The sequence below is a fragment of the Gekko japonicus genome, unplaced genomic scaffold (assembly GCF_001447785.1).
Source record: "Gekko japonicus isolate JY-2015 unplaced genomic scaffold, Gekko_japonicus_V1.1 scaffold3968, whole genome shotgun sequence".
Lineage (NCBI taxonomy): Eukaryota > Metazoa > Chordata > Lepidosauria > Squamata > Gekkonidae > Gekko > Gekko japonicus.
In genome coordinates, this window is record NW_015164317.1 from 48,052 (window position 1) to 102,265 (window position 54,214).

The 54,214-nt window shown below is 48.3% G+C and overlaps 1 protein-coding gene across 1 annotated transcript; it reads left to right on the top strand.

The window, feature by feature from the left end:
- The first annotated feature begins 7,593 nt into the window (after nt 1-7,593).
- Nucleotides 7,594-48,201, top strand: TRPV2 (transient receptor potential cation channel, subfamily V, member 2). Its single transcript, XM_015408834.1, has 16 exons — nt 7,594-7,994; nt 14,388-14,576; nt 16,147-16,280; nt 19,027-19,179; nt 21,570-21,710; nt 28,542-28,840; nt 29,744-29,920; nt 31,955-32,113; nt 35,062-35,157; nt 36,304-36,374; nt 36,883-37,048; nt 40,329-40,395; nt 41,762-42,069; nt 42,515-42,633; nt 43,333-43,427; nt 47,376-48,201. The coding sequence occupies exons 2-16, from the start codon at nt 14,404-14,406 to the stop codon at nt 47,447-47,449; spliced, it is 2,232 nt and encodes a 743-aa protein (XP_015264320.1). The 5' UTR covers nt 7,594-7,994; nt 14,388-14,403; the 3' UTR covers nt 47,450-48,201.
- Nucleotides 48,202-54,214: the final 6,013 nt, after the last annotated feature.

Genomic DNA, 54,214 nt, shown 5'->3' on the forward strand with positions numbered 1-54,214 from the left:
ATTCCTGCTGGAGGACAAAAGCATGAAAAGGAAACAAGCTCCAAGTAGTCCGCTGCCCTGCCTCCCACAGTGGCCAAACCGATGCCCAGGAAGCCCACAAGCAGAGCATGAGGTTAACAGGCCTGGCCCTTTCTCTCGGCACTTCACCCAGGTAGACTGCCTCTCTGAACCCTGGAGGTTCTGTTGGTGGCCCTTAGCCAGTTGGCTTAATTGCTCTGTCTTCCATTCAGCTGTCTAATCCCATTTTAAAGCCTGCCCCCCCTGGCAGTGATCCTCACCACCTGTGGGGTTGGCAGTGAGTTCCGTAAGCTCCCCTGACTGACCTGTGAATTCTCAACACTGTCCCTGGCCCTCTGCAGCCAAGCCGGGGCTCCTGAGGCATCAGCCATGGCTCTTCCCAGCAAACAGGGAAGTGGTTCTTTGTGAGCGCTGTTGCTACAACAGACTTGTTGTTGAAGCCAGTTCTCGTGTGTTGCAAAAGACAACCGCAGAGGGAGATCAGCTGATCCTCCCAGAGATGCCCATTCCTATACATTTAATCTTACTGTGTTCCATGCTTCCTTTAAACCAGAGCTCAAGCAGGGATGCCAGCCTCCAGGTGGGACCTGGGGATCCCCTGGAATCATGGCTCATCTCCCTGACAAATGAAATCAGCCTTTCCTGGAGAAAATGGATGCTTTGGAGGGTGGACTCTGTGCCACTGTACCCCACTGAGGTCCCTGTCCTCCCCAGGCTCCATTCCCAAATCTCCAGGAGTTTCCCCACCTGGATTTGGCAACCCTACCCCCTCCATCCTCCACCGGTGGCCAGGGGGGACCTGGTAACACTAGACTGTTTCTGAGAACATACACAGAGTCTGATCAGATGGCTCTTTATATCCGCACGAGGCACAATTGCCTCATGGATCTAAAGGTAATCTTCAGACATAAACATCTGGGAAATGTCCTTCTTCTGTGGGCATCCCGTTTTGCCACTCTTCGGAGCCGTACTTAAAAGATAGCACTTTAAATCTGGGGTTTTCGGGTACCTGCAGGACAACTGCGGACTTTCACCCATCTGATCGTTCCACCAGCGCACAATCCTCCCGTCGGGGTGGTCTGACGTCAGACCATCCCAAGCGGGCGCCATTTAAAAAAATCTCTACACATGCGCGGATCAACAAGGACGCACTATGATGCCTATGCGCACGCGCAAAAGTTTTTTTAAAAAACCCACCGTGCGCCTCCTTCAGTAAGGACGCACTGTGACACCTATGCGCATGCACAAAAAGTTTTTTTTAAAACCCACCGCACGCCTCCTTCAACAAGGACGCACTGTGACGCCTATGCGCATGCGCATTTTTTTTAACCCCCCCACCACGCATGCCTCCTTCAGTGGACGCCATCTAGACAATTCACAATGGAGGCAGCGCGCGGTAAGGCGATTCTGGTCGTGCTACGATGGATTAAAAATATTGGGATAAAATTCAAACTGGCATAATGGTGGAATTAGCTGCCTGTCTAAACGCACCCACAGTGGCTTCTCCTTGAAACTGAGTATCCGTAGCTAACATGAGGGAATTAACTAGGACAGGGCTTCTTGGACGCCATCTAGACAATTCACAATGGAGGCAGCGCGCGGTAAGGCGATTCTGGTCGTGCTACGATGGATTAAAAATATTGGGATAAAATTCAAACTGGCATAATGGTGGAATTAGCTGCCTGTCTAAACGCACCCACAGTGGCTTCTCCTTGAAACTGAGTATCCGTAGCTAACATGAGGGAATTAACTAGGACAGGGCTTCTGAGAGGGCTCCTGACTTAGAATCATAGAATCAGAGAATGTTAGAGTTGGAAGGCACCATTGAGGTCATCTAGTCCAACCAGGGCCGGATTTAGACTTGTTGAGGCCCTAAGCTATACAAAACCCAGAGGCCCCCTACTGTTTTAAATTACATCATCTGGTCTCAGAAAAATTTAAAATATACACGCCTTTTTAATATTTGAAACCATTTTTTATATTGTGTTTTTATTTGAGGCCCCAGCAGATTGTGAGGCCCTAAGCTGTAGTTTATTTAGCTTATGCGTAAATCCGGCACTGAGTCCAACCCCTTGCACTCTGCAGGAGGATAGCTGAAAGAGAGCCCTACAACATACCCGAAAGATGGTTGTCTAGCCTCCACTTGAAAACTTCCGGCCAAGGAGCATCCACCACCTCCCGAGGCAGTCTGTTCCAATTGGTGAAATCCTGGAGATTTGGGGGCAGTGGATGAGGAGGGTGGGGTTTGAGGAGGGAGCTCAGCGGGCATCTGATGTCATTTCTTCTGGGGGGTGGGGGGGGATCAGTTGTAATTCCAGGTGCATACCAGGCCCTCCCTGGGGGAGGCTGACAGCACTAGCTTCTGGGCATGTATGAAGTGCCTTTCCCCTCATGCCTGTGTAACTGCAACCGATTTCCTTTCCTTTCCTTTCCTTTGTCCAATATAAGCTCGATGGCCAGTGCCTTGAGTAGGGTAACAATTTGAAATTTCATTTATTCAGGGGTGACCAAACTTGCTTAACAGAATAAACGTCAGATGTTTGAGAGCCGCAAGACATTAACAAAGATCACACACACGTTTTTATTGGAAAATATGCAAATTTGCTTTTTGTTAACATTAAATTAGACTGTGAGAGAGCTGCATGCGGCTCCTGAGCTGCAGTTTGGCCCCCGCTTCCCCAAAGACAAAAGGAGTGGGGGGAAAATTGCGACGTCCAAAGTTATATTAGGGGTTTGATCTGAGAGTAGGAAGGGGACCACCCTGCTTGGATTAGGGTTCTAGAAATTCACCAACCACAGTAGAATAAAACAACTTCTTATGTTATAATATAGAGGACACTCCAATAAACTATGAGAAACTGGATCTATTTTAGCAAGGGAGCAGGAACAAATTCTGTCAGAGTAGAGAAGATGCAGAAAGCGGCCTCTCATAACCCCCGCTGAATGGGGATTCCTTCTAGCAAGAATAAAAGCCCTAAGAAGACCAGGCGAGGTCAGATGGTAAGCACAGGAGGAAAAAGAACCAGGGGGAAGTATTCCAGAATATTGTGATGAACAAACTTGTCAAGCAAGAAGACTAGAACGATTACAATCAGTCTGCCTAATCTGTTTTTTTAGGTGTAATTGCCAATTCAGCGAAACCCCAGTTCCTTGACCGATTGTGTAGTAAATCCAATGGCCCACAATTTATTGCCCGCGATCCTAAGCCATGAAGATTCATAAGAATCCTCCTTCAATAAGGCCAGATAGCCACTAACAGAAAAAAGTGGCTTTAGGTGCAGATGAAACACCAGAATCCACGCGCGGGCCTCCAATGATGGCCGACCAGAATCAGTGCACAAAGCCACACCTGCAACACAGCGTGGTATATTTAACAGCTTCCCAAGGAAGCAAAGAAGTGAGAAATCAATAGATTTGGCAACCGCCTTAACCCTTATTGCCACTCCATCAGGGCTATTTTTGGGCAAGAACGCACAGGAACGGAGTTTCGGCTGGCTCCTGAGTTGGCCACGCCCAGCAGGAACTCATTAGCATAATAGGCCACACCCAACAGCAGAAACTCATTAGGATTGGCTACATTAGGGGTGTGTGGCCTAACATGCAAAGGAGTTCCTGCTACAAAAAAAGGCCCTGAGTTTTGACAACAAACAAGGTGAACAGAATAACAAGCAAAAGGTGGGTGTGGCTGGATGGCCACACTTCTGGTAACATGGGAGTGCGGCCTAATGCGCTAATGAGCTGCGCTGTCAGGGGTGTTGGCCTAATATGCTAATGAGTTCCTGCTGTTGGGTGTGGCCTATTATGCTAATGAGTTCCTGCTGGGCTTTTTCTACAAAAAGAGCCCTGCATAAGGTCAAAGTCCCTCCCCTCCCAAAATATGCTCTCCCCAGGTTCCACCCCCCAAATCTCCAGGAATCTCCCAACCTATTTATTTATTTATTTATTTCGATTTCTATCCCGCCTTGCCTGACAATTGGCAACCCTACCTCATGCCTAACCTAACATTCCCCCTTCTTTGCCTGAAATACTGCACTGTCACAGTTAAGCGTCAGTAGCATTTACAGGGCCATCGGCATCTCAGACTGTGAGGCACATAAAGAGGCTATTTTGGGGGGGGGGGGGGATTTGGGAAATGAGTTCTTGATTTCATTAATATCTTGTTTTTACTGGGGATGAGGGGTGTTTGTGTGCCCGCACACGCCATCGTTTAATTTCCTGCCTCAAGTGTTTTGAGGCAGCTCCCAACATCTGTATTAATATAACACAAGCGAGGGTTTTAATGTAAATCTAATACCAAAGGTGATAACTGCACATTTCCCCTTTTTTAATTTACTAGGAATTGCTGGGGTTTCCCCCCCCCCCCCCCGTGCAGAAATGGATGGTAAGTTGGCATGCTTCAGCTCATGATTCATCTAACGTGGCTGATGCAGAATCCATGAGGGGAAGAAGAAGCCATTAACTTCAGCTGTCTTCCCGGAACCTGCTAATGTACAGCTTGGCTGGAAAGATCTATAGGGAGAGGCATCAATATTAAGTATTCTAAAAGAAGAGACAAACATTTGGGGGGGGAATCTTTTAAAGAAGCCACCTCTGTGAGGGGAATTTTTGTGGAATGTGTTCTTCCACTGTGCAAAACAACTCCAGCTGAACTGAGATTTTGTGGCCGATAGGGGTGATTTCATAGAAAAAGAGGTGCAGGAGCTCATTAGCATAACTCATTAGCATAACTCATTTGCGTATGCCACACCCCCTGGAAGTGTGTCAGAAGGCAACACCCACCGCTGAGGCTCCACTGGACTGTTTTGGATTGCTAGCTATTGGGGGGGGGGGACGGGCAGATCTGTCCTCGCAGGGGAGGGAGAGCTTGTACCTGAATAAGACTTGGTCTTAAAGGTGCCACTGGACTCTTTTGGGCCGGGGGGAGCTCTGCAACTTACCTGGCTGCTTCTTGCTCTGACTGAAGGCTGCTGGGAGCCTTGTTGCATGTGCCCGTCCCCTGGGCTCTTTACTGCCGGAGCTCCGCTCCTGTGCGCTCCTGCAGGAAATGACCCCTGGGGCTGATTATTGATTATTTGGGGATACAGGTAGGAGACTAGGGAGGTACGAAACATTCCTTTTCATTTGTTCTTTTTTTCTTTGTATACCCTTGTGTCCCCTTTTCCTTTGCTCCTTTTCATTGCTGATATTCCTGATTTGTTTATTTCATTGGTATGCAATGGGTGTAGGATTGCCATCTTCCAAGTGGGGCCTACAGTTCTCCTGGAATTACCAGTGATCTCCAGACTACAGAGATCAGTTCTCCTGAAGGGAACGGCAGTTTCCACAGGCAGACTCCATGGTATCGCCTCCCCACCGAGCTCCCTCCCCTCCTCAAAGTTGGCCCTCCTAAGCTCCGCACCGAAATATCCAGGAGTTTCCCAAAGCTGGAGTTGAAAATCCTAAATGGATGGCAAATTATTCTTAGAAATCAGATTCATTTCATGATGACAGTATGCCACGGGGAAACCATAAAATGGCACCCAGACATTGACGTGTTTGATTTGAACAAGGGAAACGTGAACTTAACATGGAGTGGGGCAGGGGGAGTTGAGTCAAAATGGTGGGGTTATGAAATTTGGTGGAATCTCTAATGGATAAATCAGACAGGAGAAGCAATGAAGGACAGGAAAAGGGAAATTATTTAGTTTATTATATTTTTACCGCAGGGCACCATTAGGAGATTCCGCCATACATTGTGGGCCATCTTTGGAGGATGGTTTGAAGGATCCTGTTTGTGCTATATACAGTGCTCACACCACCATTGCCTCTGGTAAAGAGGTTTGGCAGGGTTTCTTTGTTTTATATTTGTTTAAAAAAACATTCAAAGCCTGTTTGATCAAAGGTGGCAACAGGACAAAATAAACAGTCGTGAATGCCACGAAATGGTGACCATCTCACATTTCTTTCATATCTCTTATTTTAAATGACTGATTGCCCCCATCCACTGAAACAATCATTGTAGAGAAATGGGTAAAACGGTTGTTTCTTGTGTTGTTACATATGCCCCGGTCCCATGGGCTGAAAAACACGGGGGGGAGGCGTGGGTATTTGCGGTGTGGCAATTAGCCGCGCGATAACGCAATCAGACGCGTCGGAGGCAACCCGCGGTTCCGGCCCTTGGCGTGTGCACAGCAACGAAGACGGCCGGAGGGAATAGCCGTGCCAGTGCGATCACACCAAGGGACTCCGGAGGCAGCCCGTGGCAGACCGTTTGCTACTACCTTCGAGGAGGGATTTTTTTATCACACATTTTCGGCGGCATGCCACGGGTTGGCCACGGGTGCGCTCCACTTGTCAGATGTTGTGGTGTGATCGCGCCCGGAAAATCCGCCATCCAATCGTGGCTCTCCTGCGGGAAATTCACCGTGTGAACGGGGCCATATTTGTTTTACCACCTGTTGTGTATGCTGACCACCACTGGGGAGACAGCGAACAGCCAGAGCTTAACTCTGGAAGAACAATAGGGACTAGGCTCCTAGTCCCTCCACTGGGGAACCAATGGGCACCGTGGCGGGAAATTCAAACCCACCAACGGAGTCCAGGGGTGTGTCCCTGGAGTGTATATAGTTGTCCTGCCGGCCGTTAGTGGCAGTCTTGTTGTGTACCAAATTAAGCGTGCTTTGCACTATGCCAGTCTTTGTCCTTCGTCCGTGCGGCAAACCCACTACACAATGCCACCTAACTGTGCTGTTTTTTAACATGGGCCCAGGAAGCAATTTAATTACACACAAAACTTAAACTCAGTTTAGGGATGATTTCAAATTTCACATTCTTGCTGGCTTGTCTCAAAAATATCTGTTTCGGTCTTGTTTTTTCATTCTGCAAAGCAAACCAGGGAACCTTTAGTGTCACAGCATTTTTTTGCTTCCTTATTTCAAATTATTGCTGTTAAATGTACACATTTTTAACAGTCTTTTGCATGCAAATAGGGTTGAGCGTATAAGTAGCATAAAATAAACGAATGAATCGGCTGGATGCAAAAGGTTCACAATAACAAGATGTGAAAAAGAAAAGGAGCCACGAAAGCACCTTTGCACATCTCTAGCCCCAGCAATCCCTTCATTTTCTTCACCCTGGTAGCTGAAAGGAACTTACTTTTCTGGCCGTGAGACACCACAACTCAAATGGAAGATTACAACTATCTTTCATGTCCAGAAGCACCAGAATATCAGCTCTTATAAAGCGTATGCACGGCCCTTTAGAGACGCAGCGAGCAAGAAAGGCCCCTAAGAAAAGCAAAAAGGCTTTTTCTACGCACTCTGCCATGCTGTTTAGCTGCTGCCACATGTTCTCTCTGTGCTAACATAGTGGTTTCACTCGCTTCCTCTTCCTCAACATCACACCACAAATGCAACTGTCAGAGGGAGGAAAACCCATCTCTATCAAGAAATTGATCCCATGATGACGGATGCCATCCAGAGTGGCTGTGGTTGTTTTTTTTTAGAAGCCTTGTGATGAACACGAGAGAGAGATCGGCAGGCAGACGGAAGAATTTAAAAAGGAGAAGGAACCTTATAGCTTCCGCACTGCCTGCTTTGGATCCTCCATCTTGGTAAGGCAGAGATTAAGCTATTAATTATGTGCCATCTGTTCCGAGCGATGCTACATCCATCGGTTCTGACTTTAATTCTTTCAGTGGGAATTTGAAAACCGCATTGTCTTTTCCTTGAGGCTGCAATATTTACCCTTCTGCACCTGCCAGCTGAGAAATCCATAGGTCTTCTTCCGACTGGACTGAACACCACCCAGTGCATAAGGATCTTTAATGTGTGGATTCGGCAACCAGGACGTTTGCCTTTATGGAAAAAACCTGCATCGTAATTTTGCAAGAGGAGGGTTTGTGAAATCTGACATTTGCCTCCTTGATAGCAACCGACGTCTGACTTACTCCGCTCAACAGGATATTAGAGACAGGGTGGAATAATCCCCTCCGCAAAGTAAGTATATATATATATATATTTCCCCCTCCACTGCCTTAGATTAGTTAAGGGTCTTGTATGCTAAATAAAACAGGGAACAGTGAATTTACATGCTCAGCCCCAGAATCGGTGTTAGAAACAACGGTCAGGGTCAATGTTCCCTCTAAGCTGTGGAGTCTTGTGAGCAAAAATTCTACTTTGTGAGCTTCTGGCATTAAAGTTGTGAGCGAGTGATTTGGCTACTGCATAAGTCAGTTTGCTATGGAGTCATCCTTCCTAAGATAAGACAAAAATGTGTGAGCCAGAGGCTAAGAAACTGTGAGCTAGCTCACACTAACTCAGCTTAAAGGGAACACTTCAGGGTACTTCTTCAAGGCATGTGCAGAATCCATTCCCATGCCAGTGAGTAACCTTTATCTGGAAATAACCCCATGCATCTGGAATTAGGAAGCAGGGTTTTAAGTCAGAGAGTGAGGCCAGCGTAGGGATGCCAGCCTCCAGGTGGGACCTGTGGATCCCTTGGAATTATATCTCATCTCCAGACTTCAGAGATAAGTCCCACTGGAGAAAATGGATGCTTTGAAGGGTGGACTCTGTGGCATTGTGCCCCACTGCCATAGGCTCCACCCCCCAATCTCCAGGAGTTTCTCATTCTGGAACTGGCAACCCTACCCCCACCACCGCCGGGGGCCAGGGGGGAACCTGGCAACCTTAGGCCAGCGCCCGTGACTTGCTTTAAAAAAGAGATTGACAGCTGCTAAAATTGTGTGTTATTTGGGGGATAGGCACATTTCTGCTTGTCACAGTTATAGAGCCTCAGTCTAGAACAGTGATGGCGAACCTTTTAGAGACCGAGTGCCCAAACTGCGACCCAAAACCCACTTATTTATCACAAAGTGCCAACACGGCAATTTAACCTGAATACTGAGGTTTTACTTTAGAAAAAAACAACTCATACATTAACTTAAGATGATCCAAACAAAGTAAGGAAAGCAATTCCAAATGCTTACACTTACTTTAAATTATTTGGCAGAGAATTTGACACTTTAATGATGGTCTGGGCCTGGCTGGGGCGATTGCACGCGTGCCCACTGAGAGGGCTCTGAGTGCCGCCTCTGGCACCCATGCCATAGGTTCGCCACCACTGGTCTAGAAGGAAGGTTGTAGTTTTCCCTGGAAGTCAGTCTTGTAATTATACGCACACACCCCTCTCCCCTTTCTCTTACCCACAGACATGCTTGCCCTAACTCTCTTCGATAGGCCACAGTCATGTTGCCTTTTCTGTCTCCCTCAGCACCAGCATGGCTGCTTATTGAGGCTGCCCTTCGGAGAGGCCATGGCCAGTTTGGTGTAGTGGTTAAGTGCACAGACTCTAATCTGGGAGAACCGGGTTTGATTCCTCACGCCTCCACTCGCAGCTGCTGGATGACCTTGGGCAAGCCATAGTTCTGTCAGAGGTGTCCTTGAAAGAGCAGTTCTCAGTCAGAGCTCTCTTAGCCCCGCATACCTCACAAGGGTGTCTGTTGTGGGGAGGGGAAGGGAAAGGAGTTTGTAAACTGCTCTGAGAGTCGGAGTGAAGGGCGGGGTATAAATCCAATCTCCTCCTCCTCTTTGGTGGAGGGCCTTGCTGTGCCTGCCGAAAGTTCCAAGTGAGAGTCTCAGTGCCTGACATTAAAAACCTCTTAGAGAGCTGTGTTAGAGTAGGCCTCTTGAGTTGCTGCCAGGCAGAGTAGGCGATACTGGGTGGACCAACAGGTTGACTTGGCTTAAGGTATAAGGAGCAGTAAATTCATAAAATGCTAGGGGATAGGGCCCAAGTCTTCCAAAAGAATTTCCTCTCTTCTGGCCTGAAAACCCCTGTCCCCTAATTTCAGATGCGCACTGTTTGGTTGTGATTGCTCAGTAGTGAGGGCACAACATTGGTGCTGATGGGCAGTAGGTTCAGGACAGACAAAAGGAAAGACCAAGAGAGTGATTAAAATGTGGAATTCGCCGCCAGAGGATGTAGTGATGGCCACAGGAATAAACAGCTTTAAAAGGGGATTAGAGAGATTTGTGGAGGAGAAATCTATCAGTGGCTACTAGCCATAGTTGCTGAGGGAAACCTCCACATTCAGAAGCACTAATCCTCTGAATCCCAGAGCCAGGAGGTAACATCAGGGGAAGGCCTCAGCCTCTCTGCCCTGTTGTTGGCCCTCCAAAGGAACTGGCTGGCCACTGTGTGAGACAGGATGCTGGACCATTGGCCTGATCCAGCAGGGCTCTTCTTATGTTCTTAACACTCTGTGCATGCTCAAAGGCACTCAGTTATCTCTGCGGTGCATTTTTAAAGATTGTTGTAGGGTTTAGGATTAAACCCAGGTTCCTCCCTCCCTTTGCACAAAGTGTGATTATCTCTGATGCCCCAGTGGTTTTTAAGTGTGCATAAGACAGGCCATGGGGCTCTTCTTGTGAAGCTCAGCCTGCTAACTGTGCTTCAGCGACATCCACTTTGCAGTTTTAAATGTTCCCCATAGTTACAGTACCAGACAGGTGTGAGATTTCTCCGCTGTGAGGGAGAACCAGCTCCCATGAACCCAAATTCCATATTTTTATTATTATAACTATTGCACCATCCATAGACAGGATGCTTTAATTAAAAAAAAAACAGGAAAAGCCCTGGCCCTGAGGAGTATGTAGTCTAAAATTTTATTCAAGTGGGGGCCCAACCACAGGGAGGGAAAGCAGTAGGGAAATACAAGTTCAGTTCAGATACAAGTTCTTAGGTGTGTCACAATCTTTTGCAGGTTCTTGCGGATTGTTAAGGAGATTTCAGAGGGGCACCAGGCCATAGTAGATGGGGGTGGGTGGGTTTGGAGCGAGGTTGCCAGCCTCCAGGTGGAATGCAGAAACAACAGTGAGATCACGGGAAGGATGCAAACAGTAATGAAAACAACTGTGATGTTATGTTATGACATTCTTTGTGTGTTAATCCACGGATTAGAATTGTTGACGTGTAAACTAATGGAGCTGCGGTGGCTCAAGTGGTTAAGACGCTGAACTGCAGGCTGTGTGAGGTCGGTAGTTCAGCAGTTCGAGACCCGAGTTGCCACATGACGGAGTGAGCTCCTGTCTCTGGCCCCAGCTCCTGCCAACCTAGTAGTTCGAAAGCAAGAAATTGCAAGTAGATAAATAGGTACCACTTTGGTGGGAAGGGAACAGCGTTCCGTGCTCCTTGGTGTTTAGTCATGCCGGCCACATGACCACGGAAACATCTTCGGACAGCGCTGGCTCTTCGGCTTTGTAACGGAAATGAGCACCGCAAACCTAGAGTCGGATTCGACTGGCTTTCGAGCAAGGGAACCTTTACATTTTTAAACTAATAGTATTCATGCAGCACACTTAGAAAAAGCTGTTACGTGAAACGGTATTATATGCAATTCCTGTTGTGTGTATGCGTATATCTTTATAATGTGATGAAGGAACATGATTCACTACAGAATAGTAGTCTAAATATATTTTCGTAATACAACATCACGGTTGTTTTCGTTATTGTTTGAAACCTCCAGGTGGTGGCTGTAGTTCCCCCGGAATTACAAACAATTTTGAAACTACAGAGATCCGTTACCCCCGGAGAAAATGGCAGTTTTGGAGAGCAGACGCTCTGGCAATCAGGGATTCTCTGGCTTCACCCTCAAATCTCCAGAAATTTCCCAATCCAGACTTGGCAACCTTGTTAGGGAGGCTGAGAGTGGCTTGTCTGCCCCACTAGGTAGGTAGGCACATGGCCCAGGCAGATTTGAACTGTGGCACTTCTGGATTCATACCCTTCCTGCTTCCTTAGCCAGGGTGTGGCCAGGCCAAGCGCTCTAGCCATGATAAGCTCCGCGTTCTTTCGAGCTCTCTTTGTTGCTTCTACGAATGCTGATGACATCATTTTGAAAAAGTCTCTCCATTTCAGACCCTCCCCCTCCGCAGACACATACCCCCCACATCTAAATCAATCTTAGAATCGTTTGGTGTCTCCAAGCGCCCCTCCCAGCAGGAGTTGCCTCCTGCGGAACAACCTCCCCCCCAATGCATTAAACAGATGCATTAAACAGATGAAATCAGCAATTCAGATAATGATCTCAGTCCCCTGTCTGGCTTTTGTGACCCTCTTCAGGTTGGGTTTCTGCTTTTTTCAATTATTATTTTTTTTAAGTTCAGCAGTCATTTAAATGTTAGGTCATCATTTTTTTTCTTTTAAAGGAAAATCTAATGCTATTTTTAATAGAATTTCATTTAATTTAAGATTACATAATAAATTAACAGAAATATAAATTAACAGAAATATTTGAAATAACATTCAACTGAAATCTTTATACCCCACTTGATTACATCAATTGAGCAAGTCTTGGGGGGGGGAAGGGTTTGCTAAACTCTATTTAGTTGAGATCCATTTTCCCCTCTTGTTAAGAATGTCAATTTGATTACCCAAAAAGGTTTCTTTACATATCATGATCCATTACATATCATGATCCATTTACATATCACGATCCATTCTTCTATTGGTGGAATATTATCTGACTTCCAATATCTCGCGAAGGCAATTCTAGCTGCTGTTCTATATGAAAGACCATCATTCAAAATTCTTTCAGAAACGTATATAATTTAATAAGGTAACCTCAGAGGAACAGGGGAAATCCATACCTAAGCCACATTTCATAATGTCAGCAACCAATAACCAGGATTTGTTGGCCTGCATGCCCAACACATATGCAAACAGAACAGATTTAGAGTCCAATGGCACCTTTAAGACCAACAAAGTTTTATTCAAGGTATGAGCAGGGGTCGTTTCGTAGAAAAAGAGCGAGGGGAACTCATTAGCATAACTCATTAGCATATGCCACACCCCCTGACATCACCGGAAGTGTGTCATAAGGCCACACCCCCTGACATCACCAGAAGTGTGTCATAAGGCCACACACCCCGCCCCCAACGGTCCCGGCGGTGGACCTGCAAGGCCGGCGGGAGTGCAAGGAAGCCCCACGAAGGCCCTCCCTGTCCCCAGGCAGGCAGGGGTGGGGAGAGGCAGGGAGGAAGCAACTTACCCTCCCTCTTCTCCTGCCTCCTCCTGGCTGAATGAGGGCCGGAAGCGGGGCAGCCGGCAGCAGGGGCGGGGCTTCGTCATGTGCCCCGCCCCCCGTACCTCATCCAGGGGCACTGTGATCCCCCGCGATCCCCCCCGAAATGACCTCTGGGTATGAGCTTTTGTGCCCATGCGCAGTTTTTTTAATACATTGGAAGGAAGGTAAGGTTCAAACTTATAGACAGGGGCTGAACAGCAAATTAACATGTAACATGATCAAGATGTTTTAAGATATGCAAGACAAAACTAAATAACAAACTAAGGTTATAAGGTCAACCGTTGTAAAGCAATAAATATGTCAAAATAAGACTGAGACTCTCCATTCACTCCTCTCAGGTGTGGAGGTCACTTAACAACATTCCCCCCCCTTTTTTTGAGGTGGGTATAGTGCTGTGTCGAGGAGCTGCAGTGGCTCAGTGGTTAAGACGCTGAACTGCAGGCTGGAAGGTCGGTAGTTCAGCAGTCCGAGACCCGAGTGCCGCAGGACGGAGTGAGCTCCTGTCTCTGGCCCCAGCTCCTGCCAACCTAGCAGTTCGAAAGCAAAAAATTTCAAGTAGATAAATAGGTACCACTTCGGTGGGAAGGTAACAGCGTCCCGTGCGCCTCGGCGTCTAGTCATGCCGACCACATGACCAGGGAGACGTCTTTGGACAGCACTGGCTTTTCGGCTTGGAAACGGAGATGAGCACCGCAACCCTAGAGTCGAATTCGACTGGCTTTCGAGCAAGGGAACCTTTACCTTTACCTAGTGCTGTGTCAGCCAAACATTCCCATATTCCTTCATATTCCTTCATATTCATATCTTCAGACAATGATTCAAGCCCGTTGCACCCTGTCACAACATATGCAAATAGTTTGCATTTGGTAGTTTGCAATACCAACATTTGTCGGACGATTTTTTTGACATCACCTCAAACAGCAAAATCTAATTTTAAAAGAGCTGGTGGAGGCAAGATGGGTTTATAATGCCAGAAGCACCAACCAATCACAGGTGCCCCCGCTGCAGAATGATAGGGCTGGCCACCAAGGGGGTGATAGCTAGACATCTCCGTACCGTAAGGCAAATGCAGTTCCACAAGAAACCGACTACTTAGAATTTCTGCCCTCTTGGCCACTGGATGGGCCAGACGTTTTCCCTGGCCTTTCTCCCTGATAACGAGAGCCAGAAATTTAGTTGCTGTTTTTGTATTGTAAGCCACAACCCAAGATTCATATTCCTCGTACACCCTCAAGTCACGTTCAATCTGTCTGCTGCAACTAATGAACTCTTCTCATGGCACGTTCTCTCCACCCACTGGCAGCACCTCCAGTCAGACGATGTTGCCGTTGTTAGAGGTTGCTGACAGCGTCACTGAAGAATCGGAGGCAGCCCGGAACTGGGCAGAGGATGGGGGAGATGAGTTACGGCCTCTGGACACCCCTTTCCAGAACGAGAGCCAGCCCGCTGCAGTGATCAGGATAAGAAAAGATTATCGGGGTAACGATGCGAGGTAAGGAGGTACCTTATAAGGGCGTCATGCTCCCCAGACTTCTGATAGCTGATGCATTACTTTAGGGGATCAAAATGGGAGGCAAACTTACACCCCACAACCAGGGGTCATTTCGTAAGAGCTAGGGGAACTCATTAGCATAACTCATTAGCATATGCCTCCCCCCCTGACATCAGGGGCCCGGCGGTGGACCTGCAAGGCCAGCGGGAGTGCGAGGAAGCCCCGCCAAGGCCCTCCCTGGCCCCAGGCAGGCAAGGGTGGGGAGAGGCGGGGAGGAAGCAACTTACCCTCCCTCTTCTCCTGCCTCCTCCTGGCTGAATGAGGGCTGGAAGCGGAGCGGCCGGAAGCAGGGGGCAGGGCTTCGTCATGTGCCCTGCCCCCCGTACCTCACCCGGGGGAACTGCGTTCCCCCGCGTTCCCCCTCGAAATGACCTCTGCCCACAACTAGTTATTGAGAATTACAATCCTTGGAAGTGTCCCCGTCCCCTTGTTTCTGTGTAAATCACTGTCCTCAGTATGCATTCTGACTGTACGCAAGCAGGCCCAGAGTAGGGACCCATCCAGAGATTCAACGGGCAGCCTTCCCAGAGTCTGTGAAGTTCTGTTTATGGCCCATTCTGCACCTAGCATTCGCTCCGCTGCTTTGCCAAACCCATGTTTGGTCTGATATACCTGAGGGACCGCATTTCCCCACATATGCCCCAAGGAGCACTTCGGTCAGGGTCACACCACCAGCTAGTGACCCCGAGCCCTAAGGAGGCCAGGCTTGCGGCAACGAGGGCCAGGTCCTTTTCAGTGGCGGCTCCTATCTGGTGGAATGAGCTCCCGGAGAAGATCAGGGCCCTGCGGGACCTTTTGCAGTTCCGCAGGGCCTGTGAGACGGAGCTCTTCCGCCAGGCTTTCGAGTAGGAGCCGCCACTGCCACTACCACCACCACTCCGCTATAGAGTGACACCGCCGGAGGGCCGAGTAACTTCTATCTACGGCCCTGGCCCTCCTCCTTCTGGTATGCAAGATGTTTTGGATCTTTCTATTCTTGCATCCTGATTGTACTGAATGTTAACGGTTTTATCTTTTTATACTGTATGCATTTTGTGCCTTGTTGTAAGCCGCCCTGAGCCCGCTCGCAAGGAGGGCGGGGTATAAATATAATGAAATTTAATACATAAATAAATGTTGGAAAAGAAATTCCCCTCTACATTGCATGCCACTTTCACTTTCTTTGCTTGTCCTTACGGTAGCCTCCACGCTGCATGCCGGTTTCACTTTCTTTGGTCTCTCGGTTTTATGGAGGCCGTCTGCATAGATTTATGTGGTTTTGAGCTGCATCTTTTTCTGTTCCAGTGTGGGGTTGGTAGAACGACAGAGCGAATGCCAGATGTAGAATGGGCCTCTATGTCTCTGCAACGGGACAAATGCATTGCTTGTCCAAGGATAACATCTTGATTTGGATTGCTCTGTGGAACACCTGGAAAATCGGGGTTCCCCAACCTCCCGTCTCAACTTCCTCATCTCCTAGATTCCCAAACTCCCGTAATATTGAATAAATACCTTTGCTTTCCTTCCGCAGCCCAAAGGATCCAGATCCCTACAACAGAGACCGTATCTTCGGCGCTGTTACGAGCGGCACACCTGAGGAGCTGGAAGGCCTGGCCGGATACTTGCGAAGAAGCCACAAATTTCTCTCCAACTCTGAATACAGAGGTAAATGCCTGCACGCCCCTGCCCAAAAATATGACATAAAACTGGTGCAGTCTTGTACAGAGCGGCTCAACTTCTTGTCAGATTAAGAATTGGCTCATGATTGCCAAAAAGGATTTGTGTTTCTGTGAACGTGATGTGTGACAAGACAGAGACGCCACAGAAGAAGCTGCCCCACCGGATGCTGAGTGGAAGGAAGCAAGCCCAGAGCAAGGACTTTATCCAGTGCACATAGCAGACAACCCTTTTTGGTGGTTGGGCGCTCTGAGCTGTCAGGAAACAAGAATGATTCAGTCCCCTATGGCTCACAGGTTGTAGCTCAGTGGAAGAGCCTCTGCTGTGCATACAGCCTTTCCAGTTAAAAAGGGCCAGGCAGGGGTCATTTCCTGCAGGAGTGCACAGGAGCAGAGTTCCGGCAGTAAAGAGCCCAGGGGGCGGACACATGCAACAAACCCCACCCCCTGCTCCCAGCAGCCCTCAGTCAGAGCAAGAAGCAGCCAGGTAAGTTGCAGAGCTCCCCCGGCCCCCCGGCCCAAAAAAGTCCAGTGGCACCTTTAAGACCAAGTTTTATTCAGGTACAAGCTCTCCCTTCTCTGTGAGGACAGATCTGCATGTTCCCCCCCCCCCCCCCAATAGCTGGCAATCCAAAACAGTCCAGTGGAGCCTGAGTGGTGGGTGTTGCCTTCTGACACACTTCCGGTGATGTCAGGGGGTGTGGCATATGCAAATAAGTTATACGAATGAGTTATGCTAATGGGCTCCTGTACCTCTTTTTCTACGAAATGACCCCTGGGGCCAGGTAGTAGGTGATGTGAAAGGTGTCCACCTGAAACCCTGGAGAGCCACCGCTAGTCTGAGTAGAAAATATCGACCTCGATGGACTGGTGGTCTGTTCCAGGATAAGTCAGCTTCGTGTGTGTTTCACTGTAAGTTTGATTGTGGCACACAGCTTGGAAAATACAAATCCGCTCTCTGCTCTGAATGGCAGTAGCTCCCCCAACTCTCCTCCCTGATACCCAAGGCCCTTATTAAGCGGAGATGGGAATGGTTAAAGCTCAGACCTTGAGCAAGTGTGTGCCTTATCACTGAGGTGGCTGAAGGACAGCATAAGAACATCAGAGAAGCCGCGTTGGATCAGGCCAATGGCCATCCAGTCCAACCGTCTGTGTCACACAGTGGCCAAAACCCTGATGCCATCATGAGGTCCACCAGCAGGGCCAGAACTCCAGAAGCCCTCCCACTGTTGCCCTCCAAGCACCAAGAATACAGATCATCACTGACCCAGACATAAGAGGAGCCATGTTAGATCCGGCCAATGGCCCATCCAGCACTCTGTGTCACACAGTGGCCAAAACCCAGGTGCCATCAGGAGGTCCACCAGCAGGGCCAGAACTCCAGAAGCCCTCCCACTGTTGCCCTCCAAGCACCAAGAATATAGAACATCACTGACCCAGACAGATGTTCCATCTATACTTTGTGGCTAATCGCCACTGATGGACCTCTGCTCCATATGTTTATCCAGTCCCTTCTTGAAGTTGTCTGTGCTTGGAGCCGCCGCCACCTCCTGTGGCAGTGAATTCCACGTGTTAATCACTCTTCAGTTGAAGAAGTACTTCCTTTTATCTGTTTTGAGCTTCCTGCTCATTGATTTCATTGAGTGCCAATGAGTTCTTGTATTGTGATAGAATTCTCTATTTTCTCTATCCCACGCATAATTTGGTCAACCATTATTTTGTAAACAGAATTGCAGCCTCTGGTCCTCTGCATTTTCAGCATAACATGTGTACTGAGCTCCCCCACATGTACAAACTGCTTATGTTGGTTTCTCCCTTGTGATCAGGGATGCTGGACTATCAGCATCCCCAGCCACAGGGACCGAGCCTATACATTCATGGCTTGCAAGATGCACAAACCTGTCCTCTCCTTTCTTGGTGTGTTTTCATAGGTTGTGAGCATTTTCATTTTGTCCATAGGGGTCAATGATGTTCCTGGGCTGCGGGCACACGGGCAGGAAAATGCGGGGGGGGGGGGAAGCGTGACTGTTTGCCTCGGGGCTAAAAAACGCGCGGTTGCGCGAGCAGACCTACCGTGGAGGTCCCGTGGAGGTCCCGTGGTAGGGGGGAGGTGCTGATCACTCCACAGTCCTGCGGCACGGCAAAGAAGCGGGGCGTGGGGCAAACGGGGTTGGGTGGTTTTTTAAAAACTCAAATGTGCGCATGCTCCCTTGGGTGCTTGTGCGCATCCGTGGAGACTTTGAAAAAAAACCCAACCTTTTTGTGAGGGGACATGGGCGGGCGCCGGAACTACTGCTGGAAATGCGATCAGATGCCCGCCCTTGCCCCGCGGTTTTAGGAAACTAGTATCTCCGAGGTACTAGTTTTTTACCGCGCATCTTCCGCGGGAAGCCTCGGGTTCGCCACAGGAGCTCGACGCTTCCCAGATGTGGCGGTGAAATCGCACCCGGAAAATCCGCCTATCTTCCGTCCCTCTAGCGTGCCTAATGCTCCGTGTGACCGCAGCCCTGATCTGTTTGTTTCTTTTAAGGCATTATGACCTTATACACCATATCCTTGATGTGGGAATTGTTCTTCCAGAATTGCATTTGCTTGAAATGGTGGCGGGACGGGGGAGAGCTATCACGATCTTCCCAGATACAAATCCCCGCATGTTCATAGAATTGGGACGATATAGCCACAGAAGCCCTGCCTACAGGAGATGGTGCGGCTGAGCTGAAACTCCTCTCTTCCAGATGGAAAAACAGGAAAGACTTGCTTAATGAAGGCCCTGCTGAATTTGAGAGATGGGACGAACCCCACCATCGCGGTGCTGCTGAAGATCGACAAGGAGAGCGGGAATCCAACCCCCCTAGTCAATGCTGCTTGCACTGGTAACTACTACCAAGGTACGTGTTCCTGGGATTATGTCTCTGCCCATCTGGCGGGGGGGGGGGCAGGGAACTGTACTGAAGATGAGCGAAGACTGAAAGGTCAAACCCATTGATAGATCTGCCCATGGTTTACTCTAGGAGTCCCTAACCTTTTTGAGCCTGTGAGCACCTTTAGAATCCTGACCCAGAGTGGTGGGCACAGCTTCAAAATGGCTGCCACAAAAGAGCTGCCCCAGGAGGCAGAGCCAGTCACAAAATGGCCGCCACATCTTGCCTTCGGTCACACAGTGAAGATCCTTGTGCGGTAGTAGCAGCTGTCCCCAAAGCAATCAGAAAGCTTGCTGGGCAAATGTCCCATCTTGTCCTGCCCACGTTCTGAAAACACATGGTGGGTGCCAGGAAAGGTGTTGGGAGGCACCGTGGCACCTATGGGCAATGTTCCCGCTAAGCTGAGTTAGTGTGAGCTAGCTCACAGTTTTTTAGCCTCCGGCTCACAGTTTTTTAGCCTCCGGCTCACACATTTTTGCCTTAGCTCAGGAAGGAGGGCTCCAGAGCAAACTAATTTATGCAGTAGCCAAATTGCTCGCTTGCAACTTTAATGCCAGTAGCTCACAAAGTGGAATTTTTGCTCACAAGACTGGTGACCCCTGATTTCCTCTATAGAACTGAATGGCCTGTTTCCAATCAAGTGGGTGATTCAGCTTTTATGCCCACCGTGTTCCTCCCCTTTGATCAGTCATAATGGTTCAGTGGTCACCTGGCCCCTCCCTTCTTGGTAGGGTTGCCAGGCCGCCTCACCACACCAGGGGGGATTTGGGGGGGCATTCCGGGACATCCCCAACGTGATGGTGTCACCCGGAAGTGATGTCATCATGTCAGGGACGTTGCACAGTGATGCTCTGGTTTGAGGGGTGAAAGGTTATGGTAAAGCCAGCTCCAAAGTGTAGTCTTTTGCCCTCAAACCAGAGCGTTACTGTGCGGTGTCCCTGATGCGATGATGTCACTTCCAGGTGATATCACCCTGCCAACAATGGTATTCCCAGTAGTCCTGTATGGCTGCGAGAGTTGGACTATAAGGAAGGCCGAGCGCCGAAGAATAGATTCTTTTGAACTATGGTGCTGGAGAAGACTCTTGAGAGTCCCTTGGACTGCAAGAAGAACAAATCAGTCAATCCTAAAAGAAATCAACCCTGACCGTTCCCTGGAAGGCCAGATAATGAAACTGAAGCTCAAATACTTTGGCCAGCAAATGAGAAGGGAGCACTCACTGGAGAAGACCCTGATGCTGGGAAAGATTGAAGGTCAAAGAATACGGGGACGGCAAAGGATGAGATGGTTAGACAGTGTCACAGATGCAACGAACATGAAATTGAGCCAACTTCAGAGGACGGCGGAAGACAGGAAGGCCTGGCGAGATCTTGTCCATGGGGTCGCGAAGAGTCGGACTCGACTGTGCGACTGAACAACAACAACAAAAATCCGACTGTTACTCCTCTTAGTTTTGTGGACATTTATGAACTGTTAGGAATTTGTTGAGCTGTACTGGACTATTTGCACTGGTGTCTTTGGAATGGATCTGAAAGGTTATTTAGAGCACTACACTGTTAATATAAGAATGTTTTGAATCAAGTGTCAAGTGTTTTTAGGTACAGTGCTACAGTTTTTGACTGTGTTGTTATATGCACAACCCTTTTTGCGGTATTTCCATTTATTTATTCTAGACCACCTGGAGGCTGGCAGTACTAGTGGGCACGGGCCAGTGCCAGGGGGCCCTGCAAGGAGCACTGGGTCCTTGCGGATGTCCCACCTAATGGTCTGCTGACACCGGCCCTGGTCATATAAGCAGTGGGAACGACTGTATTACATTACATGCACATAAAAGGGGGGAAAGGCGTGTTTTTAGTTAGCAAATGGTGAATTGTTTGCTTGAACTAGAAGAAGAGAAGAAGAAGAGATTGGATTTATACCCCGCCCTTCACTTGGAGTCTCAGAGCGGCTCACAAACTCCTTTCCCTTCCCCTCCCCACAACAGACACCCTGTGAGGTAGGTGGGGCTGAGAGAACTCTGACACAAACGGCTCTTTTTTCAAGGACAGCTGTGCCAGAGCTTGTGACTGACCCAAGGTCACATCAGCAGGTGCAAGTGGTGGAGTGGGGGAATCAAACCCGGTTCTCCCAGATTAGAGTCCGCACACTTAACCACTACACCAAACTGGCCACTACACCACTACACCTAACTAGGCATCTGTTACTAGTCATGTCCTATTTTTGAGTCCTCCTAGGACACTCTGTTTTGCTTCGAGAGTCTTGTTTTAAAAATGCCTGAGGAAATGTAGGGCAGGGCTGAGCGTTACCCCAGATCAGATTTTGGAGATGTGATTCTTGTGTGAACCTTGTTTCTCCAGGCAACACGGCACTGCACATTGCCATCGAGAAGCGGAGTTTAGATTTAGTGAAGCTCCTGGTAGAGAACGGTGCCAACGTCCACGCCAGGGCCTCTGGGGAGTTCTTCCAGAAGAAGAAGAGAGGAGTGTGCTTCTATTTTGGTATGTTGCCAATATGACCCCAGGTGTGCTTTCAGGGATTTCTTTGGTGGCACCCTCTGATTAGGGGCAATGTTCCCTCTAAGCTGAGTTAGTGTGAGCTAGCTCAGTTTTTTAGCCTCCGGCTCACATATTTTTGTCTTAGCTCAGGAAGGATGGCTACAGAGCAAACTAATTTATGTAGCGGCCAAATGGCTTACTCGCAATTTTAGTGCCAGTAACTCATAAAGTAGAATTTTTGCTCACAAGACTCCACAGCTTAGAGGGAGCATTGATTATGGGTTGTGTACATAGTTTCGTCTTGTTTTTATTTGCAGTCATATATTGTTAAAAAAAATTCTCTTGCCCATTTTCCTTGCTGATCTCCCTCATTGGTTTCTTTCTCTTGTGGCGCTTTCTACACAGTTGCCACCAAAGCAGACATTCATTTTAACAGTGGGAGTAGAAGCTGTTGTCAGGTAGCTGTTGGCTCATTGCAACCCTGTAGGGTTTTCAAGGGAAGAGATGAACAGGAGTGGTTTGCCATGGCCTGCCTCTGTGTAGCATCCCTGGAATTCTTTGACGGTCTCCCATCCAGGGGTCATTTCCTGCAGGAGCGCACAGGAGCGGAGCTCCGGCAGTAAGGAGCCCAGGGGGTGGGCACACACAACAAGCCCCGCCCCTGCTCCCAGCAGCCCTCAGTCGGGCCACGAGGAACAAGAAGCAGCCAGGTAAGTTCCAGATCCCCCCCCGCCTGCTTTCAGGTACAAGCTCTCCCTCCTCTGCGAGGGCAGATCTGCACATCCCCCCCCCATAGCTAGCAATTCAAAACAGTCCAGTGGCACCTTTAAGACCAAGTGGAGCCTGAGCGGTGGTGTTGCCTTCTGACACACTTCCAGTGATGTCAGGGGGCGTGGCATATGCAAATCAGTTATGCTAATAAGTTATGCTAATGAGCTCCTGCACTTCTTTTTCTACGAAATGACCCCTGCTCCCATCCGAGTACTAACCAGGGCCGACCCTGCTTAGCTTCTGAGATGCGACAAGACTGGGCCATCCACTTCAGGGCCATTGTAACAATATTTCTGTAGAATTTCTTTTGTATGGTTGGGGGAAGATCCCACATCAGAAACTGCCTGGAAAGTTGGAGTCAAAAGTGTGTGGCCAAGAACGGTGGTAGCATTCCTAGCCCAAAGCCGCTTCTCCTTCCCAAGGATAACTTTCGTTCATCTTCGGTCTTCTGTGGAGTCCCACATTGGGACTGCGCTTGCACAGGCTGGCCACTGGAGGTCTCTACTAGCATTTCCTCGGGAAAGAAAGAGACCTTCGGGGAGACCTTCCCCTCCGGAGTGCATTAGCAGCTGTTTCCCGGTCCAAATGGCTACATGCTCCAGAGGGGGTGCTCCCCTTTTCCACACTTGGTTTTTCACTCTGGCAGAAGGTTGTTGTTCCAGTGTCTCTACAGGGTTCCTAGTAGTTTGAGCCGAGCTCTAAAAAAGAAAAGAAAGAAGGAGAGATAATTTTTTTTCCATCAGGGGCTTCTTGAGAATTTTTCAGAAAGTGCTTTTTAAGAAGTGTACCCAGTGCAGTATGAAAATGGCAAGGTCAGATGAACACTCACTCTGCCTCATACGTTTGGGCAAGGGGCACGACATGGCTTCATGTAAGTTTTGCCTGCAATTTACCCCCAAAGCCCAATCTGATCATGCCGCACGCTCAGAGGCCAGCCTATGGGGAAAAGCGCTTTCCAAGCACCAAATCTGTAATGTATTGAAATGGCTTACATGAATCACCTCATTCGCCTCCCATGTTAAGCTTCGAGCCAGACGAAGGCTCCTCCGCACTCACACGCTATTGGTCGCTCAACAACAGCGACCAATCTGAGAAGGACTAATTCCCTGAGCGGGAAGAACTCTCATTGGTCCTTATCCGCACAACCCCATTGGTTGTTAATTGTAAATGGGTGTGGCTATATTAGCCCGGGAATGTTTAAAAGGAGCCTAGCTCCCAATCAGTGTTCCCGCTAAGCTGAGTTAGTGTGAGCTAGCTCACAGATTTTTAGCCTCCGGCTCACACATTTTTGTCTTAGCTCAGGAAGGATGGCTCCAGAGCCAACTAATTGATGCAGGAGCCAAATCGCTCGCTCACAAGTTTAATGCCAGTAGCTCACAAAGTTGAATTTTTGCTCACAAGACTCCACAGTTTAGAGGGAACATTGCTCCCAATGTTAACCTGTTCTGGTTATGAATGCTTTAAGCGCTTGTTCATACCTTCAATAAAGCTGATCACTTGCTAAAATCACTCTCCGGATCTTTGTTAGCGGCGATCTAACAAAATCTATCTGCCTCAGTAGAGCAATCCCACAGTACGCCGACTAAGTCGCTGGCAACGATACAAAAAGCATTGGGACTGTCCTCAGTTTCATTAGCCCCCTTGGTTCCACATATAGAACCGATGTGGTGCCAATCCTATTCCCCCAACGGATCTTCTTCACATTGTGCCTCAGAGCCGCCACCTAAAAAGGCCAAGGCAAAAACCCCCCATTGCTCGGTTCTGAAAAAAACCTCGGTTTCGAGGACTGTGCCCGCACTGGTTCCAAAGACCTGATTCCACACCTATTGTCAATGCCCAAGGGAATTTCCATTCGTCTGCCTCTCAAACCAGACCTCTTACACGAGGGCCCCTTTGTTCACCACAGAGTCCACAGGTTGTGATCGACAGCATGGTTGCTGAACCAGCACAGTTAATTTTTTCCAAAAGGGTGGCTAGCATTCTCCTGAATGCTGGCAGACCCTCCACGACGTGCTGCTATGCTGCAAACTGGTCTCGCTTTTCCAAGTGGTCATTAGGAGCTTCCGCAACTACCTGCTCTCTTCCACTCGCATTTGAGTATCTCCTTTCTCTAAGGGAGTCTGGTTTAGCGGTGACTTCCGTCAAGGGTCACCTTGCCGCCATATCTGCTTCTCACTTCCTAGTTGGTGACAGCAGTGTGTTTTCCCATCAGGAACCGAAAAGGTTTTTGAAGGGGTTATTTAACTCTCCTCCCCCTCCCCAAGCGCACATTGTGCCTCAGTGATCTTCATCTGTGGTTCTCACATGGCTTGTGCTCTCACCTTTCGAAACACTTGCTTCATGCGACCTAAACCTCCTTCCCAATCACATCTCCTGGGAGGTTGGGAGAACTAGCGGCCTTACGGGCTGACCCACCTTTTATTAAATTTCATGGGGAAAAGGTGGTACTTCACCTTAGCCTACCACTCCTCCTGAGAGTGGTATAATCTTTCCACTTAGCAGAGGACATTGTCCTGCCCATCTTCTTTCTCTTTCCCATGTCAGAGGCAGAAAGAACTCTCCATTTATTGGATGTTAAAAGGGGTCTATTGTATTAAAGGTAAAGGTTTCCCTTGCTCGAAAGCCAGTCAAATCCGACTTTAGGGTGCGGTGCTTATCTCCGTTTCCAAGCCGAAGAGCCAGCACTGTCCAAAGACATTTCCATGGTCATGTGGCCGGCATGACTAGATGCCGAGGCGCATGGAACGCTGTTACCTTCCCACCAAAGCGGTAATCCATCAAAGTGGCACCACCACCGAGAAATCTCTGGCCCTGGTTGTAGCCAGCCTGACATCTTTGAGACTGGGGAGAGCAAGAAGATTTTGAGATCCTGACCGCAGTACTCTCTGGGGAACATATGGGGAAAGGTGGTTCCTCAGGTACGCAGACCCCTGGTTATACAGGGCTTTATAGGTAAGAACCAGCACTGTATTACTTTATTTATTTATTTATTCAATTTATACCCAGACCTCCCCCTGAAACAGGCTCAGGGCAGCTTACAAGGCCAATTGGCATCATAAAAACATTACGACAGTAAAAAAAAAAATCTTAAAAACAAATGGCAAGGTGCTATATACCTAAGTTGATCCTAGTTGATCCTAATAGGGTCATTACACACACACACACACACACACACACACACACACACAGCTGGCAAACTGGCTCCTTGACGTGTTAGAGCAGACGGCCAAAGGTGGCTTACCCAGTTGGTATTGGGCATTTTGAGTGGCTTCTCACTCAAAACGCTTGGTGGAAGAGCTCCATCTTGCAGGCCCTGCGGAATTGTGATAAATCCCGCAGGGCCCTAATGTCCTCAGGGAGCTTGTTCCACCAAAGTGGCGCCACCACTGAGAAGGCTCTGGCCCTGGTTGTAGCCAGCCTGACATCTTTGAGACTGGGGAGAGCAAGAAGATTTTGAGATCCTGACCGCAGTACTCTCTGGGGAACATATGGGGAAAGGTGGTTCCTCAGGTACGCAGACCCCTGGTTATACAGGGCTTTATAGGTAAGAACCAGCACCTTGGAGCAAACCCGGTATGCTATAGGTAGCCAGTGCAGTGCTTTCAGCGCAGGCTGAATGTGTTCCATCAAAGGGAGACACAACAACAGCCTTGCCGCTGCATTCTGCACCAGCTGTAGCTTCTGGATTTGGGACAAGGGCAGCCCCATGTAGAGAGCATTGCAGTAGTCTGATCTTGAGGTGACCATCACATGGATCACTGTTGACAGGTCCAAGGAAGGGAACCAACTGCCTAATCAGCCGAAGATGGTAAAAGGCTGACTTGGCAGTGGCTGCTACCTGGACCTCCATCGTTAAGGAAGCAGAACACAGCCCTTCCAGAAGACTCTACAGCTGTTTATTTGTTATTCGGGCCCCTCTAAGGGGAGGGCAGACTAGATGGATAGTCTCTGCTGTCAGGATTTGCTTTCAACAAGCCAAGCTACTCTGCCCTCTTGGCATTCCTGTTCACTCTGCACAATCACAAGCGACATCTGCAGCCTTTCATTATGGAATGCCACTCACGGACATCTGTAGGGCAGCCATGTGGTCATCCACTGACACATTCATTAAACATTATTCTGGGGTTTTTTGCCATCAAGTCAAGCTGACTTCTGGCGGCCCCTAGTGGGGCTTGAAGGCAAAGGGACTTTCAGGGGTGGCTTGCCATCGCCTGTCTCTGTGTCACAACCCTGGTATTCCTTGGAGGTCTCCCTTCCAAATGCTAGCCAGGGCTGGCCCTGCTTAGTTCCTGAGATCTGACAAGACCGGGATTGCTTGGGCTATCCAGGTCAGGGTGTTAAGCATTATTCTATTGATGTGAATGCAAGAAGAAATATGTCAACGGGCAAGGCGGTTTTGCATTCGTTGTTCCAGTGTGTTGGGATTCTTATTTAAAGTAAATCAGCAGAGTATTAAAGAGACGAACACAGCCCTTCCAGAAGACTCTACAGCTGTTTATTTGTTATTCGGGCCCCTCTAAGGGGAGGGCAGACTAGATGGATAGTCTCTGCTGTCAGGATTTGCTTTCAACAAGCCAAGCTACTCTGCCCTCTTGGCATTCCTGTTCACTCTGCACAATCACAAGCGACATCTGCAGCCTTTCATTATGGAATGCCACTCACGGACATCTGTAGGGCAGCCATGTGGTCATCCACTGACACATTCATTAAACATTATTCTGGGGTTTTTTGCCATCAAGTCAAGCTGACTTCTGGCGGCCCCTAGTGGGGCTTGAAGGCAAAGGGACTTTCAGGGGTGGCTTGCCATCGCCTGTCTCTGTGTCACAACCCTGGTATTCCTTGGAGGTCTCCCTTCCAAATGCTAGCCAGGGCTGGCCCTGCTTAGTTCCTGAGATCTGACAAGACCGGGATTGCTTGGGCTATCCAGGTCAGGGTGTTAAGCATTATTCTATTGATGTGAATGCAAGAAGAAATATGTCAACGGGCAAGGCGGTTTTGCATTCGTTGTTCCAGTGTGTTGGGATTCTTATTTAAAGTAAATCAGCAGAGTATTAAAGAGACTGAGTCCATGTTGTGTTTAAAAGTATATAAAAGTTTACTATAACCTAGCATGGGAAAAAGGTACACAGGACATAAAATAACAAAGAGCTTATATGGTCTACATCCTTACAGCTAGAAGGTAAAACTGGAAGAATGGCGTCTCCTTCTCTAGTCAGAACAAAGAAACACAAAGACGGAAGAGAAGCCATAAAATGCTAATACTTGACACTTTGTTTCCAATCAGAATAGCAAACTAGCTCCGAAGTTCCCGGGCTTCCTATAATCCAAATAGATTGGTTACAAACAAACATGTGACTTAACAAACATAATTAACCCAGTAAATACTGAAAGTGTTTTAACTTGTAACACCCAACACAGTGACAGCATCACTGGAGCAGAGGTCCATCAGTGGCTATTAGCCACAAGGTATAGATAAGGGCTCTGGGGCAAGTGATGCTCTGTCTTCTTGGTGCTTGGGGGGGTCAACAGCGGGAGGGCTCCTAGTGTCCTGGCCCCACTGGTGGACCTCCTGATGGCACCTGGTATTTTTGGCCACTGTGTGACAGAGTGTTGGACTGGATGGGCCTTTGGCCTGATTCCAACATTGGCATCTCTTATGTTCTCATCACACCCACCTCCATGGTGAGTAGCTTGCTAGTCTCCCAGTGTGGGACTGCACAGATGACTGAACATGAAAACAGTGTTGCACTTACCTGTGACTGTTGTCTTCTGTGCAGGCACACATTCCTTCCCTCCTGCCCTGCTGGAAGCTCTCCTTTTCGAGCTTCTTCTTGTGGCAGCTCGAGAGAACTGAGGGAAAGGGGAGTGCCCCCTCTGGAGCACATGGCCATTTGGGTGGGAAAACGGCCGCTAACGTGCTCCGGAGGAGAGAGGCTCCCCCACGACTCTTTCTTTCCTCAGAATGTGGTGGTAGAGACCTCTGGTGGCTGGCCCGTGCAAGCGCAGTCCCAGTGTGTGCCTTTACAGGTAAGTGCAACACTGTTTTTCTCTTTCTGCATTCAGGTGCACTCCCCCTGTCCTTGGCTGCTTGTACCAATCAGATGGAAGTGGTACAGTACCTCCTGGACAACCCTCACCAGAAGGCCAGCCTGACAGAAAGAGATTCTTTGGGCAACACGGTCCTCCACGCTTTAGTGATGGTGGCCAATGATACAGAGAAGAATACGGAGGTTGTCGTCAGGATGTATGATGGGATCCTGATGGAAGGCTGCAAGCTTGACCCACTACTGAAACTGGAGGAACTAGAGAACAGCCAAGGGTTAACTCCATTGAAATTGGCTGCCAAGACTGGCAAAGTAGAGGTACACCAGTTGGCATCTTTCCCACTGGCTGATTTTAATTGGACTTAATGTTTTTTTCTTTCTTTCAAATTTTATTGCATGGTGGTTCTTTCAGTCGGGTGGGTTTTTTTGTACTTTTGATTTTTTAAAAAACATTTTAAATTATCATTGATTGATTGCCACTTTGGGATTGTTATGGATGAATAAGCATACAGTCTTTTTCAGCTGACAAAAAATGGTATCAAGAATCTATAAGTGGATGTGTGGAAAGTTGCACTTCAATAGAAAAGCTACCCAATTCACATGGAATTCAATGACATTTTTCACCTATTTCTTTGCACAAATATTGGAGAAAATTTCTCTCACTTCGTCTGAGAGAAATTTTCTCCAATATTTGTGCAAAGAAATAGGTGAAAAATGTCATTGAACTCCATGTGAATTGGGTAGCTTTTCTATTGAAGTGCAACTTTCCACACACACATCCACTTATAGATTCTTGGTCAGAAGAAGACGTTGTCGAAACGGCATCACATTCTGGAGACCACCGTCCCGCCGTCTTTGGTATCTTCTATAACTGGATTTACAATTTGAGTGTATTAGTATCATTTTTGTAATTTTCATACTAATAATATTATTGTTATTGTTAAAGAAACATTCAGCGCACTTTACACAGTTCCTGTGGCGCTATCTTTTCATGTCTATGGACTGTGACCATATTTGTCTTTGTTAAAAAATGGTATCATACATTAGACATTAAAGAAAACTGGGGGAGGGAGCTGGGGCAAACACTGATTGGCCTATAGCCACTCAGAGGCAGGATACAAGTGGGACACTTCCTCGTTTGTAGCTGAGTCTCAAGCTACACGATGGTCAATCACCATGTTGGACGATGAGGCCCAAAGAGATCATTTCTGTCTTTCATAGATTTTCAAGCACATTCTTCAGCGAGAGATCAAAGATCCCGAGTTCAAACACCTGTCACGCAAGTTCACCGAATGGACCTATGGACCGGTTCACATTTCTCTGTATGACTTGTCCTCCATCGACAGCTATGAAAAAAATTCTGTACTAGAAATTTTGGCCTACAGCAGTGACACTCCAGTAAGTTGGAAAAAGAGATGTAGCAGTGTACCTTTCCCCCCATTTCTTTCTGTTTTATATTGCCTTTTAATTTTGTTCATTTTTATTGCTGGTGCTATCACTTCATTTTTCTCTTTCATGGTGTTTTTAATACCCTTTGTACATGATTGATACAAATATAGGGGAATACTTAATTGAGGGGAAATACTCACTGTTTCATTTCACAGAACCAGCAAGCAAAATCGAGTCAGGGAGTTTGGAGTCCAAATGCTGGGACTGAAAAATTTGATAGCAACAGTATATTAAAAACGGAAAAATTAGGTCTGATTGAAAATGGTCCCTGCATAAGAGACGTGATTAGCAATGTGCAATTGGATGGTAACTAGTCAAAACCGGAACTGAATACACATTGTTCTTTAATATAATTATTATAGGTAATCCAAATTGGAATATTGACAACAGCTGTAATATTAGGAAGCATTTGGATCTGGTTGTTGTTCTAATGTTTGGTTGTCTAGGGTTCAGGAAGGTCTTGCAGCAAGAGGACAGGGAGAGTGAGGTGATGGCTCAAGCAGGGGTCGTTTCGTAGAAAAAGAGCTAGGGGAACTCATTAGCATAACTCATTAGCTTATGCTACACCCCCTGACATCACCAGAAGTGTGTCATGAGGCCACACACCCCGCTCCCAACGGTCCCGGCTGCCGCCGCTGCCGGCCTTGCAGCTTCACTGCTGAGCCCCATGAGGGGCCCGGCGGTGGACCTGCAAGGCCGGTGGGAGTGCAAGGAAGCCCCGCGAAGGCCCTCCCTGGCCCCAGGCAGGCAGGGGTGGGGAGAGGCAGGGAGGAAGCAACTTACCCTCCCGGGGGAACTGTGATCCCCCGCGATCCCCCCCCGAAATGACCTCTGGGCTCAAGAGATATTTAACTTATAGGGGTATTTACAAGCTTATTTGAGTTACACGCAGATCTTGCCACCAGAGAGGATTGTGCTGATAAATCTGTGTTGTTGAATCCATCACTGGTTTAGGAGGGAGGGATTAGATTCCATGTAAAAAATGCAGTTGCTCCTTTTTGCTTGCTGTTGTCCTAGACGCAGAGACAAATGTTTTGCTTGTGCATGCTGGAGTAGAGGCAGGCAGCCCCTCTGACTGTGGGGATGGACACAAATGTTTTGCTTGTACATGCTGGAGCGGAGGCAGGCAGACCCACTGACTGTGGTGGTAGAGGCAAATGTTCTACTTGTACATGCTGGAGTAGAGGCAGGCAGACCCACCGACTGGTGGTGGTGGAGGCAAATGCCACATCCTTTCTGTGCCATCACCCCACAGCTAGAGGCAGCATATGCCAGTAGCCAGATAGAGGCAGAAATGTGCTGCCAGACACTGGCACAGGAGGCAGGCAGTACAGCAAGTGAAGGGAATGGAAGCCAATGGCTCACCTCTCCCCTCCCCCACAGCAACACGCAGGCTCTACCATGCCATATTCATGTGTTTGAATGTGATCAGTAACATTGACACAGAGAGAGAGATGCAAGAGATCGGCAGTGATGATGGGTCGGAAAACTCTCTGTCTTAAATCTCCTTTAAAAGAGGCTACTCTACTTCCGTGAGAGAAATATCTTCCCTGTTACTATTAGCCCTGAAGGGTGTCTGTGTGTGTGTGTGTGGGGTGGTAGGCAAGAAAGTAGGGTTGAGATTGACTTTTTAAAACCAAAGATGGAATGTGAGTGAGAGGAGCTAAAATTGTTCTGCGGAAGCCCTCTGATGAGGAATTCTGAATACATGAATAGCTAGATCCGAGTTCCGTAGCACCTCAGAGACCAATAAGATTTTCAGGGTATGAGGTTTTGAGATTCAAAGCACTCTTTGTCAGATACACACAGCTACCCTCTGAAAATATCTGGATGCAGGAATGTAGCTCTAATTTCCAGGATTCATTAGAGAAAGCCTTAACAGCGCTTCAGATTTATATCGTTGTGTATATGAGCTCTAAGGAGAGAAGCTTCATGGGGTATGATTTTGACCAAGGTGTCGTTTTCCTTTTCCCATGAACACAGAATCGGTACAAAATGGTGGTTTTGGAACCGTTGAACAAACTGCTCCAGTGCAAATGGGACTCCTTCGCCGCCAGGAGATTTCACCTCAGCTTGTTGACCTATGCGATATTCATGGTGATCTTCACAGCCGTTGCTTATTACCAGCCTGTGGACAGGAAGGTGTAGCTTTTTTTATTTTTTTATTTCTTGTTTATATTCTTTACTCTCTACAGGCAACCCAAAGTGGCTTGTCACATCATTCTCCTCAGCTCCACCTTCTCCTCACAACACTCTGCACCCCAAAGTCGGTTAGGCTGAACAAGAGGCTGTGACGGGCCCAAGGTCACCAGCGAGCTTCCATGGCAGAGTGATAGGGTCGGCAGCTCTGGGTTGGGAAATACGTGGAAAGGAGGGCGAGGTTTGGGGAGGGGAGGTACTTTAGTGGAGTAGAATGCCATGGAGCCCGCCTTCCAAAGTGGCCGTTTTCCTCAGGTGAACTCATCTCCGTCGCCTGGAGATCAGTTGTAATCCCAGGATATTGCCACCTAGAGGTTGGCAACCCTTTGAGGATTCTAACTCAGTTGTCCCAGGTCCTAGACCAATACCTTGCCTACTGCACCACACCAGTTTAGGGGCATATATGTGTGTATGAGTGTGGCCAGGGCTATTTTTGGGCAGGAACACACAGGAATGGAGTTCCGGCTGGCTCCCGAGTTGGCCACACCCGGCAGGAACTCATTAGCATAACAGGCCACACCCAACAGCAGAAACTCATTAGGATTGGCTATATTAGGGATGTGTGGCCTAACATGCAAAGGAGTTCCTGCTCCAAATAAAGGCCCTGGGTTTTGACAACAAACAAGGTGAACAGAATAAGAAGCAAAAGGTGGGTGTGGCTAGATGACCACACTTCTGGTAACATGGGGGTGCGGCCTAATATGCTCATGAGCTGTGCTGTCAGGTGTGTGGCCTAATATACGAATGAGTTTCTGCTGTTGGGTGTGGCCTATTATACTAATGAGTTCCGGCTGGGCTTTTTCTACAAAAAAAGCACTGAGTGTGGCAATTCGTTCTGTGAACAATTAGGGATGTTCGTGATGCTACTGTTTCACATTGAAAATTCCATTTTTTCATATGGGTTCTCCCCGCTCAGGCCAAAATGGCAGTCATTCCGCCCCCCTCCATACAATGTTCAAAAGAATCATTTGAAGAAGAAGAAGAGGTTGGATTTATACCCTGCCCTTCACTACTCGAAAGAGTCTCAGAGCAGTTTACAATCCCTTTCGCTTCCCCTCCCCCAAACAGACACCCTGGGAGGGAGGTGGGGCTGAGAGAGCTCTTTCGAGGACTGTTCATGAGAGAACAGTTCTGAGAGAACACATGACTGACCCAAGGTCACACCGGCAGCTGCATGTGGAGGAGTGCGGAATCAAACTCAGTTCTGCCAGATTAGAGTCCGCTGTCCTAACCACTCCACCAAACTGGCTCTCCGTTGAAATGACGCTTGTGTCAGTGTGTGTAAGTGGCATTTAATGTATAAAGCCAAGCCAAAAAGTGAATGCCTCCGGAACACGTCTGAAGCCTACAGCTGAACAAAAATCCCCGTCGGCTGCAAATTGTGTGCAATTTAAAGAATTATATGTTGTCCTTCCTTACCCCTATGAAATTGTTAGTCCCTTGTATGAAACCGTGTAACTGTAAATCGCTCAGAGCCAGCAGCTCTGCCGGATTGAGCGATCTATAAATCGAAAGGTATTATTATTATTATTATAAATTACGGTAAATAAAACTGTAGAAATATCATGAAGAAACAAAGGGATCAGGAATACCACCAATAGCGTGGGGCAAATGAGAAGACTCAAAATGACAACCCTAATGCCCCCCCCCAAAAAAAAACATGAAAAAGGATAGATTTATATATTTGTAATATTAAAGTCCCCATGAGCATTAGTCCGTCATAGCACAGCAGTTTCTGCTCTGTCTGATAGTGGCTCTCCAGAGTCTCAGCTTCCCTGACTGGTTGTTTTTAACCAAGGATGCTGGGGCCTTTTGCCCCAGGTCCTGGGGCACACAGGTCCTGGGGAGGTAGATTGTTCTAAGCAAGGCACGACAGGGACAGCAGAATACATCTGTAAACTCCTCTGTATTCCTCCATATCAAAATATTCCAGCTAGTTGTAGATTTTGTCCCAGTTCGCATGTATTGTTTCCCTAAAAATCTGATAATTCAGCACACTTGTAAGCTGTTTTGGTTGTTAAAATACCTGTTTTCTGAGCAGAGGATTATTAAAACTCTACTGGCTGGGGTTGACCAAAGAACCAGTGTACCAAGCAGCTGAGTTTTGTCTTCTGACCTGGATAGCCCGGGCTAGCCCCATCTTGTCAGATCTCAGAAGCTAACCAGGGACGGCCCAGACTTGTATTTGGATGGAAGACCTCCCAGGAATACCAGGGTCATGACACAGAGGCAGGCAGTGGCAAACCACCTCTGAACGTCTCTTGCCTTGAAAACCCTACAGGGTTGCCATAAATTAGCTTTGACTTGAAGGCTCACACAAAAAAGAAAGAAAAGAAAAGAAAACTCAGGCCGAGATAATGTCCTGTGTATAATTTTCATTGTCTGACGTACTGGGCTGAATGATAGACATACAGATATGATTTTAGGTAATTAATTAACATTGTTTGATCTGTTTCTTAATGGCTTGTAATCAGGTTTGACTGACGCATTCCATTTAGGTAAAACAGAGTCATACATTCAGTTAACAATGGTAATACGTGGAGCCCAGGCCAGGCTGCCAAGATAGTTTGTGCTACCATATTTTGTTTTCGGTTCACAAAAGGCCTCAGCATCCTTCCTGGGAAGGGAGGACAAGCCAGGTTCCTGACACAGGCTCCGTTTGCTTTTGTTAACAAATGCTACCAGGCGGCTGCAAATGTAGAGCATCTATGTGCATGTATTGCAGCGATGTGCTGCCCTTTAATGATACCCCAACGTCTGGTGCCCCGTCGTGTCCAATGGTCAGGCCACCATCCTGAAGAACCTTCTACTCCTGGGGATGCAGGCAAAGAGAAGAAGGCAGAGAGACTGGGTGTTTCTCACCTATGTCGGTTTTCTCCCTCCTTCCACAGGCAGAGCTTCTAGAGAAGTATGCTGCAGCAGATACACTGAGGGTGATTGGCCAGGCCGTTGTCTTAGTGGGTACCATCTATCTCCTCATTGCTCAGGTAAGGATGCCCTCCTCTCCCTCCCGCGGACACAATTGGCTCTTTTGCCACACTGTGCATTGGCCCTTCACATTCTTTTCTGTTGGGATATTTGGTTCATGCAGCAGAGTTTGCCTAGTCACAGGATATCCCCAGAAGCATATTGCAAAAGTAAAACTTAACATTTATTCCAGTAGATTCAGGTTCAAGTCGCCAAACTTACACTCTAAACTACACTCAAGTTCATCCCTGTAATCATCTCGGGGTATTTTTTGTTTCCACATTACACTGAGGTCACCCCGGTTTTGCCCCACACTTGTCCTGGGATAAATTGATGGTGTTATAACGAGGGATAAATGCAAGGCATTGGGTTGCGAGCTGAACTCTGATAAAACCAGGGATGAGATCCAAGTGCGGAAAGGACCAGGGGGGAGGGGGGGAGGACGGGTCAGAGGGCATATCCCAGGTTAACACAGTGGCTGTGTTCAGACTGGCTGTTTGGCCCAATATAGGCACTGTTCCCAAACAGATTAAATGGGTGCAGTCACACAGCCACATCTGTCAGGCGTTTCCCCGGCATGCTCATCCCATCATAGGACAACTTGAGGCCCGGTTAAAGAGACACCACATCACAAGTGGTGTTTTTGGTTTCCCGCACATTCATCGTACCTGGCCAAATGTCTGAACGTGGGGGAGTGTGCGCAGAACGGATTTGGCAGTCTGAACCTGCAGATCTGTTCCCACTGCTAGGGAGGTTTGAAATAATTTTTTTGCCTATATGTGCATTTGCTCATGAGCACATATGCACATACGTGCACATCTGTGCATGCATGAGCACACGTGCATGTGCATACATTTTGAAAAAGTTCTGGGCAGCGTGCTCCATGGCTGAGGCGCTGCAGTAATGTGGATGCTTGGCCACGGGATGTCTGCATGGGTAACCCACAGCAGGGTGTGCTGTCTGGATGATATGCCCCACAACACTTTAAACCGGTACAATTAGAGGCGGCACCGTATCGCGCCAAGCTGCCAGTCTGACCACAGCCAAAGAGAGGCATCCCATTCAAGGAGATAGCAATTACACATGCTTAGAGTGATGCCCAGGCATGCTGAGTGGCTCACTTCAGCACTTCCATTCTAACCTGCTGCCCCTGTTCATTTGTTTAGGCTCTTTTCTTGTGGAGGAGGCGCCTCTCCTTGAGAAGTCTGCTCTCAGATGACTGTATTCAGGTTTTGTTGTACGTTGGGACTTGGGATGGGGGTAGGGGGGTAGGGGGGCAGGGAACAGGCAGTCCCGGGGGTTCTCTATGATCATTTCAGTCAAAGAAACCACCATCCCACGTTAGGGGTAGAAATAAGGGAAGCAGAAGGGTTTTTGCAGTGTCCACGGAATCATTGGGGGTGGGGGGCAGGTGTTGGCGGGGCACTGGTGACTTGTTCTGCAAGCTCGTCAGTGACTGTCCTGTGTCGTCGTCTCAGAGCCCAGCAAAATGCAAAAAGAAACAAGTCTCGATTTATCAACTGTAATAGTTTTAGCATAAATGAACAGGATGGCAATATTGTTTTCATCGCACCCTATTGTTTTAATTTGGGGTGAGGTGGAACTGAAGGATGGACCATAGAGCTCCCTGGCAAGACGGGCATGCTTCCTGTAGGGCTGTGGAAGAATGCCTTTCTAGCTTCCTTGGGAAACTCCGGTATGCCCTGGACAGTGCGTGATGCTTTCTTTCGCCTGGCCATTTGCAGGTTGGTGCAATCGCTCATGCTGTTGATTTCAGTGCCAATGTACTTCATGGGGATGGAGGAATATGTGCCTTTGATGGTTTTCTCCCTGCTGCTGGGCTGGATGAACATGTTGTATTACACCCGAGGATTCCGGCTGACGGGGATCTACAGTGTCATGATACAGAAGGTGGGTGTGGAAGAACTGCCCCCCCCCCCAATCCCGGTGCTTCCTGCTTTCCATGCAGGGGAAAACTTTCTGGGTGAAGTTGTCAGTACGATGCAAGCTACAGGCTCCTGTGCAGCCTACGGTTGCCAGCTTCCCCCTGGCCACTGGCGGGAGAGAAGGGGTTAGAGTTGCCAGATGCAGGTTGGGAAACTCCTGGAGATTTGAGGGCGGAGCCTGGGGAGGGCAGGGACCTCAGTGGGGCATGGTGACATAGGTCATGGTCAGGCGGTCATTTTGATCGGGTTTCACCGCTGTTCCCTCTCGCATTTAAAATTGCTGATCAGACCGCCGCATCTGTCTCCCACCCCGAAGTGGACTCACTCGTGTGATCCTCCCGGTTCCCTAGCGAGTTTTCCAACACCGGGAAAATCAAGTACTTTCCAGATATTTGCGCTTTGAATCCACGATTTCGCCGTTCTGGGCAGCCATCTCTCGCAATGATTGCGATTAGGTCATCTGAACATCCTTCTTGCGATTTCCCCCCTCCCAAGCGTCCACCGTTGAGAGCCAGTTTGGTGTAGTGGTTAAGTGTGCGGACTCTAATCTGGGAGAACCGGGTTTGATTCCCCACTCCTCCACTTGCACCTGCTGGTGTGACCTTGGGTCAGTCACAAGCTCTGGCACAGCTGTTCCTGAAAGAGCAGTTTCTGTCGGAGCGCTCTCAGCCCCACCTACCTCACAGGGTGTCTGTTGTGGGGAGGGGAAGAGAAAGGAGTTTGTAAGCCGCTCTGAGACTCCAAGTGAAGGGCGGGTATAAATCCAATCTCTTCTTCTTCTTCTTCATGAGCAATCCTGCACTGAATAAATTCAACGTATAAAGACTCAAGCGCACATATAGACTCCAGCGCTCAGTTGTACGTTGCCAGTTAATTTTGTTTGCTTTTGGGGGGGGGGCCTGCAAGAACAAGGGAGTACGACGAGTCCCTGTGGGAGCGGTGATTCGGCCATGTGCATATGCGCATGCGCAAGGCCAATTTTTTTAAAAAAAACAAGCTGTGCCGCCCAAGCAGCAGCGTGGCTATCTGAACGGTGCCCGTAGCCTCGTTGTGCGACGGTTCAGGGAGGGATGTGTGGTCATCCCAACCCCCCCCCAAATCTACAGCGGGAACAAATCACGGTAAGCTTGCCGTGTGACCCCACCCATAGAGCCCACCCTCCAAACCCCCCTTTTCTCCAGGGGAACTGATCTTGGTAGCCTGGAGATGAGGTATAATTCCAGGGGATCCCCAGTTCCCACCTGGAGGCTGGCATCCCTAGCGCAGCCTCAGTTCTCATTGGAGTCATGTGGAGAACAGAGCGGGAGTTTAACCCTTCGGCCTCCCCTCAGTTTCCCTCATCAAATTCAGCTTCCCTAGTCTGCGATTGGGATTTTAAAGGGGGGGGGGATATGTCCTTAAAAACACCTCTTTTCCGCTTTAAAATACTAATAACAAAGTGTGGGGAGTCCAATGTCAGTTAGCACACCCAAGTGGAGGTTGGGCTGTGAAATCCCTGACTACCCTCCCACGCAAACAGATTTCTCATTCTTATGTAATAATATAAGAAGAGCCCCTCCTGGGTCAGACCAGTGGTCCCACCAGTCCAGCGTCCTGTCTCGCACAGCGGCCAAACCAGTAGTGACGGGAGGATCGTATAGATGAGAACATCAGGTGGCTGCATCTTGCTTTCCTCACAGGAAGGCCTGTCAATAGGGATGAGTATTTCTGAGGAAGCATCTGTCAAGAAGCCCCTTTGTGGGAGAGCCTGCTCCTTTTCTGTGTCCCTTCTCCAGAGAGGGTGGCTGAGGAAGAGGAATTCAACAAGGGCAGCTCCTTCCACAAGCCTTTTACTGCATCTCCATGCCACTTGGGACTTGAAAGCCAGTTTGGTATAGTGGTTAGGTGGTTAGGACTCTAATCCGGGAGAACCGGGTTTGATTCCCCGCTCCTCCACTTGCACCTGCTGGATGACCTTGGGCAAGCCATAATTCTGGCACAGCTGTCCTTGAAAAAGAGCCGTTTCTGTCGGAGCTCTCTCAGCCCCACCTCCCTCACAGGGTGTCTGTTGTCGGGAGGGGAAGGGAAAGGAGTTTGCAAGCCGCTCTGAGACACCTTTGGGTAGTGAAAGGCAGGGTATAAATCCAATCTCCCCTTCCTCCTCTCCTCCACTTGTTGAACGTCCACTTGGCCATGTTAATTGTTGAAATACAGGGAGAACTTCTGCTCTGGAGGAAACCCTCCCTGCTTCTAGTAATCATTTCCCCAAAATCAAGTCATGGGACTGTGCAGGTCAAAAAAGTCATACAATGGGGCCATCCACCGTTCACATGTAGTCTTCTTCAAACCTAGGGGAGACCTCACATTTCCAAAAAATATGAAGACTAAAAAAAACCCTCCCAAAATAAAGGATGATGTCTGTACGTACACATATATCACGTTTTTAAAAAGAGTTTGGGCAGCATTTGGAGTTGCTATAGCAACCGGAAATGGTACCTGATATTATCACAGTGGTGCTGGACTACAGCGTTGGGGGTGGGAGGGAGGGGCGGACAGGGGTCATTTCCTGCAGGAGCGCACAGGAGTGGCGCTCCAGCAGTAAAGAGCCCAGGGGGCGGGCACATGCAATAAGCCCCGCCCCCTGCTCCCAGCAGCCCTCGGTCAGAGCAAGAAGCACCCAGGTAAGTTGCAGATCCCCCCGGTCCAAAACCATTCAGTGGCACCTTTAAGACGAAGTTTTATTCAGGTACAAGCTTTCCCTCCTCTGTGAGGGCAGATGTGCACGTTCCCTCTCCCCCAATAGCTGGCAATCCAAAACAGTCCAGTGGAGCCTGAGCGGTGGGTGTTGCCTTCTGACACACTTCCGGTGATGTCAGGGGGTGTGGCATATGCAAATAAGTTATGCTAATGAGTCATGCTAATGAGCTCCTGCACCTCTTTTTCTACGAAATGACCCCTGGGGGTGGACATAATAGAATGGAGGGAGGAGGTGGGGACGAGGGGAAGTGAACGAGGCCACAGGGCGAGCGGCAGTAAGGGGACGGGAAGGAAAGGAAGAGACATGCATGTGGAGGGGTAGGAGGAGATGGAGAGACCAGGGAGAGGACAGGCAAATAGAGCCGGCAGCAATGGGGAGGCGGGAGAGAAATTAGGTTTGTTTCTGATATAGACACTGCAAGGTGGCTTGTGTTTATAGCCAACCTTGCACTGATCCACAGCCAGTTTTCTCTGATTGTGCATAATTTGCCTCCTGCCCTTCGTTCCAGACAATCCTGAGGGATCTTCTGCGCTTCCTCTTGGTCTACCTGATCTTCCTTTTTGGCTTTGCAGTAGGTGAGTGCTTTTATTAGTCCAGGGTGGGGGAGGACCATGGTAGAGCATCTGTTCTGCATGCAGGTAAACGGTGCTAAGGCCAGTCCTCAGAATCTCCAGCTAAAAGGATGCATCAGGTAGGAGGTGATGTGAAACACCTTGACCCAGGAGAGCCAGTGGTTGGAGAAGACAATGCTGACCTTGAGAGATTGATGGTCTGATTCTGCTTAAGGCAGTAACAACGAAGATCCGCTACACAGAAAGGGTGCCTGGTAGGCTTGTCACGTCCCCTACATGTATGTGGCCCTAGGTTTAGGATTGTATGAATTGGAACATGTAAGCCGCTCAGAGCCCTTAGGGGGTGAGCGGGATACAAATTGAAATATATATATATAAATAAATAAATAAATGAGTTTCATTTGTTCAAGAGATGATGAACAGGAAGTATGGTAGGGTTGCCAGCCTCCAGTGGGGACCAGGAGATCTCCTTCTTTTCATAGAATCATAGAATGTTAGAGTTGGAAGGGACCTTGCAGGTCATCTAGTCCAACCCCCTGCACTCTGCAGGAGCATAGCTGAAAGAGAGCCCTGCAACATACCCGAAAGATGGCCATCCAGCCTCCGCTTGAAAACGTCCAGCGAAGGAGCATCCGCCACCTCCCGAGGCAGTCTGTTCCACTGCTCAGCCACTCTTACAGTTAGGTAGTTTCTCCTGATATTTAGCCGGTATCGACTCCCTTGTAATTTCCACCCATTACATCTAGTCTTGCAATCTGGAGCAAGAGAGAATCGATCCACTCCATCTTCTACATGACAGCCCCTCAAATACTTGAAGACTGCAATCATGTCCCCTCTAAGCCTTCTCCTTCCCAGGCTAAACATACCCAACTCTTTCAGCCTTTCCTCGTATGACTTTGATTCCAACCCTCTCACCGTCCTGGTTGCCCTCTTCTGGACACGCTCTAGCTTGTCAACATCCTTCCTGAAATGTGGAGGAGCTTTCGTGAGTCACAGTTCAATTCTTCAATATCTGTGAGCCGTGACTCACGAAAGCTCCCCCCCGCCACAAATTTTGTTAGTCTTTAAGGTGCTGCTGGACTCTGGCTCTTTTCTACTGCTACAGACAGACTAACACGGCTCCCCATCTTGATCTTTTCCTTTAAAACATGAATGATGCAGGTACCCTGTTTGCTATAATTTGAAACAGGATTTGATGGACTCTTCTGCAAGCAGTCAGGGTTCTTGTAGTCTTCTGTAGTGTGGAGCACACCATATCCGGGGGCATATCTGGAGAAAAAACGGGTAGTTCGGACAGGCTCTTAAAATGAGAAAGTTTACAAAAAGGCTCTCTGAGGGGAGCCTTTGACCTCTCAGTTTCTCGTTCCAGCCCTCTTCACCCTAACGAACGAGGGAGTCCTGCCGGCCCAGAACAGTTCTGTCCCCGTCACGGAGGATGGTAAACCCAAAGGCACGTACACCGGGCTGTTCATGGCTTCTCTGGAACTCTTCAAGTTCACGATCGGGATGGGGGACCTGGAGTTCCATGAGCACATGAAATTCAAGTACTTTGTGATCTTCCTGCTCCTCCTCTTTGTGATCCTGACGTACATCCTCCTTTTGAACATGCTGATTGCCCTGATGAGCGAGACGGTCAACAAGATCTCCGGATACAGCCAAAGTGTCTGGAAGCTCCAGGCAAGTCCAGCAGTGCTAGTGTTGCCAACTTCTGGGTGGTGGCTGGAGAGCTCCCGCTATTGCAACTAATCTCCAGGCAACAGAGATCAGTTCACCTGGAGGAAATGGCTGATTTAGAAGGTGGACTCTGTGGCATTATACCCTGTTGAAGTCCCGCCCCTCCTCAAACTCCGCCCTCTTCAGGCCCCACCCCCTAAATCTCCAGGTATTTCCCAACTTGGGTTGGGGTGCCAAGTCCCCCCAGGAGGGCGGGGTTTTTCTCACCAAAAGGGCCCCCAACCCACCAATCCAGATCAGGTTGGCGGGGGCAACCCCGCCCCCAAAGTGCCCGATTCAGGCCAATGTGCCTGGCACGATGAAGTCACATGGAGATGACGTCATTGCGTTGAGCACATTGCCGGCCGACGCTCTAGCAAATGAGTGTTTCCATGTCCTGTGTTCTCAGAGAGCTGTAACTATCCTGGAGATAGAGAAAAACTGGCTTTGTTATTGGAAGAAGCCGCAGAGATCTGGCTGTTTGTTGCCCGTTGGCTCAGGAGAAAAAGACAAAAGATGGGTTTTCCGGTAAGTCTGTTGCTGGATGCGGCTTTGCCCCAGTTTTGCATGAAGCCGGCACGTATATCAGCCCACTGCTTCTATGTTCCCCTGGCTGCCTTGGGTGGGTGGGGGGGTAACTGTGGAATATTTACTTTTATTTCTCTTGTTGTGGTTATCTCTCCCTGTAAGCTGAGCCATATAACCTTGAGTGCCTGATGTCTTCTTTCTCTTGGGAACGCTGGAGCGTTAGCTTGGCTGGTTCCTACCTGTCGTCTGATTGGCCCTGAGCCATTTTGGTCCCCCTTGAATTCTGTATATCTATTAGCTTCACACACTTTATCCTCAGTTCTGACACGAAACAGTTAAGATACCTGAATGCCATAAAGATCTCAAATAACTTTAATTCCTCTGAATGACTGCTGTTGAGAACTGATTGATTAATCATAAGCAAAAGATTTATACAAAAATATAAGGCGGAACTTAAAAGATACATGATTACATAATGTATGAGGCACCTGAATAGACAATTTAATGCTGTACGGAAACCCCCCTATGTATGTATGTATGTATGTATGTATGTATGTATGTATGTATGTTTGTGTTGTGTTGTGTTGTGTTTGTCTTTATAAAATAAAACTAGGGGAAAAGAACTGATTGACTCAGGAGTCTGACAGCGCTCTTCAGACAGCACGTTGCAATACTTCTGTGTGTGTTTGTGTGTCCTAGAGTGGAAGAGATCGATTGGGCCAACTGGGAGAAAGAGGTGGGAGTCCTCAGTGAGGATCCCGGGAGCTCTGGGGACTCTGGAATAGAGGTCCAAGGTAAGAACACGAGGCCGCCCACTCCGCCTCAAACCCATCTGTCCTCAGCCAGTGTTGCTTGCTCAGAAAGAGGGCGGCATCAAATATTCTGTCCCTTTCAGTGGTTATGCTCCCCCCCAATTGTTTTTTGAGAGAGTGCCCCCCCAGTTTAAGTAGCCTTAAAGTGTTTGAGTTACCAACCTCCAGGTGGCACCTGGAGATCTCCTGCTATCACAGTTTATCTTCAGATGACCAACATCAGTTTCCCCTGGGGAAAATGGCTGCTTTGGAGGAGGGATTCTATGGCATTATATCCTGCTGAGGGCCCTGCCTTCCCCAAGCCCCACCCCCAAAAATCTCCAGTTATTTCCCAACCCAAAGCTGGCAAGCCTACTGACAGTTGTAGTTCCGGGAGATCTCTAGGCCCCACCTGGAGGTTGGCAACCTGCTCCTTACAGGTCCTGCAGAGTTGCTGCTGAGGGCCGGTGCGCTCATGGTCACAATGTCCAAAGGGGAGAACGTGTTGCTCCTAGTGGGTTACAGACAATGAAAGGCACTTTGTTCCTAGGAGGTGGCAGGAGGTACAGGCAGGATGCCCCCTGCTGGGAAAAAGGAGCTCCCACCATTCGTCCTCAGGAATGGTCTTAGTCAGGGGTCATTTTGTAGAAAAAGAGGTGCAGGAGCTCATTAGCATAACTCATTTGCATATGCCACACCCCCTGACATCACCGGAAGTGTGTCAGAAGGCAACACCCACCGCTCAGGCTCCACTGGACTGTTTTGGATTGCTAGCTATTGGGGGGGGGGAATGTGCAGATCTGTGCTCGCAGAGGAGGGAGAGCTTGTACCTGAAGGCGGGGGGTGGTGGCTTCTTGCTCCTCATGGCCTGACTGAGGGCTGCTGGGAGCAGGGGGCGGAGCTTGTTGCATGTGCCCACCCCCTGGGCTCCTCACTGCCGGAACTCCGCTCCTGTGCGCTCCCCCAAGAAATGACCCCTGGTCTTAGTGCCTTTCCTCTTCCCCCCCCGAGGAGCCGTGGCATTGATCTCCAGATGACTGAGATCAGTTCGCCTGGAGAAAATAGATGCTCTGGGGGATGGATTCTGTGGCGTTGTATCTTGCTGAGGTCCCTTTAGGCTTGCCAACCTGCGGAGATCAGTTCCCCAGGAGGAAATGGCTGCTTTGCAGGGTGAACTCTGTGGCACTGTACTCTGCTGAGGCCCCTCCCCTCCCCAAACCCCGCCCTTCCCCAGGCTCCATCTCAAAATCTCCAGGTATTTCCCAACTCAGAGTTGGCAACCCTAGGTCTCTCCCCTCCCCAAACCATGCCCTAAGTTGTTGTTGTTATTATTATTAATTTTGATCAGGGCTATTTTTGGGCAGGAACGCACAGGAACGGAGTTCCGGCTGGCTCCCGAGTTGGCCACACCCAGCAGGAACTCATTAGCATAATAGGCCACACCCAACAGTAGGAACTCATTAGGATTGGCTACATTAGGGGTGTATGGCCTAACATGCAAAGGAGTTCCTGCTACAAAAAAAGCCCTGGGTTTTGACAACAAACAGGGTAAACAGAATAAGAAGCAAAAGGTGGGTGTGGCTGGATGACCACACTTCTGGTAACATGGGGGTGTGGCCTAATATGCTAATGTGCTGTGTGATCAGGGGCATGGCCTAATATGCTAATGAGTTCCTGCTGTTGGGTGTGGTCTACTATGCTAATGAGTTCCTGTGGGCTTTTTCTACAAAAAGAGCCCTGAAAATTTTTGATTTATATCCCGCCTTGCCTGCACAGGCAGGCTCAAGGCAGCATACAACAGTTAAAATACAATAAAACACAGGTGCAAAAGACCAATATAATAAATTACTATAAAATTTCGCAGCAACAGTATATATAAAAGTGCAGTTCAATGCAGGTGGCTATTGCTGTAAGATGATCCAGTGTCGCTAAGCCGGTATCCGAGTTGCTCTTAATGCCATTAACATGAGGGCCGTGACAGTTCAGTTTTTAATAGCTCAGTCGTCAGTGGCGGCTCCTAATCGAAGGCCTGGTGGAAGAGCTCCATTTTACAGGCCCTGCGGAAGTGTAAGCGGTCCCGTGGAGCCCTGATGTCTTCCAGGAGCTCGTTCCACCAGTGTGGAGCCGCCACTGAGAAGGCCCTGGCTCTGGTGACGGCCAATCTGGCGTCTTTCGGACCAGGGAGAGTCAGGCGATTTTGCGACCCTGACCTCAGTGCTCTCTGGGGGACATATGGGGACATATGGGGAAAGGCGGCCCCTCAGGTAGGCAGGCCCCCGGCCATATAGGGCTTTAAAGGTCAAAACCAGCACCCTGAAGCAAATCCAGTATGCTACTGGCAGCCAGTGCAATACCTTCAGCACAGGCTGGATGTGCTCTCGTATAGCGAGCCCCATCAGCAGCCTGGCTGCCGCATTTTGCACTAGCTGCAGCTTCCGGATTTGGGCCAAGGGCAGCCCCATGTAGAGAGTGTTGCAGTAGTCCAATCTCGAGGTGACCATAGCATGGATCACCGTTGCCAGGTCATTGCGTTCGAGGAAGGGAACCAACTGTCTGATCAGCCGTAGATGGTAAAAAGCTGCCTTAGCAGTGGTTGCTGCCTGGGCCTCCATTGTTAAGGCAGCATCCAGGAGCACTCCCAAACTCCTGACCCTCGGCGATGGCACCAACGGCGTCCCATCGAAGGTCGGTAATGGGATCCCTACCCCCAACCCGCTCCGACTCAGGCACAGGACCTCCGTCTTCGTCAGATTCAATTTCAGTCAGCTCAGTCTAAGCCAGCCCTCCGTGTCCTGAAGTGCCCGGTCCAGGTCATCTGGGGTAGAGTTGCAGCCGAGGTGCAAAAAAAAACAAGGTCCAGGCCACTGACATTCAGAAAGAAAAAAACCCTTTGCAGTTCTACTCTTTCCAGTCCAGGATGTATAACCCTTTACTCTTAAAAAACAGGATTGAGTAGACCGCGCAGCAAATACTGGGAAATTGACACATACAATCGGGGTAAAGGGAAGAGCGAGGGCGGTCCGAGTTTGGCCCTTTCCCACTTCGCCTGCAGTGCCATTATTTGCCACTGGGTGGCTGCCCAGTATTTATTTCCCAAAACTTTACACAAGCCTTTGGGTTGATCCCCCCCCCTTCAGAAACTGTCATTAGTCTGAATCTGCATGGGAATCTTACGCTCTTTTGTCAAGGATCCCACTCCATCTCTAAAAAAGTATGTGATGTTGGACATTACTGAAGTGATTTTTTTGTTTTTGGCCTTCTTAAATACTGTAAATATTTTACTCTGTTGTAATTTTGTTGATGTTGCTGCCTTGGCTTGTATATTTCTCACCTACGTTTTTAAATTGCCCCTTTTGCCTCTGCCGCTTATTTTCTTGCTGCTTTTAGTTTAGGTGTTACTATTTAGGTAAGTTTACATCTGTGAGGAAGAGCCACTGAAGCAGGAGAAAGTCCCTTAGGCTGGAGTAGGGTTGGCAGACACTGGGAGCTTTGGGGGCCTGGGGTGGGAGGGGTTTGGGGAGGGGGAGGGACCTCAGTGGGGGAGAATGCTGTAGAGTCCAGCCTCCAAAGCAGCCATTTCCTCCGGGGAACTGGTTTTGGAGGTCTGGAGATGAGTTGTAGTTCCGGGAGATCTCCACGCTGTAGCTGGGCACTGGCAACCCTAGGCTAGAGGAGGGCTTCACCCTTTGCCCAGTGGAGTGGGGAAACAGGGGTAAGGTCCAGCCTGGAGTGGTGTTGCTTTATCAGCAAGAACTTCTTGCAAAGGGGTGTGTCAAACTCTGGCACATGCATGACAGGAAAAGGATTTCGCTCCTGTCAGAGTCTGATTCTGGCCTAGTTCCTTTGAGGACATGTTGCGCGGAGACAGACAGGAGAGACTGCTTGGCTGCCCTACCTGCCCCCAGGCCCTGACCGATGCCTCACACCCCCCTGATCTGTCTCCCTTTCCAGAGAAGGGCCTGTGGAGCTGGGTAGCGCGGGCGAAGGCTGCCTCGTCCACCACGGCATCCACACCGGAGGAGTAGATGCTCTCCCAGCACCTGAGCTGATGAACAAGGTGAAGCTGTTCAGAAGACGCAACACGTCTGCCGAGCCTGCCTGCAAATGAGGGCCGAAATCCTTAAGCTGATTCCGGTCAGAACAATGTCAAGAAAACCCACAACTGAAGTGGCCACTGACAGTGGGCTTCTGCTGGGACCCGTGCCTTTGCGGCTTTGTGCGTCACAGGCCAGGCCTTACTTGCAACCATGTATAATTCAGTGTCCCTCTCAACAGGGAGCAACAGCCCAATATTTAGCTGGTTAATTAATCCCCGCCAGCTCCCTGACCGCTTGGCTCTCTGCCACAAGGTCCCTTCATGGCCTACACACCCTTCATATGCGCACTGTCACTTCAGTTTAACAAATCTTGGAGGAGATTTAACTCCAGCACCACTCTCTCGAACCCCTGGTTTTCATCCCTTGACGTCCTGTACATGGAGGCATGAAAAGACTGTTGGGATATTGTAACTCTGCATGCAAGAGGGTATTGGAGGGAAAGGGTTAAGAGAATCCTGTCACCGGCAGTTGGCCCCCACCTTCTTCTGGGTGAGATGCTGAGCCTTTTTGCCCCTTGCTTACCTTCTCTATTTCATCTTGGGTGATTCTGCATCTAGCATTGGCTCCACATTTTCTCAACTGGGAGGAAAAGGTGCAGCTCAAAACCACATTCAGATACCTCGGGGCAGTGCCGCACTGACCGCAAAGTCACCCCTCAATGGCCATAAAACGGCCATTAGTCCATGCAGAAGGTACCATAAAATCCGATGATCAAAGAAAGTGAAAGTGGCATGGAGTGTGGAAGCTACCATAAAATCCGATAATCAAAGGAAGTGAAAGTAGCATGCAACTGCAGATGGGGATTTCTGTTCCAAGGTGGGTCTCGTAAAACAACAGAGGGAAAGGCCATTGCAGAGCCATCCCTTATATGGGACTTCTCTTCTCTCTCTTCCCTGGGCTTGGAGCTGTAGCAAGTTAACCATTTTGAAGTTAATCTGTTCACCACAAGTTAAATGTACCTACATGAATATGTCATGTGAGATGTGCTTCTATTTTTGTAAGTAAAATTTCTTTCATTAGTTACCACTGGAATCAGACCATCTTTGTAATTTGTCTGAACAGCATTTTCCCCTTACCAGGGAAACGTGGAGGATTGATGAATACTGCATAAAACTTTTGTGCTTCTGAGGCAATTGATTTTTTTTTTTTACATCTAACCCAATATCCCCTGGGCAATGTGATTGAAATAAGTCTAAATTATGAGAAGGAAGCTTGGAGACTGTAATGTAGTATTTTATACCCAAATAATAGGGGGGCGGGGAATATTTGTGGCTATGGAGAGTGTAGCATTGTTTATCATGAAAAACTTGCAGTGCTGAACGATACTTTGAGAACTAGGAAGAATAAAGTATGTTCAGTCTCTCTTCATAGCTGCTGACTTTACATGCCTCTGCTGGCTTTCAGTGAGTATATCCTTGTCCCAATACTACACACAACAATAATGGCATCCCAATCCAAAGACAAAATCTTGGTGATTTTGATGGGGCAGCCAAAATGGAACACAAAGCAGAAGTTTCTGTAAATTAGAGTACTGACTGTCCTTTGGCTGTGACAGCAGTAATTTTATCTGGCTGGAGATTATATCCAAACCAAGGGGGAGAACTGTTTAAACATTCCTAACTACACCATCACAAAATAGCGATTTCATCTCTTTTTGTGTGTGTTTTTTTTTAATCTTGGGGTAACAGTGCCTCTGAACACATGCAGAGTACCTTTGGGCTGTGCCAGTTTGGAAAGAAGGGTGTGGCGTCCTCTTATTTGGGAGGACTGGTTTTCCCTTTAAAATTATACTTTGGGTTCATAAACAGAGTAGCTTCTGCTGCCACCAAGAATTTTAAGGAATTCCAAACCTTCTCTCTGTTTCTGCTGCTGGTAATGCGACCCAGAGTCTGGCTTTCAGAGTTCTGTGTGATCCTGAGGAAGGATTGAACTGAATTTTGGGATAAACTTAAACAAAATAGGATTTATTGAAATAAGAACAAAATAAGATGCTGGTTATCTGTAACTGGGAATAAGGGACTTGTAAATATGTCTGGCAAATGTATAACACACACACTCCTTTCTTCCCTTTTCTTTTCTTCTGACACTCAGATCCAACACTGATAGGAATCCTATAGGCAGGCACACTGGCTAAGCTCTTGGTATTTTTGACTTTCTTTCAGATCTTTAGAGTTTCACTTTTGAAGACCTATATACTGCACTCTTTAAGATTTCACACTGAACAATAATATCCCTCACTGACTGAACTCACTAACTGAATAAATCCAACTGATTTTTCTATATCTGAATAACTGACGCACCCACATAGATTCACTTCAAAAAAACTCCTCCCATACTCTCTCATCCTCCAGTCACACCACACTTGCCTCCCTCAATCATTCTACTCTGCTTTCACTGTGCGCCAACCAAACATTTAAAGGAACACACACACAGTAAAACAAGGAATCATTACAAAGGGTAACCGTTTCGGTGATCTTGGTGCCTTGCGTGTCTCTGTGTAAATGTCACTACCTATGCATAGGGGTGTCAGACATAGAACCTGGAGGCCACAACCGGCCATCCAGGGATCTTATCTGGCCCACAAGCAACTGGTGGTTGGCAGATACTAACCAGGGCTAATGAGATCGGGCTACCCTGGACCATTCAGGCCAGAGCAGTAATTACAAAATAAAATGACATATTCTCTTCATGCATTTTTAGGAACTAAACGACAAAATGCATAAAGAGAACACTTCATTCATTTTCTTCAGACATTCATTTCTTCCTCTCTGGCCCTTCTTTCATGAAGCGTCCCCCATCAAGCCTCCACGACCCCCTCCCCATAATTCTAACCCACCCGCCAGGCCCCGCTCTGCACACAAGCAGTGGCCGGCGCTGCACAGGGCTTCTAGGGTGTGGGCTCCAGAATTGTCCTTTTCCAGAAAGCTTCAGGTGATCCTCCCTTTGGCCCTCGTGTGTGTTCACGTCTGGGACGCTGCTTCAGGTCTGTGGAAGAAATGAGCTATGGAGGATCGGTTAGCAACAGGGATGCCTTCCCTTCTGGTGCCGGCAGTTGTGGTTCTGATGGCCCCTGTCCTCTTAAGGATTGTGGAGTCACCAGCATTGTTGTTGGTTTTTAAGGGTTTTTGCTTTTATGTAACGTCTCTTCAGAACTGTGAGTGGAAAGGAAGTATGGAAACAATGGCCAAGTGCGGAGGCGTGCCAGTCTGCAGAGGAAGAATCCCACAGATCCTGGTTTCAACCGGTCTCTGTTGCCACATCCCCACAACCGTGTGAACGGTCGTGTTAAGTCCGGCGCTTAACAATGAGTCGGAGAGTGATTTCAGTAAAAGACTCAAGTTTATTCAGCTCTTTCTTCACTTCTTCGACACGGTACAACATCTGATAGCCCGAACAGTTTGCCCATTGAAACTGCCCGGTATTTAAACATTCCCGGCTAACATAGCCACTCCCACTATACACATAACAACCTATCAGGTTGAGCGCATAAGGACCAATCACAAACGTTCCCGCTTGCAGCTTGCTTGAATGTGATTGGGTCGTGAGTCTTGGACTAGAATCCTCTGTCCAAGACGAAGCTTAACATTGCTTCCCTATGGGAGGTTTCCCATACATCCTAATGTACTCATGGCAGCTAAGAATACATTACAAGCTCCCCTGGAGAAAATGGCTGCTTTGGAGGGTGGGCTCTGTGGCATTGTACCCGGCTGAGGCCCCTCCCCTCCCCAAACCCTGCCTTCTCCTGGATCCACCCCCAAAGTCTCCAGGTATTTTCCAACCCAGACCTGGCAAACCTACCTACCTCTGTCTGTCTGTCTATCTCTTCTTCTCTCCTCTTTATCTTCTATCAGTTATCATACATACTTTTATTAAAAACACACACACACAAAAAGGACGCAATGCTTTAGATCCTCCTATTTTATTCTGTAGGACAATAATCCTCTTAACGGATTCTCCCCCCTTTTCTGGTAGGTTAAAGGCTGGCAGCTGAGGTAAATGGATAGTTTGAGGGCTTCCTAAATCCTGGCCTGGGTGGCCTCCTCAAAAGGGGCGCCTGGCCTGGGATAAATCCAGATGGTCGGCCATGTTGATCTGAAGCAGTAAAACAAATTGAGAGTCCAGTGGCACCTTTGAGACCAACAAAGGTGTATTCAAGGTATGAGCTTTCATGTGCACACACACTTTTTTCAAATACATTGGAATGGAAGGTGAGGTTCAACCTTATTCAGCCTCTGTCTATAAGTTTGAACCTTATCTACCATTCCAATGTGTGCATGCACATGAAAGCTCATACTCTGAATTAAACTTTGTTGGTCTTAAAGGTACCACTGGAGTCTAAATTTGTTTGCCTGGGATAAGTTTTGTTGTGGTGGTTAAGAATGGCAGACTCTAATCTGGGCAACTAGGTTTGCTTCCCCACATCTGCCCATGAAGCCTGCTGGGTGACCTTGGGCCAATCACAGTTCCCTCCAAACCTGCTTCACAAGATGCCTGTTGTGGGGAGAGAAAGGAAAAGGTGATTGCAAACTGCTTTGAGACTCCCCACTCCTCCACCTGCAGCTGCTGGATGACCCTGGACAAACCATAATTCTGTCAGAGCTGTTCTCTCAAGGACAGTTCTGGAAAGAGCTCTCTCAGCCCCACCTTCCTCACAGGGTGTCTGTTGTGGGAAGGGGGAAGGGAAAGGAGTTTGTAAGCCGCTCTGCGACTCCGAGTGAAGGGTGGGGTATAAATCCAATCTCTTCTTCTTCTTCTTCTAAATAAGCTTTACTGCAATATGGTTACTCCCAATGGAATTAGTTCCCCATTACAATTGTGAGATGTAAAAGTGTTTAACCTGGTGTGGCTCAGCCTTGCAGCCAACAAAATTCTCTGCTGTGAAGTCAATCCATCTTGCTCTAATTGCTTTAGTGGGTTTATATAAGAGAGGCAGTTCAGCCAAGAGTCCCGTGTCTTCCTGGGCAGCTTCATAATTGTGGCTAGAATAAACAAAGCATAAAAACCTGCATTCATGCATGCTCTTCTGAGATAACAAACATTTGTACATCATGTGAATGGGAGGGGGAAAAGAATTTTTTTTTAAATGCTGCAGGGTGAGAATGGTCTCCCTTGAAGAAATAAAGAGACCAGTTCCTTCTGTTCTGAATCAATCAGACACGGGGCCAAACTACACATTTAGGTTTTTAAATAGCTGGGTCTGGGTTCCCCACAGCTACATAGCAGCTACAGTGAACAGCTTTGAAAAAATAAAGAGAGCTCAGACTAGCTTGGAATGCTGTTGGGGGGAGAGTGTCTCTTGCCTCCCCCCCCAAGTCCTTTTCCCATGCGCCAAAACAGTGCTGAGGGGAGTTATTTCCCATCTTTGCTGCTTCATGCATATCTAAAATGCGCAGTAAAAGGTGCAATAAAAGGCAAGGGGGGAAGGGACATTTCCAGATCTGTTTTGGACTCCTAGTTAGAGATGTAAAATTTCCGGAAATTTTGAAGCGTTTTTTTCCAGTTTTTTTCGGGGGGAAACGGAAATTTTCGGAAAAATTGAAAAAAATGCTACATTAGCATTTCTTTTGTCTTTTCTAGATTGAAAGTCATTCTGTTACTTTAGGAACATAAAAAATGACTGTGGACATTTTTACTTGGTATGAAATGATCACAACTAGCATATTAAAAATATAGTGTATCCAAACAATTATTACAAACGGAATACCCACCCACATGCAAAAACAAAACTGAAACCTGAAACCTTTTTATTTTCTTCTGACAATAGCACCTCCTAAAGGAAGAAATGCATCTTGTTCTTGCATTGGAGAGTTCAGTTTGTAACCTAGGACTTGCTTGTCCTCAGTGCACAGAAATTAGATCAATCTGATACCATATATATATATATATATTAGAAATGATTTGGAAAATATTTGAACACCTTGTCTTAAAATATTTTATTTATCATGTTAAAATAAAACATTCCATAATCAATTTCTTTTCTTTTCTTTTCTTTTTTCAATTTTTCCAATTTTTCGGAAAAAAACAAAAAAGCTTCAGGGGAAGCTTTCCGGCCCTTCACATCTCTATAATCAGAGTACGGTTCATGGGCCCTTCCCACGAGGCCTCTTTCCCCTCCAAACAGCTAGCAAGGTAAGACTCGATTAGATTACGCCACGGAGCCTGTGCCAGGCGCCTTCAGATAAAACGAGCCACAAACGATTGAATATAGAACTCTGACTTACCCAACTCGAATAAGTTCCAGCAGCCAGTGGATCCGCACTTGTTCGATGCCATTGTGAGGCACGGAAGAAATGTAGGCCAGGTTAACGATCTGGTCTTTACTCAGGTCAAACAAATCGGCTCTGTTGTGCGGGAGAGGAGGACTGGAAAATGAAGAAAACAGTGGTAATAGTAAGCATTTATAGCAGCGATGCTCAGTGGCTTAGGAGCCACTTGTGGCTCTTTGACATGCAAGCCGCGGCTCCTTCTGAGCACTGCTCTCAAATGTGGCATCCACCGATGTACCAGGAAAGCGGGCAAGGCCTTTGTCCAGTAGGCTTGTGGTAGGAAGGTGGTATGCACTATGACACAGCAACCATCAGAGGGACTGAAGCTGTGAGCCTCCTGATGAGGTCCAAGCCGCATACCAGGGATGGAGGGTGAACTCCCTGTCCTCTCACGCTACTCCCCTCCACCCTTCTCTGCAGCCTCTGC

Coding starts and splice junctions, on each gene's coding strand:
- TRPV2 (XM_015408834.1), top strand. CDS start 14,404: ATGTTGCCGTTGTTAGAGGTTGCTGACAGCGTCACTGAAGAATCGGAG. Junction 14,577..16,146: donor TATCGGGGTAACGATGCGAG/GTAAGGAGGTAC, acceptor TTCCTTCCGCAG/CCCAAAGGATCCAGATCCCT. Junction 37,049..40,328: donor ACAGTGTCATGATACAGAAG/GTGGGTGTGGAA, acceptor CCTTCGTTCCAG/ACAATCCTGAGGGATCTTCT.